At 44.9% G+C, this 70,964-nt stretch overlaps 2 protein-coding genes and 1 non-coding gene across 7 annotated transcripts; 1 reads left to right on the forward strand and 2 right to left on the reverse strand.

The window, feature by feature from the left end:
• Positions 1 to 7,759: 7,759 nt before the first annotated feature.
• Positions 7,760 to 41,401, reverse strand: RBM28 (RNA binding motif protein 28). 3 transcript variants are annotated; one of them, XM_054559753.2, is made up of 20 exons: positions 41,106 to 41,344; positions 39,995 to 40,117; positions 37,058 to 37,216; positions 36,653 to 36,747; positions 36,148 to 36,223; positions 35,676 to 35,768; positions 34,555 to 34,626; positions 33,258 to 33,447; positions 32,950 to 33,086; positions 30,700 to 30,772; positions 28,227 to 28,336; positions 23,196 to 23,269; positions 21,920 to 22,055; positions 20,889 to 20,953; positions 18,632 to 18,790; positions 15,325 to 15,474; positions 15,023 to 15,097; positions 12,137 to 12,393; positions 10,521 to 10,620; positions 7,760 to 8,308 (listed from the first exon to the last, which is right to left on the reverse strand). In XM_054559753.2, the coding sequence occupies exons 1-20, from the start codon at positions 41,221 to 41,223 to the stop codon at positions 8,174 to 8,176; spliced, it is 2,397 nt and encodes a 798-aa protein (XP_054415728.1). In that variant the 5' UTR covers positions 41,224 to 41,344; the 3' UTR covers positions 7,760 to 8,173. The 3 variants fall into 3 exon arrangements, with proteins under 3 accessions (XP_054415728.1, XP_054415729.1, XP_002818457.3); XM_054559754.2 differs by lacking the exon at positions 39,995 to 40,117 and adding an exon at positions 38,543 to 38,644 and having other exon boundaries at positions 41,106 to 41,324; XM_002818411.4 differs by lacking the exon at positions 39,995 to 40,117 and having other exon boundaries at positions 41,106 to 41,401.
• Positions 41,402 to 41,510: 109 nt separating this feature from the next.
• Positions 41,511 to 41,572, forward strand: LOC112134465 (U7 small nuclear RNA). Its single transcript, XR_002915891.1, has one exon. It is a non-coding gene; the product is annotated as a U7 small nuclear RNA (small nuclear RNA).
• A 6,988-nt stretch (positions 41,573 to 48,560) lies between these two features.
• PRRT4 (proline rich transmembrane protein 4) lies at positions 48,561 to 59,903 on the reverse strand. Of its 3 annotated transcripts, none has more exons than XM_054559758.1 (6): positions 59,833 to 59,903; positions 58,599 to 58,717; positions 57,606 to 58,329; positions 57,415 to 57,519; positions 56,946 to 57,065; positions 48,561 to 50,936 (listed from the first exon to the last, which is right to left on the reverse strand). In XM_054559758.1, the coding sequence occupies exons 3-6, from the start codon at positions 58,255 to 58,257 to the stop codon at positions 49,114 to 49,116; spliced, it is 2,700 nt and encodes an 899-aa protein (XP_054415733.1). In that variant the 5' UTR covers positions 58,258 to 58,329; positions 58,599 to 58,717; positions 59,833 to 59,903; the 3' UTR covers positions 48,561 to 49,113. The 3 variants fall into 3 exon arrangements, with proteins under 3 accessions (XP_054415733.1, XP_054415731.1, XP_054415730.1); XM_054559756.1 differs by lacking the exon at positions 59,833 to 59,903 and adding an exon at positions 59,577 to 59,760; XM_054559755.1 differs by lacking the exon at positions 59,833 to 59,903 and adding an exon at positions 59,577 to 59,760 and having other exon boundaries at positions 58,599 to 59,121.
• Between the last annotated feature and the right edge of the window lie 11,061 nt (positions 59,904 to 70,964).

The raw sequence follows: 70,964 nt of genomic DNA on the forward strand, positions 1-70,964 counted from the left end.
CTACAAAAATATGTAATGATTAGTTAGTCCTGGGGTAGTGGGAAAAGAAGCTGGTCAAGTAAAGGGTTTAATCCTTTTTTATTTTTATTATTTTTTTAGACAGGGTATCACTCTGTTGCCCAGGTTGGAGTACAGTGGTACAACCATAGCTCACTGCAGCCTCAAACTCCTGGGCTCAAGCAGTCCTCCTGCCCCAGCCTCCCGAGCAGCTGGGACTACAGTGCACACCACCATACAAGACTAATTTTTAAATTTTGGGCAGTTTCACTATGTTGCCCAGGCTGGTCCTGAACTCCTGGCCTCAAGGGATCCTCCCATCTCAGCCTCCCATAGTGCTGGGGTTACAGGTATGAGCCACCAAGCCCAGCTGGAAGTTTTTAAAACATTTCAACATTCAAAGAATGTGAGAATGAAAATGCCCTTCCTTTTCTTACCACCTAATTTGGAAAAGAGAAACTATTTTTTTAATCCCAAAAACATTTGGTATAGCTGGCAAAAAGTGTTCTGTTCTTATATATGAGACAGTTCCTGAAATAGGCCCTAGAGACAGCACTCAGGGCCAAGTGGGACTTTGCTCTTGTACTAGCTCAGGTGGCCAAGGGATTTCAGGAGAGGGTCTGGACTTCCCCACATCCTGCTTTCATCAGCTGTAAGACTAGGTGGTGACATCTGCTTCTCAATAACCTTCACCAGGCTTGCTGTGAAGGTCACCTGAGATAAGAGACGTGAAAGGATGCTGAAGATGCAAAAGCCTAAGCCAGGCAGCCCTGCTTGGCCTGGCCTCATGGAAAGGGACAATGCCCCAGCCCAGCACACAACCAGGGCCTCATGATGACAATTCTGCAAAACTGGTCCTTGGCTGGTCCTCCCTTGCCAGGATGAGACTGTGCAAAGCCCCACCCGCAGGCAGCTGCTCCAGGTGTCGTTTAAGGGCTCCAAATTCCTTCCAACTAAAAGTATCTTTCCATCCCTGTTGGTATAGTGGTTAGGGGAAAAAAAATTAAAATAAACAATGTATTTTCCACGTCAAGATGCCTGAACTTCCCATAACAGCTGTCACTTTGAGAAGCCATAAGAGAAAGGGCCAGGTCTCCATAGGTCATTATTCTTACCAGGCAGGGTCAACTTCTTCTATTAACACCCATGCGCGTATCAGAAGCTACCCATGAAAGGCCAAGGGCCTACAGCAAAGCTCCCATGACTGGAAAGTATCTAAGCACAAGGAACAGAATAGTTTCGAGGGAAGGGTAAGAAAGAGAGTCTGGAAGGCTGGGCAGAACACTATTTGGACAACTAAAAAAGGAAGTGGGGACATCCCAAAGAGGGCTGGCCACTCCCAAAACCTGTGTAAGCAGGAAACAAAAAGCATTTATTGCTGGTAAATGCTTAACTGGCTCTCTGGGATAAAAATGTATATATGTACAGAAATTTATTATAAATTTCATTGATAAGAAGGATGTGAAGCACATAATTTATAAATAATAAAATATACAATGCCATTTATTGTAATTCTAGAAAAGTTTCTTACAGAATGCTTTCGTTGATTTTTGCTGACTCTTGTATCCAATCTGTTTGCAATTCAACCACGATATGACACAACCAGACTACAAATAAATGTTTGTTACTATCTGATTCAGCAAAGCAGTCACTCATTTCATGGAATGGATATGGGCTGTTACTCAGTGGAAAGACACATGAGATGGTTCAATGCTAACTTACCCTTCTGACAGAAAATGCCAGAAAGTTTCCATCCCATTGACAGGCTTGGAGTCTTGAGTACCATCTGGGTGGGTGGAGCTGGCACTGGCACGATACCTCTCCACTGCTATCCTGACAGAGATGGGGCATGTGCTTCCCGGGGCCACTTGCCAACCCAGGGAGGTTTTCCATCTTGCTGCTTTGGTGAGGGAGGCTGCTTTCAGATTTCAAGTGGACACTGCTGGCCTGGATGGGGCTGAGGGGCTCTGCCTCCGAGAGGTGTTCTTCGCTTTGTGGCATTACCTCTCTGAAGTACAGCAGGCCTGCTTTACTCCTCAGAATCCTGCTGCAGAGCTGAGGACTGGACAATTTCATGTTCTCTGGCAATTGATGGCCACTGTGGTACCAGAGGAGGGATGTATGTCAGGGCACTTTCAAAAGTATGTTATTAGAAAGTTGCGCATCATGGCCAGGCACGGTGGCTCATGCCTGTAATCCCAGCACTTTAGGAGGCCAAGGTGGGTGGATCACCTGAGGTCAGGAGTTTGAGACCAGCCTGGCCAACACTGGTGAAACCCCGTCTCTACTAAAAATACAAAAATTAGCTGGGTGTGGTGGCGCATGCCTGTAATCCCAGCTACTCCGGAGGCTGAGGAAGGAGAATTGCTTGAACCTGGGGGGTGGAGGTTGCAGTGAGCTGAGATCGCGCCACTGCACTCCAGCCCTGGGCAACAAGAATGAAACTCTGTCTCAAAAAAAAAAAAAAAAAAAAAAAAAGAAAGTTCTGCATCAATCCTGTTGTCTCACTGTAAATAGCATAAGAACAATGTTCTGGCCCCTCCCTCCATTTGAGGTGCCAGGTTCTACGACAGGGTCTTCCCCACCATGGACCAGAATACAAGATAGCATTTTTTCTGCAGTAGTATCCAAAGCAAAAATTTCATCAGAAGGATGGCATTGGAGTCTCTTTCAGTTGAAAAGTGCATGCAGACAACTGAGTGTCAGATCCAGGGGAGAGGAAAAGGCGGCGGAGAACTAGGGAGACAGGTCGAGAGTAAGGAGATGAAGGGACATTTGAGACTCTGAATTTTTTCTTTTTTTGTAGAGGTGGGATCTTGCTATGTGGCCCATGCTAGTCCTGAACTCCTGGGCTCAAGTGATTCTCCTACTTTGACCTCTCAAAGTGCTGGGATTACAGGCATGAGCCACCATGCCAAGCCAAGGGAACCTGTTTCTTACAGCTGGGTTTCTTGCACATCCAGACTTCACCATCCTGCCTTGTGCATACAGACTGGGAGTCCCTTGGGTAGCAGGGGGACAGGAATGGGATTGGCTTTGGCCATGAGGCAGATTAAGCAACATCTAAGGGGAGTTGCTAGTGGACCAAGGCCCAGACCACAGCGCAGGGGAGAGGGAGAAAAGGGGTGGAAGAGTGACAGGAACTGACATTTTTTGAGCAGTTACTACGAGAGGAATAAAACTGGACAACAAAGAAAGAGAAAATACATAAAACAAGGACAGGTTGTTCAGCATCTCTTCAGGAGATGACTGTCTGGTACATCCTTTACCACCATTATCCTCAATCACCAATCACTAAGCACTGCCATGTACCAGGCCCGGGGGCTGGGACTATGGGAGCTAGTTCTTATAAGGGGCCCATGATCTACTTGGGAAGGCAAGACCTAAAGAAATGACAAGTAAGCCACAATGGGATATGCTTTGTCGAATGAGAGGATACCAATCAGTAAGTGTGCCAGGGACTTAGAGGAAGGGGTCACAATGCCCTGGGATGGCTGAGGTCTCCAGGGAGATGTTGGGCCTTGAGCCAGAAGTTGAGTGCTGGATAGCACTGGAGTGGAAAGGAGGGGCAGAGAGACTGTCCAGATTGGAATGGACAAGGCTTAGCAGAAAGTACATAGATGGTACACTCAAGGCACTGTGAACAGCAGTTTATTATTTTTTCCTTCATGCTGTCTTTTGGGGTCCTTAGGAAATGACTCTGTTGTCCTTCACAAGCCCAGCTAGGCCCTGGAACAAATGGCCTTTAGAGAGTTCAACAGTATGAAACTCCTACTACGAGTAAATCAATGTTAGGTGTTGTGGGGTATGTGGAAAAGTGAAAAAATAATAGTCCCTGCCTTGAAGGACAAAAAACGATTTTCCCTTTATCAAATGTCCTGGGAAGGAGACTGTGGGATGACACTGTGGCAGTGAAGTCTCATATCTGATAAAAGGCAATGGGCTCTGGGCAGCGTGGACAAGTTTAAGAAACACTGGATTTGCCATCTATCAAGATGTTCCATTTGGGGGTGGTCCAAAAGGTCTTTCAGTGACTCAGCAGTTCTCTTCTCAGAATTAGTTCCCAGTCTGTGCCTTCCAATCTTCCCAGTGTATTCCTTTACCAGCACAAAAACTCATGTACAGCCAATGACCACTTCAGAATCAGATGCCAAAGTAATCAGACTATACCAGTAGCTCACCCCATGTCTGGTCACCAAGTAAGCCATCACAGACTCTGCAAATAATCCTGGAAAGGAAGAGGCACCAGGACAAGAACGAAAGAACTAAAACAAGGATGTGAATAACTTCTAAACTGGTCAGCCTTGGACAAAAGGAAATCTGGAAATCTCGACTTGGCCTGAGAGAAACCTCATCCTGGCCTTTAAAGTGCCAATTAAGGCTGAGTTGAAAAGGAGTTGGGCATCACCAGAGACAAACTGCAAACAAACTTAGCTTAGGCACCCACAGTGTGATGATGTGTTTATTTCCATGAAGGAGCAGTCTACGGAGAAGTGCAGGAACTTTCAAAGTTGCATGGGCAGAGCTGCTTCTTATATGACAGAATTGGCAGCTGCCTGTCACTTCACAGTGGGTCACACAAATATGAAGCAGATAACTGGCTGTGTGGGTCAGTGGGAGAGCTTAAGACTGCAGATTCTGGGGAATCAGCACTCACTGTGACACATGTGATCCTCTGTCTCCTCAGACAACTGAAGGATGATGAGAAGGGGATCTCTGGAGCCTTGACCTTCTGGGCCCCGAATTTCTAGCTAGAAAACCTCTTTTCAAGACAAAAACATACCAAAGTACATTTCAAAGTATTTCGAAGAATGAATCACATGCCCTAACTTTAAAATAGAGGAAGGCACAGATCTCATTTTTGTGACAGGTGAAACATAATCCTTGCCACAGGTTAACTCCAGAAGAAGGAACTGTACAGCTGAACAGAACAGATTCTTAGAAACTACAAACTAACCAACAAACAAACAAATAAGGCAAAGAACAGCTGCACATCATCTTAAGATTCCTTATTTAAAGGTTGTATCTCTAAGCCAGGCTATTATGTAATCAAGCAGGAAAATACTACTAAAACTTGATAGTTTTGACTGGTGGCCCTGTCTTGGATGTTAACAAAAAATGTGCTGTTGTTTTTCAAAATAATAGAGATGGGGGTCTCACTATGTTGGCCAGGTCGGTCTCAAACTCCTGACCTCAAGCAATCCTCCCACCCCCTGAAGTGCTGCAATCATAGGTGTGAGACTCTGTGCCCCACCTGTTGTTTTTTAACCAAGCAATCTGTAACTCAACTTTCATGTTAATTCAGAAAACTCCATTTCCTGACACATCAGGCCCTGAAGTGAAGGAGAAGTGAGCACAACTCTCACTGCACTAAAATTCCCAAGGCAAGGAGTCAATGGAGCTGACCAAATAGCCCATGGTAAGGTGTTCCAAAGGAAGACACCATATATGGAATTTGACTATTAAGAAAGGGAAGATTCAACCTCATATAAAGAACTCTTTAAAGAACTGTACAACAGCTCTCCAAGCAAGTGAATGAGGTTTTAACATACTGTTGTTAAAAGAAATATTTGGATCTAAGAGAATCTGACAATGTTATCTGAATGAACACCAATTTTGATCTATCCTAAGTTAAGATATATTTTTGAATGTTAAAGATATTCGTGTACTAGGGAAAACAGAGTGGTGAGCAGACGGAGAGTTGGCCAAGGAAAAACGGCTCAACTGACTGGCAGGTTATAGCTATTCTGACACTCTTAATAAAGTCCCTTACTTCCTCCACACTGTACAGACCAGGCTGAGAAAGACATGTTGCCAGGCTACCGTAAGAATGTTTGACAGCCCAAGTCATGTCTCGAGGTGAACCTGGAGATAAATCACCTGTCCTTTCGATCTCTCCAAAAGGTTTAAATATTTCCATGGCCTCTCCTTCATCCATTTCTAAACCAATCAAAGGCATTGCAGAGCATTCATGGGTTCCCCAAGATATTGCAATGAAATAACCATGTCTCGACCAGGTGCGGTGGCTCATGCCTGTAATCCCAGCACTTTGGGAGGCTGAGGTGGGCAGATCACAAGGTCAGGAGTTTGAGACCAGCCTGGCCAACATGGTGAAAATCCATCTCTACTAAAAATATAAAAATTAGCCAGGCGTGGTGGCGGCACCAGTAATCCCAGCTACTCGGGAGGCTGAGGCAGGAGAATCGCTTGAACCCAGGAGGCAGAGGTTGCAGTGAGCCAAGATCACGCCATTGCACTCCAGCCTGGGCAACAGAGCAAGACTCTGTCTAAAAAAAAAAAAAAAGAAGAAGAAATAACCATGTCTCTAGCTCAGCAATGGTTCTGTCAAAGCATTATTTGTAACACTCAACTAGACTAAGCAATCAAGAATTTTGGGCTATGTTCCCAACTTTTTCTCTTCCCTACTGAATACTGTTTCTTCCTTTCCTACCTTATTTTTTTCATTCAACAAATATTTATTCAATACCTACTACGTGCCTGGGTCAGTACTAGGCACTGTGTCTACAGGAGTGAACAAGAGGGATAAAGTCCCTCTCAAAGCATACATTCTAACTGGAGAGACAAACAATTTCAGATAGAGATTAGTGCTAGAAAGAGACAAATGATTTCAGATAGAGATTAGTGCTAGAAAGAGACAAATGATTTCAAATAGAGATTAGTGCTAGAAAGAGACAAATGATTTCAGATAGAGATTAGTGCTAGAAAGAAACAGGGAAGCAGGCCAGGCGTGGTGGCTCACGCCTATAATACCAGGACTTTGGGAGGTAGAGGTGAGCGGATCACCTGAGGTCAGGAGTTCAAGACCAGCCTAGTCAACATGGTGAAACCCCATCTCTACTAAAAATACAAAATTCAGCCAAGAATGGTGGCGTGCGCCTGTAGTCCCAGCTACTTGGGAGGGTGAGGCGGGAAAGTCGCTTGAACCTGGGAGGTGGAGGCTGCAATGAGCTGAGACGGCGCCATTGCACTCCAGCCTGGGCGACACAGCGAGACTCCGTCTCAAAAAAAAGAGAGAAATAGGGAAGCAGATTTCAGTAAGGGGGCAAGATAGAGGGGAAGGGAAGAAAAGCCCTACTTTAGATAGTCTGGGAAGAGCTCCAGGAGGAGGCGACAACTAGTGGAGATCTGAGTGACAAGTAAAAGATGCAAGGGAAAAACTCTCCAGGCAAAGGGAACGGATACAAAGGCTCTGAGGTGGTCAAGAGTCAAGAGATGGAAGGAAGGCCTGTGTAGCCAAAAGTGAATGAAGAAGAGAGTGGATAAAGACAAGCAGAGGTGATAGGGCTGAAAAGCCCAGGGAATCAAATGTTATAGGAAGACAAGATTGCAATCAAAGTGAGATGTCAAACCCCTGGAGTTGTTCAGTAGGTGTGAAGCCATCTTAAGGGGCAGACTTAATGAGGATCAAGTGTCCTCATTAAGGAGGACTTAGAGAGCTAGTGGGTACGATGAAAAAGGAGGTGCTCTATGAGAGAAATGCAGGTCATCGCTAACCAGGCTAGTGTCTTTAGGCCACTGCAGGCCAATTCAACTGGAAATCCCCTCATCTGACAAACACGCAAGTGCTGCTCTCTGCCAGGCCCCACCTCCCCCCATTCTTTTCCAAGTGTCTCCGCCTGCAGTGATTAGGTTAGAAAGCATTTCTCTCTGCTCTCACTTAGTCAGTTCCTGCAGTGTGTAAGACTACAGAGCTGAATCAGGAATGTCAAAGAATGTTCATACATAATAAAGGAGTCACACATATTAGAAATGACATTGTTACTAAAAAGCCATACAATATCTCATTTAGAGAATATGCTTAACAAAATATACATCTTAAAAATTCAGCATGCCAGAATGCTTTTTCAGGTGTTTCCATTTGAGAAATAAAGAATAAAAATTGGTAATAATTATAGACACAACTTCATACAATAATCTGGATAATATGCAAGAAGCATCATGATGTCTTTCAGATATTTCTCTTTGTGGCTAACGAACCACACATCAAAGGATGGACCAAAGTTCAGATGTACACAGTCCAGGGCGCCTCCCAGCACAGTGGCAGTGTCCTCAGGGATTTTCTTTCCCTCAGTGAGAGACATGGGGGATGGGGAGGAGCCCAGGAGTGTCACCAGAAAGTACACAACCCAGCTTCTTACCCAGCCCGCTGGCATCATCAACTATCAAACCATTTGCTCCTCTTTGCAAGAGGTGCTCCTTTAGAAGGTCCCAATAATTTCTGCTTATATTGTTCGACCAGCTGGTTGAAGCGGGTTTCCGTCTTATTTCCCTTAGCTTTTTTCCTAGATACCTACAAATGAAAGGATTAGAAACATAATATAATCGATTTCAAAGACTACATATCACCTTACCCTCAGGCCACCCAAGAGAGAAAGTAAGTGGGACAGAGATCATATCTACCAGAAAGGGGTAGGTTTCGAGAGAGAGACCCTGAGAGAGAAAGGCTCAAACAGAATCATCCACTGGTAAGAAATTAGACCAAGAGTGAGTGCACACGGAGCAGGGCCTGACTAACTTCCCTGTCTGTTGGGGGCTCAGGGGCCTCTCTTACTCTAGCTCCCAAAGGCTCACTTTAGCCTCAAAGCGGATGAGCCAGCACAGAGTCCGGCCATTCTTGCTTGCCCGTTCCCTCCCCAAGAACACTGCTCATGGGATTTCAGAGATCTCTATAATATAGTATGGCATAGGTCAGAACCTTCCCAGACACAGATTTCTTGAGTAGAATGGGAAGCTAATGCTGCTTTTACCCTTAAAGGAAAGAGACTAGGGAAAGGGAGAAGCAAGCTTGACTTCAAGTGTTAAAGAATGTAGGACTACCATTTTCTACTAAAAGGAACTAGGGCTCCTTGGGAAAATGGCTAATGTCAGGACTGGGGAAGAGGTACCTGAGCTGAGCCTGGGACATCCTGCACTAGAAAGCAAGGGTACTACCAGACAAATAGGCCACATCAGAAAGATGCAGAAGCCAACGTGCAGGGGCTTCTGCCAGCCTTAGACAGGATAAGAATAATGACAGTATTTGAAACACATCAAGCATATGAAAACTCAGGATTTCATAATACTAAAAAATGAGCCAGTATGGCAACAGCTCATTACTCTGAAAACTAATACAGAGAGAAAAAAAAAAATCAAGCATTTATCCTGTCTTTCCTACATAAATGATATTTTGTGGTAACCAAATAATTGACAAAGGAAGATTTTTCTTTCTAGAGTTCTAATTAAAAACGCAAAAGGATACAAGTTTAAATAATCAGCATTCTGTAACCCATAATGAAATAATGGATCTGGTAACACTCATCAAGAATTGCTAAGGCCGTTACATGAAAGGCTAATTGGGAACTTCATCAATGGAGGGATAAGGCAGATAATCCTCAAATCTACTGATCAATCTCAGAATCACTAAAAATGGGCAACCAGGTAGTATGTGCCTCAGGTGATATAAGGAAACACACACACCACCTATGAAATACTCTCTTCAAGAAAACTGAACTTGAGGCCAAGCACGGTGGCTTACGCCTGTAATCCCAGCACTTTGGGAGGCCGAGGCAGGCGAATCACCTGAGGTCAAGAGTTCAAGGCCAGCCTGGCCAACATGATGAAACCCCATCTCTACTAAAAATACAAAATTAGCTGGGCATGGTGGCGCGTGCCTGTAATCCCAGCTACTCGGGAGGCTACTCCGGGAGGTGGAGGTTGCAGTGAGCCGAGATTGCGCCATTGCACTCCAGCCTAGGCAACAAGAGCAAAACTCCATCTCAAAAAAATTAAAAAAAAAAGAAAACTGAACTTGATCAAGCTACCAGACCAAACTAACTACCAGGTGACAGGCAATATGGGAGTGTCACAGAAACTGGTTAAATGACACCACAAGGAAGCAAATGGCTAAATTAAAAATGTAACACAAATGACCTGGTTTCTCCAATAAATGAATAGCATGGAAAAAAGGGTGGTAAGGGAGAATGGATATTAGAGAAGAAAAAAATGATTTAAGAAATTAAAAACCCAAGTATAATGTGTGGACTTTGGATCCCGACTCATACTAACCAAGTATAAAAAAATTTTGTTCAGGCAGTTGGGGAAATTCTAATATGGCTTTAATATATCATTTGTGTAGTAGATGATAAAGGGCTTATTAGTTTCATTAGATATTATAATGGCATAAGCTGTGTGTGTTTAAGGCCTGATCAGTTAGAGATGCACTCTTGAGGTTTTTCTGAGCAATATGTTTCATTTTCATATGAGACACATTTACATGTGAAATGGGCTTTGCTTTAATATACTCTAGGGGGGGAAAGCATGTTATAGGGAATATGTAAAACAAAGAGACTGCTGAAACACAGAACAGATACATGGAGGTTCATTTTACTTTTTTCTCTCCACTTTTATGATTGTATAGCTCAACATTCTCTAAAAAGCTCCCGTCCTACACAGAAGTCTTTCTTTTTTTCTTTTTTGCTCAACTAACCAAGGTACAAACATGGCTACGACCTAGCAGAACTCACCTGCTCGGAAGATAATTGCTGTTTCTCCTGCTTCCACTGGTTTATCTGGGGCTTTGGCTTTTTGGGATGGACGGGCTTCACTTTGCCTTTGTCCCGCAACCTGAAATAACATGGCTGAGTGTCACCTTGAGTCCTTCTTCTAATCTGACACCCCTGGGTTCTCTTAGCTGAAGAGCTAAAATTCCTCTTTGTACACTGGCTCTTCCCAAGCCCATGATAAGTGAAGTCATTCTAAAAAGGGATACTGCAACAGACCCTTTGAAAGCTCAACATTTGTATACTTAGGACTGCTTGATGCCCGGAGTTTGAGATCAGCCTAGGCAACATAGCAATCCCCTGTCTCTACTAAAATGAAATTAAAAAGTCCCAGCTACTCAGGAGGCTGAGGAAGGTGGATTGAGTCCAGGAGTTGAGGTTACAGTGCGCTATGATCATGCCACTGCACTCTAGCCTGGGTAACAGAGCAAGACCCTGTGACATGGTTTGGATCTGTGTCCTTGCCCAAATCTCATGTTGAATTGTAATCCCCAATGTTGAAGGCTGGGCCTAGTGGGAGGTGACTGGATCATGGGGATGACTCCTTCATGAATGGTTTAGCACCACCCCCTCTGTGCTGTTCTCGTGACGGTGAATGAGTTACCACAAGGTCTGGTTGTTTAAAACACTCCTTCCCCCTGCTCCTGGCCATGTGATGTGCCGGCTCCCACTTCACTTTCCACTATGATTAAGTTTCCTGAGGCCTCCCTAGAAGATGAGCAGCTGCTGTCATGCTTCCTGTACAGCCTGTGGAACCATGAGCCAATTAAGCCTCTTTTCTTTTCTTTTTTTTGAGACGGAGTCTCGCTCTTTCGCCCAGGCCAGAGTGCAGTGGCGCGATCTCGGCTCACTGCAAGCTCTGCCTCCCGGGTTCATGCCATTCTCCTGCCTCAGCCTCCGGAGTAGCTGGGACTACAGGCACCCGCCACTGCGCCCGGCTAATTTTTTGTATTTTTAGTAGAGACAGGGTTTCACTGTGTTAACCAGGATGGTCTCGATCTCCTGACCTCATGATCCACCCGCCTTGGCCTCCCAAAGTGCTGGGATTACAGGCGTGAGCCACCACGCCCGGCCAAGCCTCTTTTCTTTATAAATTACCCAGTCTCAGGTATTTCTTTATAGTAGTGGAAGAACTGAATAATACGCTGTCTCTAAAAATAAAATAAATAAATAAATAAATAAAACCCCATGGATGTCTCAAAAACCTTCATTTATTTAACAAATATTTTGTAAAGATTTATTTTTGTAGAGCACTAATCTGTTGTCCCAAACAGAAACTACAACTGAACCTCAAGTATGTGGTCTCAGCTGGCAGAGATGGCCATCTGGACAAGAGGAAGCTCTTCAAAAGAGGAGAAAAGGGGCACAAAAGCCTGCCCTAGGAGGCCCCTCTGCCATTGATCTAAGAGTGACATCTCTGATGGTGTTGAAGACTCGCGTGTTAACCCCGTGTGTGGGAATACATAGCACCAAGCATCCTTTTCAACCAAACAAATGCCACAAAGAGAAAATAACTCAGCAAAAACAAACCCGCTTAGAACCCACCCACTGTTCTATGGTGCCGCCCTCCTGCATCTCACCTGATTTTGGGGCCTTGGTGTGAGGGGAGCGCCAGGACCTTTCTTCTCTTCTTTCCATCAGGCAGCTCCACCTGCTCCACTTCAGCCTTGGTCTGGAACCCGGTCCATGAGGTAGAGCCCGCCTTTCCCTTCTGCTCTGGGGGCACCTTGCTTTGTTCCTCTGTGTGGTGTTGAGCTGCCTTCTGTTGCTGGTCTTTTGCAGGCTCTGGTTGCCCCTTCTGAGGCTCACCAGTTGCAGGCTTGGATCTCATTTTTTGCTGCATAAAACAAGAAAATGCCATCTGGTTTCTGGATGAGCTTTGTTTGCTGCAAATACTCAGAAGATGAGCTTTATGTGTGCTAGATGAAAGAAGAGGAATTCTTCCCCCACACAATTGGAGACTAGAGGAAAGTGAATACATGTAGTTCACAAGCCCTGCCATAGTAACAGATGGTTACTGGGTGGGGGACACAAAATAACCATTCCCCTTCCCATAACACAGAAATAAGGGAGAGTGCATGCCCAAAATTCAAAAGCCAGTAGGTGGGACAATTATCAAAGGTGTAACCTATGTAGAAGAATACAAGAAGAAAGCAAGCAACAGAAAAGATAATGAAGTAATAAGGGCTGAGAATTTTTCAAAACTAATGACAGTCACTAAACCACAGATCTAGGAACTCAGAGAAGACCAAATAAGATAAATACTAAACAATTTACAACTAGTCATATCATAGACAAACTGCAGAAAATCAAAGATAAAATCTTGAAAGAAGCCAGACAGGGGAAAAATTTTACCTATAGAGGAACAAGGATGAGATTACATCAAATCTCTCTCTCTTTTGTTTTTAATAGGCACCCTCCCAAACCAGAGTAGGTTGAGAGAGATTTCCAAGACTTCAAAAACCACGTAAGCAAGAAGGGAGTGAAGTGAGATATTTAATATTTAAATTTTTAAAAGAAAAAAAATCACCAACCAACAATCCTGTATCCGATAAGCTTATCCTTCAAAAGTGGAGGAAAAGACTTACTCAGACAAAAGAAAATGGAGGGAATTTGTTGCCAGTAGACCTGTCTGCAAGAAATACGAAATAAATCTCTTCAGAGAGAAGAAAAATGACATAGGTCAGAAACTGAGATCGTTTTCAAGAAAGGAAGAACATCAGGAATGGAATAAATGAAGTGAAGACAACAAGGAAAAGATGCTGTGGGAAGGAAGGCATCAAGGAAGTTACAGAAGTATTTGCAATGAAGTGGAAGAAACAGAAGATTCAAGTGAAATTAATGTAATGATAAGTGTGTGTTGTTCTTCTCTTTCACCTTAGAAATCTAGATAGGTACAATGATACAATGAACATTCATTATATGTCTGGTGTGTGCCAGTCTGTTTCCAGGATACAAAACAATAGTGTCTACCCTTCAGGACTCACAGCCAGGTGGAGATAAGAGATGCATACACAAATAAACCAAAGTAAAAAAAACTACACAGCTTAAGGAAGTCCATGAAAATCAAGTAAAGCGGGCCTTATATCTTTTGAGAGAGGTGGAGGAATGTAACTTGAAAGAGATCATTTGATCTGCATATGCAAAGTGAGTAGAGGCATCTTTACACAGAAAGAACAGTATGAATATACATCCAGGCAACAAATAAAGTAATTTGGATGTTAAAAAAACATAACAAGGCCGGGCTCAGTGACTCACGCCTATAATCCCAGCACTTTGGGAGGCTGAGGCAGGTGGATCACTTGAAGTCAGGAGTTCGAGACCAGACTGGCCAACATGGTGAAACCCTGTCTCTACTAAAAAAATACAAAAATTAGCTGGGCAGGGTCGTGTGCACCTGTAGTCCCAGCTACTCGGGAGGCTGAGGCAGGAGAATCGCTGGAACCCAGAAGGCAGAGGTTGCAGTGAACGAGATTGCGCCACTGTACTCCAACCTGAGCGATACAGCAGGACTCCATCTCAAACAGACAAACAAACAAAACTGGTAGCTTCAGAATCACCTCTCAAACAATGGCTAACAGTAATAAACAATTCTATTATCTGGGGAAAAAAGGTGCCTTGAACAACAACCAGATCCCAGATTTTCCAACCTAGGGCCATTGCATTAACCACCAGAATGGCTCATCTGTTGGTAATCCTCTTGGTATACACCACAAAGACTACAAATGTTTGCTGTATATGCAAGTGAACTTTGCTGTGCAATATCAATGAGAGCTCTAAGAATGACAGAGTCAAGAATAATCTGGCCCTGTATGTCCTGGGGGAAGATGGGTAAGAGAATGAGTACTGACTGTGTGCTGACCATGCAGTATGCTAGACGATGGACATGTATTATCTCATTTAGTCCTCAGCAATCATGTGAGGCAGATGTTGTCCATCCATTTTACAAACTGAAGTTCAGAGCGGTAATAACTGCCAAGGAACATGCAGCAAAAAGAGCAGAGCCAGAGTATGAGCATGAGTATGCCTATTCCTAAAGTCCCTGCCCCACCTTCTATACCACACCAGATTAAAAACAGTACTAAAACTATCAGGCTTCACACTTCTGGAGCCAACTAATAAAAGAAAATATGGAAGAGATAACTGAAATCTACAGGTAATGGGAAACCTTAACCTCAACCATTAATTTTGGCATGTACTATCACCAAACACTGTAAAGAACGGCTGACTGGAAATAACATTGGTCTGCTTCCTCTCTCCTTCCTTTCCCTTCTGCTGTAGAGCTATCAGACATGGGCCAGCAGATAAGAAGATGGCCTGGAGAGGCTTAGGGAACTGGGAGTAAAGGGAACTGGGAGCAAAGAAACCTAACTGAGGGGAGAACTACTCTAAGAGAGCAGAAGCACAAAGTGAACAAAATAGAAGAGTTTATGTCCTTAAAAATATGGACCATTTAATTTCTGTACCAAGCTGCGCTGGATCCTTAATTCCTTCATTTTAAGTTTTCTTCGATCTTCTAAAGAGAATTCCACTATTGGTCTCTGTCAGAGGGAGACAGAATGCCAGTCATTAGACTTCTTCATCTGTGCATGCAATGAGCTGAGTTTTTCCCCTTCACACATCCTCCCCCAACCCACCTTTTTTTTTTTTGTCCACTTGCCACTGTTTCCCACCCCTCAAATGTCAGAGGACACTAGGCATAAAGGAGAAGGCTGGTTTCCTGCAAGTGGTCCTAAGGGAACAAGTCTCCCCAGAGGACAAGGCCTACCTTCACAGGCCCAAAGATTTCTGGATTGTTGTTGATGAGGCGCAGGGCTTTCAGGGCATGCTCGTGCTCTTGGAACTCTGCAAAGGCGTAGCCGAGGGACTGACCCTTCATGTTCCCATGAACTCCTTTGAGGTCTCGCATCACTCTACACTATGAGTAGAGCAAGAAAAAAATCAGTAATTACAGAATGAGAAGACTTGCCTGACATGAACTGCTTTAATAGAGTCAATAAGAAATCAGGCTATTGGGTGAGCATGGTGGTTCATGCCTGTAATCCTAGCACCTTGGGAGGCCGAGACAGGAGGACTGCTTGAGGCCAAGAGTTTGAGACCAGCCTAGGCAACATGGCAAAACCTTGTCTCTACAAAAAATACAAAAAATTAGCCAGTGTGGTGGCACCTCAGCTACTCAAGAGGCTGAAGCAAGAGGATCACCTGAGCCTGCGGAGGTTGAAGTTGCAGTGAGCCATGATGACACCACTGCACTCCAGCCTGGACAACAGAGTGAGACCCTGTCTCAAAAAAAAAAAAAAAAAAAATCAGGTTATGGAAACATAATATTCATTTATACCACTATCACAAAAATCACACTGGAATAACACTTATGTGTGTCCATCTTATTAGAATTTACCTACTAAGACCATAAAACAGATTAAAATTATATTTTCTTGCTTTCTACTAGTTTATAGACATCAACAGAGACCTAAAAAAAAAAGCACATAAACAAAACTTCCTAAAGAAAATTTATAAAGCGGTTTGGATGTTAAAAAACAAACACAATACAAACACAACTGTTCGCGATACATACAAATTGAGAGGCACATGGTATTTTAAGCGTGTAACAAGTTGCTGCCGAGGATGGAGTACTGTCCACAGATCTTACAACTGAAAAAAGCCCTCAGGAAGGAAATTATTGAAGAAGGGAAGGAGGAAGGCCTGATGGCTTTAGATAAGAAAGACATTTCAAGCATAGGAAAAAGTCTGTCCAACATACAGGCTCAGAAATATAGGAAGAAGTTTCAGCTCTCTTTGCTTGCAGCTCAGATCCTCTCTAGTGTGGTTTTCCCTTAAATCCTTAAGCCAGATGTAGTAAACATCTGGGTCACCAAAGTATGGCAGGACTTTTTGAGAAAATTGATCATTTACATGCCATTACTACCAAAGCTGTCGTTCTCATGTAATGGAGACGGCTAAGTATGGGGGACACATGGATGCCACATTTAGTTTATGTCCAGTGTCCACTCTATGCCTAGAACTGTCATATACTGTAAGGGAATCAAGAAAAGTATATAATGAAGATCCTGTTCTCAAGATGCTTACCATCTTACTGAGACACTATACATACACATAGGAAAGAATGAAGAGGAGAATTCAACATAATGCAAAATATTCTAGAATAAACATAAATTTCTCTAAATTATGACAGGTGTTAAATATGCAGACACTAAGTATTCAGATGATATGAGAAATTACACAACTGTCCCTCCCCTGTAACCAGTAACACTAAGCAGTTTTACTAACTGTGGTGTCAGATATGTGCTGATATATTCACATTCTCTCAAGTAATCTCCCAAATACCAATCCATACATTTTGAAGAGGTTTTCAGGGATTAGGAAAACAGTTTATGGTGGTGAAACAGAGTAAAGCAGACCCAAAATATTGGCAATGGTACTTTTAAAATAAATATTGACCAAGAGATGACTATGTACCAGGTACTACACCAAGGATTGGGGATAATGAGATAACGCTTGCCTCAAAAACTCACTCTAGTGGGGAGAAGTGACTGACAGACAGTTTGAGGCCAGGGTAATAGTAAGCAGTATGACAGAGATATGCAAGGCCAGGCCCAGTGGTTCACACTTATAATTCCAGCACTGTGGGAGGCCGAAGCAGGGGGATCGTCTGAGCTCAGGAATTTGCGACCAGCCTGGGCAACATGGCAAAACCCTGTCTCTACAAAAAACATAAGAAATTAGTCAAGCATGGGCTGGGCGTAGTGGCTCACGCCTGTAATCCCAGCACTTTGGGAGGCCGAGGCAGGCGGATCACTTGAGGTCAAGAGATTGAGACCATCTTGGCAAACATGGTGAAACCCCGTCTCTACTAAAAATACAAAAATCAGCTGGGCGTGGTGGTGCTTGCCTGTAGTCCCAGCTACTCGGGAGGCTGAGGCAGGAGAATCGCTTGAACCTGGGAGGCGGAGGTTGCATTGAGCCGAGATTGTGCCACTGCATTCCAGCTTAATGACAGAGTGAGACCCCATCTCAAAAAAAAAAAAAAAAAAAAAAACCAGAAAGAAAGAAATTAGCCAGGCATGGTGGTGTGTAACTATAGTACCAACTACTTGGGAGGCTGAGGTGGGAGGATTGCTTGAGCTTGGGAGGGGGGGTTGCAGTGACCTGAGATGGCACCACTGCACCGCAGCCTATGACAGAGCAAGACCACATCTTAAAAAAAAAAAAAAAAAAAAAGAAAGAAAGAAAAAAAAGAAAAGAGAAATATGCAAAGGGGAATGTGGAGGCAGAGAAGTTCTGTACTCACACAGAGTCTAACCAAGTTGGTGTGAACCAGTGTTTTTCTAATTCAACTGCTGAACATCTACATGGCTTCCTGTGTTGACCACAAGGCATAGGGGACTCTGACCACAGGGTAAAAATCTAACTAGGAGTAAAATACTCTTCCAAAAAGCAAAGCAGATTATTTTCTCTGCAAGAAAATTCACATGATAGCACAAAGTATAATGCTAAGCACACAACAGGCATTTAATAAATGCTTGCTAAATTAATTCGTGCAGACAGAGACTTCCTTGCATTCTGCTGTAATTCAGTCAGATGTAAAAGACAATTCTTAGAAGAAAAAGAACCAAACCAAGAAACTGCTAAATTCAGCCATGCATGCTGACAACATGTCCAGAAGAAAGTCTGTTGATGGCCCAGCACAGTGGCTCACGCCTGTAATCCTAGCACTTTGGGAGGCCGAGGTGGGCAGATCACTTGAGGTCAGGAGTTTGAGACCAGACTGGCCAACATGGTGAAATCCCTTCTCTACTAAAAATACAAAAATTAGCCAGGCGTGGTGGCACACGCCTATAGTCCCAGCTATTCAGGGGGCTGAGGCAGGAGAACTGCTTGAGCCCAGGAGGAGGAGGCTGCAGTGAGTCAAGATTGCACCACTGCACTCCAGCCTGGGCAACAGAGTGAGACTTCGTCTCAAAACAAACAAAAATCTGGCACCACAGCCTGAGGGAAATGCTTGATCTGACCCAAGATCAGAATGAAAGTTCCAAATGGACAGGGCCACATCTCACCTCCTTGATGCGCACCCCTTTCTCTCCACTAGTAGCACTCAGCAGCAGCTTTCTGAGCTGTTTGTCATCTACAGCCTTTGGGAGATTGTGCAGGCAGAGCCTGGTTCGGGAGACAAAGATATTCTGGTCCTTGAGTTTCTGATGCTTCAGCAGCTCAAACTGAAAGAACAACCAATGGTTAACAGTACAACCCACTCTTTTTAAGAGGCAGGCTCATAATTCTCCAAAAGGAAAGAATTATGATCCCCATCCCATAACCACACATATAGAAAACGGATGGAAACTGCCCACACCGCAGCTTTACAATGCCTAGTATAGGGAAATAAAAGTCCAACGGAACAAGATGGTGGGTGGGTAATAGTAAAATCATAGGCTCTGGAGACCCATCCCTAACTGGAGAAATTACATAAAATTTTAAAGCCTCAATTTTTCATCTATAAAATGAAACAGTAGATCAAAGTCTCTGAGCACTGAGGTGAGGACAAAATGAGATAATATAAGGCTGGGCAGGGTGGCTCACGCCTGTAATCCGAGCACTTTGGGAGGCCAAGGCAGGCACATCACCCGAGGTCAGGAGTTCAAGATCAGCCTGGCCAACATGGTGAAACCCTGTCTCTACTAAAAATACAAAAATTAGCCAGGCATAGTAGTGCTTGCCCGTAATCCCAGCTACTTGGGAGGCTGAAGCAGGAGAATCGCTTGAACCTGGGAGCCGGAGGTTGCAGTGAGCCAAGATTGCACCATTGCACTCCAGCCTGGGCAACAAGAGTGAAACTCGGTCAAAAAAAAAAAAAAAAACCTAGCTCAAAACATAGCCCAGAACAAACAACAAATAATACTGTGATTAACATCTATGCCCAGTCCTCATCTACCCACCAACTCAACTGATTATCTAATCCTTCCAAAAGGAAATGGAACTTATTCAAAGAATACTTTACAGAATGCTGTCTTGTCTCAACTCTGCCACCCTGAGGCAAAGGAGCACCAATGACCACAGAACCATATTTTGCTCTTAGAGCAATACCCTCAACTATGCTGCCACGAAACCCCAGTTTCTGCGTGATGTGTCTAAAATGAAATGAAAGATGACATTCTTCTCCCAATTAGTTTTTTTAAACCAAGTTGGTAGAAAAAAGTTTTCAATTAAAAGTTTTTCTTTTGTCAAGTCTTCTCAGTCCTGCTGCTTCTTGTTTGGTAAAAGTACCAACAGATCACAAAATAAACAAATCCCCTGGAAAATGACTATTAAAGGAACATCTGAAAAGGCTATCATGTTTAAGTTTAACAGACTATTTTTCTGTCAGGAAAAGCTGTGCCTGCTGTGAATTTATAATGCATACCTATCACTGAATGAGCTTTTTGCTAACAAAATTAGTTTTAAATTAAATATGTCATTATTGTACTGTGATCAGACAAGGGTATATAGTGCCTTTATAAAATTGAGGCTTTAAAATTTTATGTAATTTCCCCAGTTAGGGATGGGTCTCCAGATCCTATGATTTCTAGGTGTTCACTACCAGAAAAGTTGAAAACACTAGTGCAGAATCTGTGCACACTGAAAAAAAGACACACTGCCTCCTGCTGTCATTACACTCTCACCCCTGTTCCTCATCTGCATGTTAAGGTTCCATAGCTAATTCTGTTCCCAGTTATGCATCTTTACCATTCTAGGCTGGCTTGGCTTTTTGGAAGTAAGTTATATGGGAAAAAGTAAAAATTACTGGGAACATTACCAAGCAGCAAAGGAATATGAGTTATCAGTTAACATCAGAAACATCCATAAGATGGAGTTTTTCTAAAATGATTTTATAATCTGGAGATACCAACTCCTCCCAACTGACAGCTACCCCTTTCAAGAGCCATATTTTCTTCCTTCTCTAATAACTCCAGCCCATTCTGATCTTCCCCTTTTACATTATTCTGTGTTTATACTGACACTTAATTACACGTAGCAATAGCCTCTGACTGTCTACTGCATGATGTAGCAGCATGTGTTCAGCAAACATTTACTGCCAAGCACTAGGGAAACAAATAATAAGACACAGTTCTTTTATACTGGCATAGAAAGCAGATAGAATACTATGCATAATCTTGGGTTACTTGCTGTTTCACCTATGTGCTTTTCTCTCTAACAGGGCAATAAGTGCGGTCTGTGACTGTACTTGGCTCTTTGATGAGCATACCTAGCATTCGATAACTATTTTTGATTGATTTATAGGCCACGCAGAACCTGAAGGTCAATGCCTCATCTACTCACCCGTTCTCTTTTGGCCATATCAGCAGCACTCACACCCTCTGCAGCCTTCGTCCCAGCACGAATCACTGCAGAAAGAGGGAAAAAGGCCAAGACATCAACAAGGGAATTTTCACTGAGCAACAAGAGGAATGTGATTTGAATGATGCAAACTCTTTGGGCCCAGAGGACTATGTTGGCCAGGACGCGGTGGCATTTGGTTAGGTCCAGAAATAGGCTACAGGGCTAAGTTCTGGGCTCAGAGCTGCTCTCAAGGACTAAAACTCTGAACATTTTGTGATTTTATTCCTCTTCTCCTTCTCTCCCCTCAAAGAATCTTCACGTACATGCCCAAAGTCAGAAAGAAGGGCCTGGAAGAAGTATGGAACATAAGTACATTTTGGGCATTTAGAATGCACAATGTTCCACCTATAATCTGCCCTTGGAACTTAACTTTGCTGTTCCTTATATACTTGAGGTCCATTACTAAACAGTGAGATAAGCCAGCCGAAAACAGTTATGTTGCCATAGAGGGCTGGTGTTGAAGGCTAAAGGACATTACTAGTACAGGCTGTGAAGCTATGGAGGAGGTGAGCTGATAAATGCTGTGTGACCTAGAAGAAAGAATTTTTAAAAAAATTTAAAGCTAATTTTTTTTGTCTTTCTGACACTAAAGGAAAGTACTGGGTGCACATTTTAAATCCATGAATAATCCAAAAGAGTAATTTTAGTCATAATGAAAACCTCTTATTAGAAATGATGACAAGAAGCAAAGGTATTTTGAATTCTTCCTCCCTCTTTGCCTTGCCAATCCTCTACTCAAAAAGACTTAAGGCAACCAGGCAGAAAAGATAATGGGACAGTTAATCCACAAAAATGAGTGAAGGTTTACTAATAGAGAGCCACATTTATTAAAGTGGAATGATCATATAACACTGTTAAAGAGAACATTTGGGTTTTTAATTTGAAACATGCTCCCAGACATACTATTGCTGGATCAATGATATGGCACAGGGCCAGCTACTTAGAAGCCTGGGTTACATCTCCCTACTCACAGCCTTCTCGGGCCAGATAGAGATTCCGGGTGCCAGTCGGCTTCTTCACCTTCGTCGTCTGAAGCTTTGCAGCCTCATCACGGGTCACCGCCAAGTCAACCTTGAGCTGCCGGCCATCCAGTTTAAGCCCACCAGCCTGTAACAGATCACAACCCTTTCTTAAAACACATAATGGCCGGGCACAGTGGCTCACACCTGTAAACCTAGCACTTTGGAAGGCTGCGGCAGGTGGATCACCTGAGGTCAGGAGTTCAAGGCCAGCCTGGCCAACATGGTGAAACCTCATCTCTACTAAAAATACAAAAATTAGCCGGGCATGGTGGTATGTGCCTGTAATCCTACTCGGGAAGCTGAGGCAGGAGAATGGCATGAACCTGGGAGACGGAGCTTGCAGTGAGTGGAGATCACGCAACTACACTCCAGCCTGGGTGACAGAGCGAGACTCCATCTCAAAAAAAAATAAAATAAAATAAAAAAATAAAAAAACAAAAACAAAATAAAACAACACATAATGGGTAGAAACTAGAAACTAAGCACCTGACAAGAACACCATAGAAAGGGATACGGCAAACATCAATTACGCTATGGAAGCCAAGCCCTACGACGTTTCAGCCCAGCTAGCTACAAATGGATCACTGGGCCTCACAATATTTAGTATAGCTGTGCAAAAGGCCACATGTATTTCAGGCAGTCAGCAGTAAAGAATTTATTTTCTGGGAGCTGATTAGTCCCAAAGTAGACCCAAACTGAGGAAAGTTATCTGTAACCAGGCAAACGTCTAGTATTGTAAAGAAAGCTAATGAAATTGTAGAGTACTTACTCAAGAGGACTTAAGAAATAACAGCAATATTAGATAACATTATACTCGATTATAGAACAAATGGAGTAATTCTCCATCACCCACACACATTCTCTCTCAAACATCTACTCTATTTCACAGACGACCTTAATACCTTCTTATCCTAGTCTTTCATGTTATCAGTTTAGGATAGAGGCTGACACAGACAGCAAGCAACAAATATCAGATACGTGATTATCCCCTTTTCCTCACCTATGAAGTAGAGATCATAATTCTGCCTACCTCAAAGGGCTGATGTAATGATTAAATAAGATAATGCATGTAAAGTTCAGTGCCTAACACAAAGTGCTAAATAAGTGTTAGTTTTATTATTACTGACAAGAATAATAATAATAAAGCTTTGTATAAATATCAGATGTTGCCCCTAAGAGCCAAACTGCCTCCTGTGTTATAAGGTAAAGGAAATATCTTCCTTACCTCATTCTCTGGAGAAGCAGCTAGAAGGCATTTCTGAGCTGCTTCTTGAGTCATGAACTGGGCAAATGCACAACCTGCACAAGGAGACACAATTTAGTGAGATCCCAAACTCCCACAGATAAACCAAAGACAACATTACAAATGGCAGCAGCCTGACACAGAGTGGAAGGGATAGGTGGCATCCATTTATTAAGTACAGCCATGTAGACGGGCACAGTGGCTCACGCCTGTAATCCCAGCACTTTGGGAGGCCGAGGCGGGCAGATCACGAGGTCAGGAGATCGAGACCATCCTGGCTAACACGGTGAAACCCCGTCGCTACTAAAAGTACAAAAACTTAGCCAGGCGTGGTGGCGGGCACCTGTAGTCCCAGTTACTTGGGAGGCTGAGGCAGGAGAATGGCGTGAACCTGGGAGGCGGAGCTTGCAGTGAGTCGAGATAGTGCCATTGCACTCCAGCCTGGGCGACAGAGCAAGACTCCATCTCAAAAAAAAAAGTACAGCCATGTACTTGCATAAGGACATTTTGGTCAGTGACAGACTGCATATACAACAGTGGTCCCAGAAGATTATAATGGATCTGCCCTATACAGGTGTACCATTTTTTATCTTTTATACTGCATTTTACTATACCTTTTCTATGTTTAGAAATATTTAGATACACAAATACTTACCATTACGTTACAACCGCCTACAACATTCAGTATAACAACATGCTGTGCTGTACAGGTTTGTAGCCTAGAAGCAATAGGCTATACCATATGACCTATGTGTGTAGTAGGCCATACCATCTAGGTTTGTGTAAGTACACTATGACATTCACACAATGACAAAATCACCAAATAATGAACTTTGCAGAATGTATCCCCATCATTAAGTGACGCATACTGCACTATGAGACAGGCACTATGTTAGGTACCAAATAATCAAGACAAAGATACCACTGCTCTTAATGAAATTTTATTATTACTTCCTCCATCTGTTCTAATTCTTCTTAGAACTTTAGTCTCATGATCTCTCTTAATAAGAAATATCCACGTGAAGGCTGGGTGTGGTGGCTCACACTTGTAATCCCAGCTCTTTAGGAGACCAAGGCAGGAAGATCGCTTAAGCCCAAGAGTTAGAGACCAGCCTGAGCAACATGACAAAACCCTGTCTCTACGAAAGAAAAAAAAAAAAAAAATTGGCTGGGTGTGGTGGTGCATGCCTATAGTCCCAGCTACTGAGAAAGCTGAGGTGGGAGGATGACCTGACCCTGGGAGGTCAAGGCTGCAGTAAGCCATGATCACTGCACTACAGCCAGGGTGATAGAGCGAGACCTTGTCTCAAAAAAAAAAAAAGAAAAGCAAGAAATATCCACATGAAATGGTAGAGAAATTCTAGCCTAACACTTAATTCAGCATTACTTATGAAGTACCTATTAGAGGACTAAAAAATAAAGCAGGAACCACTTAACCCTGAACTTAATTACAGATCTCACTGTCTCACAGTCACTTGGGAGGCATCAGATATGGGCAGATCTGCTTCTCAGAGTAAAAGTCTCTGTCCTCTACTATATGAATATAGCAGGGAACCAGAAAGCCAGGAGCTCAATTCTTGGCTCATCCTCTAGAATCTCCATAAGGCATGCCTTTCCTTGATTAGATGCAGGACCAATTAACCCATCTCTATTTCTGCTATTGACAAAAAAACAATTTTTTTTTTTTTTTGAGACGGAGTTTCGCTCTTGTTGCCCAGGCTGGAGTCTAACGGCACAATTTTGGCTCACTGCAACCTCCGCCTCCTGGGTTCAAGTGATTCCTCTGCCTCAGCCTCCCAAGTAGCTGGGATTACAGGCAGATGCCTCCATGCCCAGCTAATTTTGTATTTTTAGTAGTGACGGGGTTTCTCCATGTTGGTCAGGCTGGTCTCAAACTCCCAACCTCAGGTGATCCGCCCACCTTGGCCTCCCAAAGTGCTGGGATTACAGGTGTGAGCCACCGCACCCGGTCAAAAAAAAACAACTTTTATAAGCAAAGAAAGTAAGTTTACCTTTCAGTAGATTCCAAAAAAGAAATACAAGTTTCATAATTCTGTTTAGTATTCCTTTAAATTTTAAATATTCTCTCAGATACTGCCATATTTCCTAGAGCTACTGGGAGCACTGATCTTCTGCCTCCTATAAAAATGAATGGCACAGACTAACTGAAAGGACACATGCACCAGGCCAACACAAAGGTCACCATCTAGGAGCTTCTGTGTCCCCTCCTGCCTCCTATCCTCCACTCACATCTTTATTATAGCACTAGTCAGGTGACATCTTCCCAAACAGAATGAATACCTCAGGAAAAATGACCACAATTCTTGTCTGTTTCTATATCCCTAGCACCTACCATACTGTACAGCATTAATAGATACTCAATAGAAAGAAACAAATAAGGAAATATGGGGAAAATGTTTCTAATAGGCAGATTCAAATGAATCTAATTAGATTGAATATGAAGAAAATTGGTGCTTCTCTCTGAATGGGTAAGAATGTTAACATTGGAGTTTCCAGACTCAGTACCGGGTTCAGTCTTAACATTTCCCTAAAAGACTGCAGTTAATACTTAGCTCTTCCAGGTAGTGAAATGGCATGCTGAGAGGGATAAATTACAGGAGCAGCACGAGGCTGCATGAGTAGGCAGAAAAGGTATCAGAAAAATTTAATGGGCTAGGGAAGGACAATACATTTTTTAAAAAAATGATTAAAACTATGCTTATTAACATCATGAACTCTGTTAACATTAATAGACCACAAGGGATATCTAGTCAGTCAATTGTAGGCTTCATTCTAAAAGTATTAACCCAATATACTACTGCACTAAAAAAGAGACAAAAGATACTACCACCAAAGTAAAGCAATATCATACCATTAACTTGGAACACTCTATGCAATTCAAATTGTCTAAAAACATTTTAGAAATGGAAAAGATCTAAGTAGTATAACTAAACACGAGAGCTGCAGGTACCTTAAGTGATTACTCGAACCCACTCATTTTACAGATGAAAACCTGAAGCCAACAGTAGTTAAATGATTTGCCAAACAGTTTATCTGTAGCATAGCTGGGATTAGATCCCTAACTCTGTTCCATGGTGCTGCCTTATTCACATCTTTTTTTTTTTTTTTTTAAAGAGATGGAGGAGGTCTTGTTCTGTCTCACAGTCTCGAGTGCAGTGGCAATCATAGCTCACTGAAGCCTCAAACTCCTGGGCTCCCCGCAGCCTCCTGAGTAGCTGGGATTTCAGGCACGCACCAGGTCTTACTTTTTTTTTTCTTTTTGAGACGGAGTCTTGCTCTTGTTGCCCAGGCTAGAGTGCAGTGGCACGATCTCGGCTCACCACAACCTCCCTCTCCCAGGTTCAAGCGATTCTCCTGCCTCAGCCTCCCGAGTAGCTGGGATTACAGGCATGCACCACCACACCTGGCTAATTTTGTATTTTTAGTAGACACGGGGTTTCTCCATGTTGGTCAGGCTGGTCTTGAACTCCCAACCTCAGGTGATCTGCCTGCCTCAGCCTCCCAAAGTTCTGGGATTACAGGCATGAGCCACCACTCTCGGCCAGGTCTTACTTTTTTTTAGCTGGGTAAAAATCAAAAGTGATTAGGTTCTATCAATGTGAAAGATAAAAAGGTTTAGAATGGAGGTTCTTAAGCCGTGGATAGGCTCAAGAGAGCCCACACGCCCTCCGAAGCAGCATTTTTCTAAGGAGAGGATTCACAGCTTTTGCTAGATCTCAAACAAATCATGAATCACTATAAATTAAGAACTTAGGCCGGGCGCGCCTATAATCCCAGCACTTTGGGAGGCCAAGGTGGGCGGATCACGAGGTCAGGAGATCGAGACCATCCTGGCTAACATGGTGAAGCCCCATCTCTACTAAAAATACAAAAACAAAATTAGCCGGGTGCGGTGGCGGGTGCCTGTAGTCCCAGCTACTCAGGAGGCTGAGGCAGGAGAATGGCGTGAACCCAGGAGGCGGAGCTTGCAGTGAGCCGAGATGGTGCCACTGCACTCCAGCCTGGGCAACAGAGTGAGACTCCGTCTCAAAAAAAAAAAAAAAAAAAAAAAGAACTTAGTGCTTTAGAAGAATGACTGCAATAGGTGAAATCAAAGATTATGAATGGGTTGGAAAGCTGCTTACCTAACAACAGTATACTAGAATAAAGAATGGTCAATCCTCAAAACTCAAAAGAAATAGCTTTCGGAAAAAAAAAAATCCAAGGCAGCACTCCTGCAACATAGAGTTTTCCTTCTAACAGCTGCCACTGCAACAGAATTTCTCTGTCTGCTTCTACCTCTAACAAAAGCAACAGGAAAAAAAAAGATCCTGGTAATTTCAAGCAATGTGGAGTGATTAGTACCCATGAGATACTATCACATTTGAAATGCAAAGAGCAAAAATGGAATTCATTACCCTAAAGTAAATAAGCAAGGGCTTAAAAAGCTTAGACAAAATTATGGCTATCAGCACCATTAAAGATGCTGAGTGTGACACCATTAAAGACGCTGAGTGTGACACCATTAAAGACAACCTCAGGATGTCCCTGGTACTTTTTTTTTTTTCTTTTTTTTTTTTTATGGAAACAGAGTCTTGTTCTGTGGCCCAGGCTGGAGTGCAGTGACATGATCTCGGCTCATTGCAACCTCCACCTCCCAGGTTCAAGCAATTTTCCTGTCTCAGCCTCCCAAGTAGCTGGGAGTACAGGTGCACGCTGCCACACCCGGCTAAGTTTTTGTATTTTAGTAGAGACGGGGTTTCACCGTGTTGCCCAGGCTGGTCTTGAACTCCTGAGCTCAGGCAATCTGCCTGCCTCAGCCTCCCAAAGTGCTGGGGTTACAGGCGTGAGCCAGCGTGCCCGGCGTCCCTGGTACTTTTATGGAACCCAGAAACCTGGGCTGGATGTACTGTGAACCCCTCAAAATGGCACACACTATGCTCTTGTAACCTAGTCAGTGCCCACGGCAGTGGTCTCAACCCTTTTAGGGCCTGGCCAGCTGACAACACATACCTTTAGAATGCTCTGTATCTGGATGCAAGACAATGCGGACATATTTGAGTTCTCCAAACTGTTGGAGAAGCTCCCCAAGTTCTTCTTCTTCTGAGTCAAAGGACAGATTTCTATGGAAGATAACCAGATGATCACAAGAAAAGTCAATTACATAAGTGAGATCCTATGTTCCAGGACAATGTAAGTGAGTTAGATATCAACTCTCCCTTGTTCAGAAATAGCACTAATACATAGGATGGCCCCCAGTGACCCTTGGCCCCAACTGACTTTCCTTTGTCAATGAGGTTCTCTTTCTCAGGAATCTGAAAACGTAAACAGACAAATACAAAGACCAGAAACTGTAGGTAAAGATTCATTTCTAAACAGCGGTGCCCCCCGCTAGGGAAACTTCTGGGGTGCTGGAAATTTCTACATCTTGATCTGGGTGGTGGCTACATGGATGTATACATATAAAATTTTAACTGAGCTGTATGCTTAGATTCATGTACTTTACAGAATATATGTTATACCTTAAAAAAAAACAAAAACAAAAAGTGGTGTCCCCAGAGAAAAGACCCACAGCCTCCATCACCTAGGGCCCCAGAACTGCCCAAATTTTCACCCTCTTCCTGAGGCTTGCTCTTTGACAACTTTGATTCTGAAACCCTCTTTTTTCACCTAAATTGACCGAAATTCATTTCTCTTACTACAAACTAGAAGACTCACAGCAGACTAGTGAGAAAAGTCAAATTATCTCTCTCAATTAGCCATTTTTTCCTCTGTGCTGTTATTAAATCCAGGTTTCAATTAAAATCTTACTAAGTCAGAAAAATCCCTCAAAATAGTAACACAAAAGCAAATACAGTAAAATTTCGTAAGTCCAAAAAAAGAAAACTACTTACTTCTCTCGATGGGATCAAAAAAATGTTGGAAGGAAATTTTGTTGTCCTAAAATTTCAACACAGTATAAAGATTCCTCATTTCCCCAACTATGTAAATCCTTCCAGGGGTAAGAAAAACAGTCCCTAATAAGTATCTGTAATTTTACTTCTCTTATATGCACTGAATAGCCCCATGAATGATTCTATTTCATGGATAACCCAGATAAAAAAGGTTTTCTGCAATAAAACATATCCTAGCTACATTATTTCTTTTAATTTGCCCCATCTGAGATAGACATGGTTTTCTCTCTTCCACCCCTTTATTTCCCTAAGTTCTTTATTAATCAAAAGGTGTATGAGGAATGGTATCCTTAGTACTGAGGTCACAGGCTTCTTCTTCACTGTGACATTTCTTCCTTCCTGTTAGACAGATCCTCCGCAAATACAAAATTATTTATATGGCAGTTCCAAATAATACAATTTTTAAAATACATGGAAAGACATGCAGTTAGGAGAGAAAATGGGCTTCAGTATAGCATGTATAAATTCATCTCTGTGAATCTTTATGATGTTGGCATGTAGTGTAGGTGTTCTCTGAGTAGTGATTAAGGTTAATTTTTTTGACTTTTTGCTCATGTAATTCATCAATTTCCTAGAATGAACATAAACTGTATAAGAAAACAAATTTTTTAAGACAGAGTCTCACTCTGTTGCCCAGGCTGGAGTGCAGTGGCACAATCCCAGCTCATTGCAACCTCCACCTCTGCGTTTTAAGTGATTCTCGTGCCTCAGGCCTCCCGAGTAGCTGGGATTACAGGCGCGCACCACCATGCATGGCTAATTTTTGTATTTTTAGTAGAAATGGGGTTTCACCATGTTGGCTAGGCTGGTCTCGAATTGCCCTTGAGTGATCCATCTGCCTCAGCCTCCCACGGTGCTGAGATTACAGACCTGAGCCACCACACCCAAGAAAATAATTTTAAAAGATTGTACAAGAAGATAAAATATATACTTCTAAAATCGGATGCAAATGACCCTAGTACACTGGTACTTAAGAAGGACTAGAAGGCAGGCCTGAGGTATACTGAAGACATCCTGACCTCATAAAAGCAGCAATCTATCGCAGTCAGTAGAGCTAAAAGGCAACAGCAACACGAAATAAAGCCTATCGCCACCCCCACTCCCACCTAGTTTTCCTGGAAACAGATGAGATGCCTTACTTTATTCTGGACACTGCATCAGAAGATAAGTTAGGCATAAAGACAGAAATCATTTGAGACAAGCAATGTCAATCCTCCCCAGCACTCCCCCTAAAACAAAGGCCGGAAGCAAGATGTTTCTAACAGTTGAACTGATTTCTTCCAAATGATGCCAACCCAATTACAAAGCATGAAATCTAAATGAAGACATGATGTAAGGACCCATGCTATCTGTCTTCTGTGTTATAGTTCTGATTGTCCTACATTTTTCATTGTTTAGTATGTTCCTGGGACCAGATGTGCTTGATCTAATTTTCTGGGCTAGGTAACAGAACTAGTGCCAAAAAGAGAAGAAGAAGGAAGAGAGATCTATGAAGACCACGCAAAAGCAATTCTGGAGGCAGAAGGACATACCTGATAAAAACAGTTTTCCCTTCATTCACATCAGAGGGTAATTTCCTCTTCTTTTTGTTTGAGACTTGCACAGCTAAGGTAAAAAGAAAAACAACAAACTGAAAGAGATTAGTGTAAGCCACATGACAAAGAGCTAACTTCTTAAGTATATAAAGATCGGCCTGGCGCAGTGGCTCATGCCACTTTGAAAAGCCGAGGTGGGCTGATCACCTGAGGTCAGGAGTTTAAGACCAGCCTGGCCAACATGGCAAAACCCCGTCTCTACTAAAAATACAAAAATTAGCCGGGTGTGGTGGCAGGAGCCTATACTCCCAGCTACTCAGGAGGCTGAGGCAGGAGAATCCCTTGAAGCTGGGAGGTGGAGGTTGCAGTGAGCCAAGATTGAGCCACTGCACTCCAGCCACAGTGACAAGAGTGAAACAAAGTCTCAAAAAAAATAAATAAATAAAAATAAAAATAGACAAAGGACACGCTAAGCACATGAAAAGATGTTCAAAATCACTCTTAATTAAAGAAAACATAGCACAAGAAATGAGATACTATTTTTCACCAACAGATTGCGAAATCAAAAAGACTGATGGAATCCAATGTGGTAAGGGTATGGGAAAAAGACATTTCCATATACTACTATGACAGTGTAAACTTTCTGGAAATACTGTATAGGACACAGGAAACTTTGAGGAAAAAACATACACATACAGTCCCACACAAATGATAAAATACACTATATTTTGAATGTGTATGTGTGTGTATATGTGTGCATTTTGCTTACAAATGTATTAAAATATCTATAGATACGCAAGAAACAAATAACCTTGGTTGTCTCTGGGGAAGTTCCCTAAGAAGCTGAGTATCTGGGTATAAGGGAGACTCACTGTTTGTTTTCAAGAACAGACATATATGCTTATACATACAAAGAAAATATCTGGAAGGATACACAAGAAACAACAGTGATTACTTTGGGGAATTGTTGCGATTGGTAAGAAACTTTTACTTTGTGTATTACACTCTTCTGTGTTGTGTTTTAACTTTTTATTATTATCATTTATCTGTCCTATAAGTTTTTTAGGTGAAAGAATGGCATGAGACAGCTGACTGTGGGTTGTAGAATACAGGATCTGAGAGTCCCTTCAGTGTAAAAGTTTCTTTGATTCTAAGGTGTATACCATTCTCTCCTCACAGAAAAAGCTTATTTCCTCAGATATCTTACATGGTCAAACCAACATGTCAGACTTACTGAAATGGAATCAGAATAAAAACAGCTGAAATAAAAATCTCCACCCAGACAAATCAAAGAACCAGTTATTAGCCATTTCTCATTCTGTAATGACCTGCCTTCCTCAATAAACAAGTTGAATTTATTCTCAATAAAGGTAGCAATAAGGATTGGCTAAAGTTTTACAACATGTTCAAAGAGGTCCTTGTTAGGGAATGCACTGTGTTCCCCCAAAATTCATACACTGAAGCCCTAACCCCAAATATAATTGTATTTGGAGACAGAGACTTTAGGGAGGTAACTGAGGCTAGCTAAATGAGGTCTTAAGGTTGGGCCCTAATCTGATAGGATTGCTGTGCTTATAAGAAAACAGACCAGAGTTCAGTGTTACTTGTTCTCTCTCTCCCCTCATTAAGCACACAAAGAAAAGGCCATGCAAGCACATAGCGAGAAGGCAGCAGTCTGCAAGCTAGGAAGAGAGCTGCACCCAAAATGAATCAGCTGGCACCTGGGACTTCTAGCCTCCAGAGCTGTGAGAAAATAAGTTTCTGCTGTTTAAGCCACCTAGTCTATAGTATTTTGTTATGGCAGTCCAAACTGACTAAACAGTTCTTTATCCCCATCTCAACTCAAAGGAGTTGTTCAAAATCTACCTTGATGTTGAGATGGTTATATCATCTGTTTCATCTATATTATCTGTATAAGATGCTGTTTACCTGGTTATTCAATCAAGTTGGACAATCCAGAGAGAGGCAGAACCTCAGCATTAAGCTAGGTTTTCAATTCCCTAAGAACCTTAACCCTCAAACACTACTCCAAAACTCACTTAAAAAACAAAACAAACAAAAAGGAAACAACAAAAAAACCTTTGGAAGAAAGGAGTATAAAGGTTTCCTTTTCAGCATTTAAACATAAATTTGACAGAACACCTTTGAGTCCTATTTAAAAAGAGATCTAAGCAGAACTGATGCTCATTTCCGTAACTTCAGTAACTTTTTTAAAGTCTAAAGACATTTATGAAAACCCAGACAAACCTTTATCCTCTTGCTCCTCAGTGCTGGTATCACTCTGAGCCAGTTCCTCTCCATCATCAATACTATCGCTTTCTTCTAGGTCACTGTCCTCCTCAGAATGATCACTGCTTTTTGCAGGGGCTGCTCTCTTGACTGCTCTGCAATGGCACAGATCAGAACTAAGGATGTGGGCTGACAGAGGGCCTATTCAATTTCATTACACATGTCAATTCTGCAATGATGCAGGCAGAAAAAGATAGGAGAATTTTTCCTCTCGGAGACAATCTTGAATCTTCCTCTGCTGTCTCAGAACAGGATGAGCTGCTTACCTCTTCTGAATTTTCACAGGCTTGGTCACCTTTGATTCTATATTCTCTTCCTCTTCATCTTCATCATCAAAAACCCCATCTTCTTCATCATCATCATCATCATCGTTTTCTTCCTCTTCCATATCCTCTTCCTCCCTGCCCTTCTTTTTAACTGATTCCTGATGTTTAGATTCATGACTCTTTTCCTCACCTATGGAGGGAGGTAAAGAAAGTAGGAATTCATTTAATATCTAAAACAATGTTATTTTAACAAAAGTAACCAATACTCCAAGTTCTTGGTTTTGTTGGTTTTACAGAATTTCGTATATTTTTCTTACTGCATATAACAGGAGAGAGTATAAAGAAAACAAAAAGCAAAAACAGAAATAAACAAAACTCTCATCACCCAGATTCCTTTAGAGTTTGTCCAGTTTGTCCCATTCATCAGCCTGAAGGTTCATCTGGCCCAGACTGAAAGAAGTGGCAACTGAGCCTCTCCAAACAGTCTACCATTCGTACATCATAGCCAGCAAAATGCTCACTAGGGGGCAAAGCCAAGCCATGAACTTTAATCTCAGTGCGTTCTATTCTCTGAGACCCTGGTGGCTAACCAGCCAATTGTTTTCCACATAAACCTCAAGTTTTAAGTTTCTCTATTCTTAATGTTCCATCACTCCTATTATGCACAGCCTGGAAAGAACAGCAAGTAAAGGGGACAATGAACTCAGGCTCACTCACAGCCACTCCCAGGAGGGGGCTTAGACTCAAAAGAGCCTAGGTTTTGGGACCAGAGCACCAAATGGTACAATATGAATTGACAAACAGACCTGGACTCACTTCTGAGCCAGCAGGAATTCAGAGTCTTCCCTGAAAGTCCAGTCTCATTCTTTTGGTTAATCTTCCACAATAGTCTTACTCTGATAAGCAGGTTCTCTTACACTTTTTTTTTTTTTTTTTTTGAGACAAAGTCTCGCTTTGTTGCCCAGGCTGGAGTGCAGTGGGGTGATCTCGGCTCACTGCAACCTCTGCCTCCCAGGTTCAAGAACTTGCCTCAGCCTCCCAAGCAGCTGGGATGACAGGCACTGGCCACCATGCCCAGCTAATTTTTGTATTTTTAGTAGAGATGGGGTTTTGCATGTTGGCCAGGCTGGTCTCAAACTCCTGACCGCAAGCAATCCACCCAAAGTGCTGGAATTACAGGCAAAAGCCACTGCACCCAGCCTTTTTCTTGCATTTTTATCATGAACACAGGAGTTGTTTCAATACTCTTACCCAAGTTATACAACACCCCTACTCACCCAACACTACCACGTCTTACCTATAGCAGAAACAGACTGTGTATCTTTATATTTATCCTTTGCCACGGCCCAATCCACAGCCACTGTCCGGCCTGTCAAGCAGAAAAGTGGCATCAGAAAGGCTCTCCTTTTAACATCCCTACCTCTGTAAATGACCCCTAGTCATCACAGACAATAATGGAACCAGTAGAGACAAAGAAACTGCCAATTCAGGGAATGCTGGTCTTTAAATAAAGCTCCTAGTCACTGCCTACTCCTTTTAACCCTTAACCTTTTTATCAATCAACAGAAATTTTGCCTTTCTACATAGCCACCACACCTGGGATAAGATGGAGTAAAAAAATAAAGAATTAGAACTATGTTTCCAGTTAGACTATCCAGAATAAAAACAGGCATTCTGGAATCATCTGCACCCTACTTGGAAGCTAGGACATCTCTACGGCAATAACTTCCCTTTTTTTTTTTTTTTGAGACACAGTCTTGCTCTGTCGCTCAGGCTGGAGTGCAGTGGTTCCATCTCAGTCAACTGCAACCTCCGCCTCCAGGTTCAAGCGATTCTCCTGCCTCAGCCTCTTGAGTAGCTGGGATTACAAGCGTGCACCACCAGACCTGGCTAATTTTTGTATTTTCAGTAGAGACGGGGTTTTGCCATGTTGACCAGGCTGGTCTTGAACTCCTGACCTCAGGTGATCCACCTGCCTCCTCAGCCTCCCAAAGTGCTAGGATTACAGGTGTGAGCCACCGCGCCTGGCTGGCAATAACTTCTTTAGGCACAGTACTTGATAAGTCAATATATAAGTCACAGTCAGTTTAATAAATAGCCCACAGATGCTGACAGTGATATAACCAAGGAGAAACCTAGATACCAACCTGCATCTATCAGCAATTATCTCAGGGACATTTTTCACTAGGGATTTAAAAGGACACTCTCACCAGATAAAAGAAAGAATACTGGCAAGGGTTCTTTCAAGTTTAACCCTAAGATCAAGTTCTAGAGCATTTCACCTAAATAGCTACCATATTAGCAATGAGACTCTTAATAACGCAAACATCTTTTGAAAATGCAGAAAGTGGGTTACTATACTAATTCACCAAAACACTAGAAATATCTGGGTCAATGATATGGGTATAGAAAGCTTACCTTTTATCTCTTTCATGTTCATGCCTTTGAGAGCTTTACCTGCTTCTAGGAGGTTTTTGAACTGAACAAAACCAAAACCACGCATCTTCCCATCTGTGTGCAAATGTACAAAGAAGTGAGAGGCAGCAGGAGGTAGCCAGAATACTAAGAAGTAAATTACTGCAATTCAGGCCCACAAGATGGCCCAAATTCTGCCAGCAGGTCAGCCCCTTCCCCAAAGCAATTGCTTACATCTTCTTACTGAGTATACTCTGACTTGGACTTGGGGAGAGCAAAACACTTTCTCAAACTAACTCGCCTTCTAAAACTAATTCTGATCCAACAGAAAATATCATCAGGGGAATAAAACCATTATTTGGGTTTTCATTAGTTGTCAAGCATTGTGCCAAATACTTCATATATATCATACACATTTGTTCAAGGGTAATATGTTAACTAACGTAATCCACACCAAGTGAAGGTTCATTAGTACCTGGTTTCCTAGGGATATTTACTTCCAGGACGGCTCCAAATTGAGCAAATACTGTCTTCAAGTCATCTTCTGAACACTGAAGCCAAAAGTGAAGAAAGAAAAAGAGAAATACAATCACAGCAAATTAACGTAAAACATCAACTACTAAATTCATTAATTATGAAAAACATGAATATGTTTACTTCTTTTTTTATTTTTGATACTAGGACATCAAATGTTTCTAAATAGAAGACATTTTACTTTGTACCTAAGAGGCAAAAAGACAGAGGTCTGAGAACTTTTTCTACCTTTTCTTTCTCAGTAGTAGTTTCCCCAAAAAGGAAAGCAGCTTCACATTTAGTGCCCTTATTACATAGGCCCACTTTCTGAATTCAACAGGGGTAAGGTTCATTCCCAGAAGGAATTAAGCCCAATTATACCATCTTGGTGAGGAGTTCTACTAATGATCACATCTTGGCTCTAAAAGCCTTCAAAACATGCAACGTTCATTTTCTCTCTCACTTACCTTAAAGCTCAGGTTCCGAATAATTAATCTGGCTTTCTTATCTGCCACTTTGGCTTTTTTAGCCTTTGGCTCCTTCTTTGGGCACTCTGAGTTTTCTAAAAAATAAGAGGTAATGGAATAAGTACTCAAAAATCACCCACTTCTACGCCAGAACATCACAGAAAAAAAAGCTACTGGCGACAGATGGTATTTACCACAGGGTTAAGTGTGGCAATAATACCAAGGAATACCAGATTTTTCCAAAGAACTAAAATGAGTATCACAATACACTGGATGATTTTGGAGATCAAAAAGAAATGCAAAAAGCTTTAAGTTCTAGAAGCTACCTCCATGCCTCCCTCTTTAATTTCATAGTGCTCCTCCTCACCCTGGGAGAAAAACTTCCTTCAATTACTAGAAACTCACCATTTTTCCCCTTTCCCTTTGTCTTGTTCCTCAGTTTTTTCTTGGCAACAGTCACATTGATCTTGCAACCTTCAAAGGTGGTAATCTCCTTGAGGGCCCTCTGAACATCTTCCAGCATTGAAAAAGTGACATAGCCAAACCCTCGACATGCCTTACTCCCTGGAATAATGGAGGGGGAAGGGAGTGGAGGGGCAGTGTGAAAAGGAGAGAGAATCATAAGTCAAGAGCACTAAATGAGTAAATCATCAAAGCCTAAGCTAGAGGATATACTGCCAACCCATCTTGCTATCAGTTTGCCAAAAGTCTCAGGAGGGCGAGAAACAAGGGTGGTATCAGTGGTTCCCTCCCCACTTTGCTTAGAAATTGTTAGCCTTCCTCCTCCTTTAATTTGGGGTCTTTGCTGTTAGCTCCTCTTCTTCCCCCTTTCTTGATAATCCCAAGAATACAGAGAATCCATGATATATGAGGCCCTCAAAGAACTCAACATCAAAAAGAACAAAACATCACCAAAGAAGGCAGGAAAGGTAAGTATATGCTATGGTTTGAACGTGTCCCCAAATTTCATGTGTTAGAAACTTAATCCCCAATGTAGCAGTATTGAAAGGTGGAGTCTTTTAAGAGGTGACTGGATCAGAGGACTCTGTCTTCAGGAATGGATTAATCAATTTATAGATTAATGGGTTAATGGATTAATGGGCTATCATGAGAGTGGAGCTGCGGGCTTTATAAGAAGAGGAAGAGAGACCTGAGCAAGCACATTAGCATGTTCAGCCCCCTTGCCATGACACCCTGCACTGTCTGGGGATTTTGCAGAGTCCCCACCAACAAGAAGGCTCTCACCAGATACAGCCACTAAACTTTGGACTTCTCACCCTCCAGAACTTAAGAAATAAATTTTTCTTTACAAAGTATCTAGTTTCAGGTATTCTCTTATAAGCAACAGAAAATGGATTAAGATAGTATGGTAGCTTCAAAAATCAGAACACAATAATGTAGTCACTCCTCAAAATAGATCAGCAATAAATGCCTGAGGCCCTGACAAAAGAACCTCAAACAATAAATACTGCTCAGAGAGACTGCAGATGTTATGACCACTATTACCAACGCCTTAGCTGTCGATATCAAATTAAACCTTTCCAAAGCAGCTGTGAATTCTTGTCTCATTTTATCTTTAGAACACCTCAAAACAGGTAAAGCAAATATTATCACCCCTTCTTTCCAAGTAAGTAATTTCAGATGGAAGAAAGTAAGTGAATTGGTTAATGTCACACAGGGTATTAGTAGCTGAATTAACTCCTCCTTACCAGCCTCCATGTTCTTCCATAGGACTCCACAAAGAATAATATTAGGACCAAGCAGATGAAAACTACAAATATCAACTGTAACCCACCTTTGCCCTTTTTGGTTTAACATTTTGTATAGTAAAATTTTAAATAATTTATTGCATCAAAAAGGAAAAGGACAGATCAAGAAGTCTGCCTTTACCTGAAAAGTACACATAGTTCATATGCTCTGCTTCTCTTTCCACTGCATTTGAATCTCCTTCAGGGTATAAGCCCTTTGACACAGGACACTGATCTACATAAACTGGTTAAAGCAACATAACATCAGTTTTTCTCTTCTCTTGAACTCCTTATCATAAAAGCTGCCCACTCACCTTTCAGAAAACGAAAACAAGAAAATTCATAGCCCTTCCTGATTGGTACAACCAAAAGTAAAGCAGCTGAAATGTAAAGGAGTTTGACACCCAAATGAAAGGACATACAGTAAATACCACGCATTTTACATATCTGCATAAAGCATGCTCACGTACATTTAGAGTCCCTGACAACCCTGTGAAATGATTCCCATCTTAAAGAGGTGAAGTGACATGCACGGCTATTGAGGAAGACTTCATTCCACATACCCTCCCTCCCGTTTCACTGAGTGCAGCACTCTTTCCAGTACATCTCAGCTGTCTGGAAAGGAAAGTGCATAGTTTTTTAAAAGGAAGTAAGAGATTTTTAAGGATTTAGACCAAGTACACAAGGTTTAAGGTAAGGTTGCATGTAGCCTATATTCTGAGGACTCAAAGGAGAACTCCCATTCAATGGCCTGTTCTTCCCTGGAATACAACCACCTGGCACTGCGTAGTACTCACGGTACAGAATGCAACTTACACTGGAACCCAGTACATACATATATTCTTTATTTAGAACTTAAACAAAAGTTTTACAAATACTTATCCTTTACCATATACGGATGTACTCCTATACTATTTAATCTTTTAAGAACTCTAGGCCAGGTGTGGTGGTACACGCCTGTAATCCCAGTGCTTTGGGAGGCCAAGGCGGGAGGATTATTTGAAACCAGCCTGGGCAACGTAGTGAGACCCTGTCTCTACAAAAAATATTCAAAAATTGGCCAGGCATGGTGAAGCACGTCTAGTCCTAGCTATTTGGGAGGCTGAAGTAGGAGGATTGCTTGAGCCCAGGAGTTTAAGGTTACATTGAGCTGTGATCGCACCACTGCACTCCAACCTTGGTTGACAGAGCAAGACTCTGTCTTTAAACAAAACAAAACAAACTCTAGTCATGATGCACTCAAGACCCACTAATAGGTAATAATCTGCAGTTTAATAAACATTACTGTACAGCACTTTCGGTCTCTATTTTAAGTATATAAGCTTTTGTCCTATTCTCCAACAGTCTATTTGCAACACACCAGCCAGAGAGAGAATCTTTCAAAACGAATGCCAGATCACACTTACTGCTCTCTGCTTAAAATCAGTGGCTTCCTATCTCTGATTAAAAGCCAAAGTCCTTGCAATGGTCTATAACATCCTACATGAGGCGGGCAGATCACCTGAGGTCTGGAGTTCGAGACCACCCTGGCCAACATAGCGAAACCCCATTTCTACTAAAAATACAAAAATTAGCCAGGCGTAGTGCCACTCGCCTGTAATCCCAGCTACTTGGGAGGCTGAGGCAGGAGAATGGCTTGAACCGGGAGGCAGAGGCTGCAGTGAGCGGAGATCGTGGCACTGCACTCCAGCCTGAGCGACAGAGCAAGACGCAGTCTCTAAAAAAAAAAAAAAAAAAAAACTTACATGATCTGCTACTCTAGATCTCGTCTCCTAATTCTCTTCCCTTCACTCACTTCAATCCAGTCACCCTGTCCTCCTTACTACTCCTCCAATATACCAAAAACACCTCTGTTTCAGTACCTTTGAGCTTGCTGTTTTTCTCTTCCTGAATTGTTCTTCCTCCGGAAAGGCATGTGTTCACTCTCTCACCTCAGTCCGTCCTTCTCTGGCCACCCTATCTATATTGCCACTCTTCACCCCCTCTCCCCACTACACACATGCACATAGACTTCCTAACCCCTTTCCCTGGCTTATTTTTCTCCTTAGCATTTGACATCATTTTCACAGTTGGCTTGTTTATTGGCTGTCTTCCCCACCTTGAAGACATAAAATCAAAGATTTTTTTGTTTTGGTGTTGTGCACTGCTGCATTCCCAGGACCTACAACACTTCCTGGCACACAGTAGTTATTAAGTATTTGCTGAATAAATGAATGAACAAGTGGATAGCATCCTGGCTAAGATGTCCAGCTCTGAGGATCAAATTGGGGGTCCACTACTTAACAGCTTTACAAACTTAAACTGAAGTTACTAAATTCCCCTAAATCCCGGATTCCTGTCTGTAAAATGAGATTAAGACTCTCCATCCGGTAAGATTGCTGAGAAAATTAAATGAGATAACCTGTATCAAAGTGATCACTGTACCTGCCAATCAGGTGACTCATCTTCCTGATGCTCTAGTTAACTATTTTCATTTTTAGCGCGCATAATAAACAGAAAGCGCTATAGAAACGTAAGGGAATGCTTTGCCCTTAATAAACTGACCCCTATGAACGCATCTAAAGCAGAATCAGTTCGGAAAAGAAATTCAGTTCCCTGTCCCTTCTCTTCGGGGCGGGTAAAGAATGATACAGCTCCCTGAAGTTTGGAAGGTGCCCTCGATCGCAGGAAACCCCAGCCCTATCCTCGACCGCCCCGCTCCCTACCTTTTTCAGTGACCACGAAGCACTGCTTCACCGGCCCCACCTGACTGAACAGTTCCTCCAGCTGTTCACTGCGGGCCGAGGGCGGGAGGCGGCCCACAAATAAGGTCAGGCCGGCCATGAGACCGGGAAACCCAAAGAGCGTGAGGACGCGAGCAAACTAGGCCGGCGCACGCGAGCCGAGAGGCTGGCTTTGGTAGGACAACCAAGCTCACACGCCGAGATATTCCGGAAGTGCTCGTTGCTCAAAAGAGACCGGAGGAAAACATGGTCGGGAAGGGGATAAAAGGTTCCGGAATGAAAAAATAATGGCGCCCCGGGGCATAGCTTCTGGAGCGGGGCTCCGCCCCCTGCCCTAGCGTCGCCTTCGCCACTTTTGTGTAAACTTGGCATCAATAATTTCTACCCTAGTGTTACAGCTTTTTTAGAATTTGCCTAGCAGGCTTTCTGGTTTTTGCCGGAAGGCCTCCAAAAAGTAATTTTTTTCTTAATATAAAAAATAAAAATAAATAATTTCTACCCTGTTTAAAAATCTCACCTCCAGATCCTCCCCAAGTTAGCAGGACAGGCAGAAGAAGTCGTTTTTGCCCCGGGCGTAACTCAGGATCTGATATACAGTGGGTGTTTGATATTTTCTGAAGTGCCTCCACAAATTCCCAGATTACGTGCATAAAACGCAACCGGAACACTAAGACGTAGACATAGATATATCATATACATCATTCGGACAATTCTCATTTTCGGAGAACATCAGCTGTCTGTCACCTCAGCCTCACAAACAAATTGTAGCTACTAAAATACACATAGACACAGATTGTACACAATTATTCTTTCAATAAATATGTACTGAGCTCCAACTATGAGCCAAGCATTAGGGATAAAACTGGTGAGCAAAGAAAAGACAGGGTCCCTGCCCTTATAGAGATTACAGTCTAGTGGTGGAAACAGATTTTTTTTTTTTTTGACAGGGCCTCACTTTGTCAACCAGGCCAGAGTGCACTGGCACAATCTCGGCTTACTGCAGCCTCGACCTCCCAGGTTCAAGCAGTCCTCCTGCCTCAGCCTCCTGAGTAGCTGGAACTACAGGTGCACCACCACACCCAGCTAATTTTTGTATTTTTTGTAGAGACAGGGTTTCACCATGTTGCCCAGGCTGATCTCAAACTCCTGAGCTCAGTTAGCCCCCCTTAGCCTCCTAAAGTGCTAGGATTATAGGTGTGAACCACCACACCTGGCTGGGAAGACTATTAGTCCAAAAATTCTTACAAATAAATCACAGCACACACACTGCAGGACCACATCAAACACACTCAAAAGAAACATAACATCCAACTTATACACAGAGACCTAGAACCCAGGTCCTCCTAGAAACAGAAGATTTTTGCCTCAAGTCAGCTCATCAGACAGACCCAAAGCTGAGAGATCTTAATTGGCTAGGAGATCTGGGTGCTCCTTGTTCTGGAACACAGAGAGTGTTTGCCATGCCACTGGGCTCAGGACCTGAATAGGTGCAAGAGAGCTACACCTTGCAGAACAACTAGCTCAAAAAAAAAGTACCCAAGGCCATTTTTTAAATAATTTTTTTTTTTAGCAGACTCTTGCTGTGTCACCCAACTTGGGGTGCAGTGGTGTCATCATGATTCACTGCAGCCTTGATCTCCTGGGCTCAAGCAATACTGCCACCTCAGCCTCCTGAGAAGCTAGGACCACAAGTGTGTACCACCATGCCTGGCTAATTTATTTATTTTTTTGTACAGACAGTTCTCCCTGTGTTGCCCAGGCTAGTCTTGAACTCCTGGGATAAACCAATCCTCCCACCTCGGCCTCCCAAAGTGTTGGGATTATAGGTGTAAGCCACCAAGCCCAGCCAAATCATTACTTTTAAATGATAGTAACATGGCAGAAAACTCAAAAACTTTATAGTTTTAGTACCTTTTATAAGGCACTACAGTGAAAATTAAGTTTCATGATCTCCTCAAGCCCCATTCACTTTCAGTACATTTTGGATGGCTAGATGACTGGTTGATAGTGACGGGAGTGGAGATTAGGGGGACACTAAACATCAGATTTATGGAGCTCTAGTTTGAAGTAAGTAATCTATGCTTAAAATAAAACTTCACAGTTATTTTTTAAAAATACAACTCACAGCCAGGCGCAGTGGCTCACGCCTGTAATCCCAGCACTTTGAGAGGCCGAGGTGAGTGGATCACCAGATCAAGGATTCGAGACCAGCCTGGCCAACATGGTGAAACCCCGTCTCTACTAAAAATACAAAAAGTAGCCGGGCATGGCACATGCCTGTAATCCCAGCTACTCAGGAGGCTGAGGCAGGAGAATCGCTTGAACCCGAGAGGCAGAGGTTGCAGTGAGCCGAGATTGCACCACTGCACTCCAGCCTGGGCAACAAAGGAAGACTCCATCTCAAAAAAATATATAACTCACTTTGGGAGATCAAGATGGGTAGATCACTGGAGCTCAGGAGTTCGAGACTTCTGAAAATAAAATATAAGTTTATTTTTCTTTTTTTTTTGAGACAGAGTCTCGCTCTGTCACCCAGGCTGGAATGCAGTGGTGCGATCTCGGTTCACTGCAACCTCCACCTCCTAGGTTCAAGCGATTCTTCTGCCTCAGCCTCCTGAGTAGCTGAGATTACAGGCACCCACCACCATCCCTGGCTAATTTTTGTATTTTCAGTAGAGACAGGGTTTCACCAAGTTGGCCAGGCTGGTCTTGAACTCCTGACCTCAGGTGATCAGCCTTCATCGGCCTCCCAAAGTGCTGGGATTACAGGCATGAGCCACCATACCCAGCCTAAACTTTATTTTTCAACATTAGCTCCATCAAGTTCAAAACACATTTGTAAGCAATGATACCAGCCATTTAGTCCATCTCTAAAGAACTTAAGGTCTTTGGAATTTAAGCATGTCAATGCAGTCTCTCTCTCTCTCTCTCTCTCTCTCTCTCTCTCTCTCTATATATAATTAATTATATATAAATAATATATAATATATAAATAATATATAATATATAATAATATATTATATATTATATATAATATATAATAATATATAATATATTATATATAATATATAATATATTATATAATAATATATAATATATAATATATTATATAATAATATATAATATATAATATATTATATAATAATATATAATATATAATATATTATATAATAATATATAATATATAATATATTATATAATAATATATAATATATAATAATATAATATATAATAATATATAATATATAAATAATATATAATATATATAATAATATATATAATATATTATATATAATAATATATATAATATATAATAATATATAATATATAATAATATATATAATATATAATAATATATAATATATAATAATATATATAATATATAATAATATATAATATATAATAATATATAATATATAATAATATATATAATATATAATAATATATAATATATAATAATATATATAATATATAATAATATATAATATATAATAATATATAATATATAATAATATATATAATATATAATAATATATATAATATATAATAATATATATAATATATAATAATATATATAATATATAATAATATATAATATATATAATAATATTTATAATATATAATAATATATATAATATATAATATATATTATATATTATATATAATATATTATATATAATATATATAATATATATAATATATTATATATAATATATAATAATATATAGTATATATATTATATATAATATATAATAATATATATTATATATATTATATATTATATATAATAATATGTATAATATATATAATAATATATATATAATTAATTGAAGAAAAATGTGAGCCCTTTAAAGATTTTTTAAGATTAGGAAACAAAACCAAGTCAGAAGGAGCCAAAATAGGACCTAAGGTGGATGCCTAATGGTTTCCCATTAACACTCTTGAAAAATTGCCCTTGTTTGATGAGAGGAGTGAGCAAGAGCACTGTGATGGAGAAGGGCCCTCTCTGTTGAAGCTTTCCCCTAGGCATTTTTCTGCTAAAGGTTTGGCTAACTTTCTCAGAACACTCTCACAATAAGCAGATGTTATCATTCTTTGGCCCTCCAGAAAGTCAGACAAAAAAAAAAAAAGCCTTGTAGGCCTCGTGTGGTGGCTCATGCCTGTAATCCCAGCACTTTGGGAGGCCAAGGCGGGCGGATCACCTGAGGTCAGGAGTTCGAGACCAGCCTGGGAAACATGAGGAAACTCTGTCTCTACCGAAAATACAAAATATTAGCTGGGTGTGGTGGCATGTGCCTGTGGTCCCAGCTACTCTGAGGCTGAGGTGGGAGGATCACTTGACCGGGGGAGGCGGAGGTTGCAGTGAGCTATCGCGCCACTGCACTGCAGCCTGGGTGACAGAGCGAGACCCCATCTCAAAACAACAACAATAAAAATTTAAAAATAAATTTAAAAATATTACTCAGGAAACGAAGCTTTGAAATACAAAACAGATTTTTAAGGCTACTATGTTAATCCTATCCAGGATAAAGAGAAACAAACAGACAAAGGCAATGGGATGGGTCATGTAACAAAGTTGGTTTGGGACTCCACATCCTCCCTCTTCCTTCTCCTTTCCTCCTGCCCACTCCTATCACCTCAGGAATTAAAATTCCACCCCCAAAGATTAAATTGTGAGCTTCAGAACCCCAGCTAAGGGGAAGCCTTCCTAGTCCTGGCTGCAGTCTGTACAAGGAAAACAATCTTGAGAAGATTGTTCCAATATTCCTTTGTGAGACCCTCCACAAGTGCTAAGTTTTAAATAGCTCTGATCCAAATCTTCCTTAATTTAGGACAAATCTAACTGTGTCTCTATGCCCATCAGGGGGCAGCAGCCACCCACAGTGCAGGGTTCTGTGCCCTTCTGGGAGGACAACAGTGCAGCTGACCCTTTCCACCCTCCCCATGGTTCAGACCTGGTTCCCCGATCTGTCTCTCAGCCCCATCCCCTCCAATCCATTTCTATCAGGGCGGGCAATGGTTCTTTCCTCAGGGATATTTGCTCATCCATCTACCCAAGACACATGCAGCAATCTTTATTAAATAGCAGGCGCTGTGCTACCCTGCATCACACCAGCAATGTGGCTTCCAGGGGAAATAAACTGCTGGCCTCCTCCTCATCCATCACTGTGCAGGAGCCAGGGAAGGAAGTAAGGGAGGCCTGGGCTGTTCTCAGCCAGCCTCTTCCAGATCCCATCCCTCTAGCTCCACTCCCCCTGGCAAGCTAAACCTTCTTATAATACAGAATAGTTCTTGGCCTTAGCACTTGTCACAACTATAATTAATTACTTGTGCTATTGTGATTATTTATGTCATTAGTTGTTTAACATCTGCCTTCCCCCAACAGGCTTTCAATTTCGTAAATTCATGGCTGGTGTCTACCTCGTTCACCTGTCTATTCCCAGCACCTAGTACATCATAGGCATTCAGTAAATATTCTTTAAGAGATTGAATGAATGAATAAATGAATGAATGTGAGTTTGTCTTTCAGTCCCCACAATACCAAGACTTGGAACTGAAGGGTGTAGGCATTAGGATCTACCTGGATTCTTCCTGGGAAACCCACTCTGGGTAAGGGATGAGGCATGAGACAAAAGGAAAGGGTCCTCTAAACAAAATTTTGGCCTCTTTATGAAGTAAAAGGGCTGAGGTTATCCTTGCTGAGGAAAATCAAAGAAGTGTTGGAGCTGGCGAACACCGAGCTGTATTCCCTCAACTCCCTCCTGCCTCCCCCCAACTCCATTTAGAGCTGCCACACAGAAAAGGAGTGTATGTGCACAAGTGTGTGTGTGTGTGTGTGTGTGTGTGTGTGAAAGACAGAGAGAGAGAGAGACCAATAGGCCAACAGAGAGACTGGCTGGGGTATTCAGGGCTTGGACTGCTCTTTTGGGAAGTGTGTGCATGAACTCAAGGACCCTTGATGGGGAGAGTGAGTGAGAGAGAGAGGAGCTGGCAAGGACCAGTGTGAGGAAGAGATGGCATGGAGGAGCTGAGTGTGAGCAGAGGCAGATGAGAGGCAGATGGAAGAGTGAGTGGGAAAGAAAGGGAGCAGTTTCTCAGAGCAGCAACACTCCTTGCATGATACAAAGCAACTCTGATGCTGGGCCCACTGCAGCCACTACGACACCAGTGAGAAATGCCCGTAATTAGGAGGTTGGCAGTTTTCTGGGCCTCAGCCCAGAGTGAGGATGCAGCAAGAATTTCTGAGCCAAGCTGAGCCAGGTGATGGAGAAGACGCAATCAAAACCATTCTAGTCCCATTCCTCCACCACACCGGCACCACCTCCCTTCCATTTCTCTTCCCCACTATGATTCTCCCTCTCCTCCAAACACAACTGATTCCCCTCCTGCATCTGAGGTCCCAGGCCCTGGACGCTCCTCTCAGCCAAGACAGATGTTCATCTGCAAGGAGAGTAGTGCTTGAATTCTTACACTCCTGCATTGGACCTGGTCTGGGCGAGGGCTCTACCCTCTCCTGGCTTCCCTGCCTGCTTCCCTCTTGGCTCCCAAGCCTCCCTTCCAGTCCCCAGGAGCTGATGGTCAAAGTTGAAAGAAAAAATCACGAGGTTCCTGTGTTTCCACTTTGAGCCTAGTGTGTATGTTCCTGCAGGTCTCCCTGTGATATGCAGGACAGCTGCCAAAACACTGTCAGATTTTTGTTTTCAAACCTAATCCACAACCCTGTTTTTGTGCTACACGGAACCACTGCATTTTAGCCAAATGACAAACACACACCACGGAGCGCAGAGCCAAATGCTCCAGGTAAGGGAGGGATTACAGACTGCCTGGTGGTTGGATGTGTTTGTGGGTCTCTCACTGTGAATTTTGCTACAGGAGCTGGCTGGGCTGGACAGGCTTTCTCCAGGGAGGATCTACACCTATTAGATATGAGAGTTCTTCAGAAGGGGGAGGGGGTTGAAGAGCCCCTGTTGGTGGGTGAAAAGGTAGAAAGGTAGTTTCCTCTTTGTGGATCCCAAACTGTGGGAACATGGCAGGGAGGTTGCTGGGGATCCCAGCTCAAGGTGACCAGGAACTTTTACATGCGTCTCAATATTTCCATGAAGGACTTGACTCCTAACTAGTCCCCAGCCAATTGTCTACCAGGACCTGAAGCCGACTCCTAAGAATGCAGGCATTTCCACCAATGACAGTAGAGTTTCTGCCTCACCTCCCAGGGCGATGTCCCATCTGTGTGAAAAGCCACTTCCCAACGATTCAGAAGAGTCTTCGAGGGGCTGCTCCCAGTAACCCCACTCATCTCATCCCAGAAACAGGACAAGACTCATTGGTCTTGTATGAAGGTCCCTGGGGTCTGGAATGGACCCACCCCACCCAAGAGCTGCTTCTCTTCCACTAGTGATGGAATCACTGGTGCTGTTGCTCAATCGAGTTTTCCCAAAAAAGTCAGACCTTGCTCCTCTGAAAATATTTTATTGATAAATTAACTTTAAGAGCATTCCCCTCCCACCCAACTGCTATAAAGTCTCCTAGATGGGTCATGGACCCCTGTGGGTGTCACATGGAGGACAGGGAGTCCCACTCACACAGGGGTAGGATTCCTAGGCATGACAAAGGTGGGTAGGGGGCCTGAGGCAGGTCCCAGGGTCCTCTGAGGACAGCCCCTCTCACTCAGCACCAGAGTGGGGAGTGGTGGTCAGGAGTGGAGCACCTTGGAGCTTTATTGCTGGTGAATGCCAAGGAAAATGGGACCCCTGCCAGCCTAGATTTGCAGCTGAGGGCATCAGCACCCAGGGCTCCAGAGAAGGTGGCACTGATTCCAAATCAATAGAGCCTGGCTGCTGACCCACCCACCCAGGGACCCCTGGATGGGGAAGGAAGCTGGAGAGGTATCTGAGCTAGGCAGGATTGGGAAAGGGTTACAGTGTGCAGGTCTCGGGCAGGGCAGGCGCCAGAAAGGGGCATATCGCAGGGTAGCAAGGTGGCCACCTCTTCACAGGTCTATGGTGTCGCTGCCCACGCTCAGCTCGTCGATCTGTCGGCAGGCGTCCAGAAACTGCTCCTGCAGCAAGGCCTCCTCGGCCTGCAGCTCAGAAGCAGGCTCTGGGGAGTCGCGAGAGGGTGGGGACAGGGCCTGGTAGGATCCTGAGGCCGGGAGGCTGGGGCTGCTTCCTGAGGGCCGCGGGGGACTGAGGACGCAGACCAGAGGGCAGCGCGGGGGCCTGTCGGGGCTGGAACACAGCAGCATGGACGAGCTGTCCCGCGAGAGTCCGCGGAACGAGCCAGATGAGACGCTGCTGCCTGTGGGCCAAGCCCCGGGGGAGGGGAGCTCCGGGGGCGCAGGGGGGCCAGGGGCCTCCCCTGATCTCTCACTGGGCCTGCCCCCGGTCTCCAGCGAGGCGGTGCGGTAGAGGCCGAGCCCAGGCAGAGCGTCCTCAAAGGCAGGGCCCTGGAAGAGGCCAGGCGCGAGCAAGGCCTCGCTGCAGAGGGCCTCCTCGATGCTGCGTCGCAGGTTGATTGGGGAGGGCGGGCGGAAGTCCACGGTGTAATCGCTGCAGGGAGAGGAAGCCGGGGACCGGGCCGGGTTGGCAGCCGCGCCTTCGAAGCCCCGGCAACCTCCGCCCTGGAGTAGGAGGTCTGGGCCTGGCCCTGCTAGCGCGCACAGCTGCAGCAGCTCCGCGTCGCTGCGAGCGATGGCGCTCCCCAGGGGCTCCTTGTCCGGGGGCCCAGTGACCCAGCCTCCCGGCAGCAGCGGAGCCGCGTGGCCCGGGGACAAGCGGAAGAGCTTGGCCCAGCAGCGCGGCGGCACGCGAGGACTGCAGAGAGCGGGGTAGAGGCCCAGCAGCGCCAACGGGAGCGCGACGCCCACCTCGCCCAGGCGCAGGCCTAGCTGGAAGGCCCACCAGGGCCAGGGCCCTTCCAGGCCGGGTTGGCCGCCGTAGCCCAGGGCGTGCAGCACCTCATAGCCCTGTAGGGCTCCGCTCAGCAGCCCGAAGGTGCCCGCCACCGGGGCCGTGCGCGCCGCGCGCCGCCAGGACTCCCGCGGGGCGAAGGGGCTGCGCACCTGCGGCAGGGGTGTGGCGCCCTTGAAGCCCGACCCCCCCAGGGGCGCCCCGGCCCGCCGCCGCCGCCCGCCCCAGCAGGAGAGCGCCAGCAGCAGCCCCGAAAGGAAAGCGGCGAGGAAAGCGTGCATCCCGCGCGAGGCGAGCCGCAGGGGCCGCAGCGGGCGATGCGCGGCGCTCCCGAGGGCCGCGGCGGCCGCCAGCCCCAGCCCCAGGAGCAGCAGCGCAGCCAGGCCGGCGGGGCACCGTGGCGGGCGCGGCCGGGCCAGCAGCAGGCAGGCCAGCCCCAGGCCGGCAGCTAGGCAGGGCAGCGGAAGGTCCTGCAGCAGCAGCCAGGCGAGCGCGGGCAGTCGATCCCTGTGCCCATAGGCGTCGTAGAAGAGCGGGAAGGCCCGCGTGGTCCCGGCCGACAGCAGCAGCAGGTCCAGCAGCGCCAGGCAGGGGGCGCCGGGCGGGCAGCGCCAGGGCAAGAGGGCCAGAGCCAGCAGCGCCAGCAGGGCAACCAGGCCGAAGAGCGCGCCTACCCCGTACACGTGGGCCTCCCAGGCCAGCCCCCAGCGAGCCCTGGCCTCTGCCCAGTCAGCCTCCAGGGTCAGGAAAAAGAGGGGCCTCGGCGCCTCGGGAGGCTGCCCCTCGCGTTCAGGCAATTCTCCCACGCTGCAGGACCCTGGCCCACACTCTGGCTGCCCCGAAGGGTTCCCGAGGCTGGCGGGAGGAGAGAGGTCATCTGGGCCAGAAGTGGGGACTGTGGGGTCTGTGGGCAAAGAACGTTTGGCTGAGGCAATGAATGATGCAGGCCTCCCCCTACCCACCCCACAAGCAGTAGCCTGAATGCCAGTCAGAGTCCCCTGATGTATGCAAGACACACTTGTCTTACATATGAGACTCACCCCCACCTCTTGGCCTCTCACCTTTCCCTCCCCAGCTCCCCTATTCAGTGTCCTCGCTGGAGTTTCAGCTGTCATCCTTCCCCTCTTCCTTCTCCTACTTTTCCCCCTCTGCCTGGGCCCCCCAGCTCCCTGCTGGGCTCCTTTGTGATTCTACTAAAGAGTTTTTCTTTGAAGTCACAGAACTTTACAACTGGAAGGAGCCTTAGACACCCCCTCCCGTTCAATCCCCCCGCCCGAAGGGAAGCTTTATGAGAACAGGGATTTTTGTTTCTTTGCTCACATCTGGATCTCCATACTTAAATTAGTTTCTGTCACAGTTAGAATTTAGCAGATATTCATTGACTAAATGAATCCCTGTACTTGCCAGATGCAGATACTGAAGCTCTTCTGAGAGGCAAAGTGACCTGCCCAAGGTCACAAATGGGCAGATCTGCACCTAGAACCCAGGTCTGAACATCAGTCTGAGCCCCTTTCTGTGATTCCAAAGCCTCTTTCTAACATTAGTGTGCTTATCTGTTGTTCTGCACCCCTGACTCCCAACCCCCAACTTAGTGCTAGGAGGAGCTTTCCCTGCCCTTTTTCAACTACTCCTCCACCTTGTCTCCATCTCAAGGAAAAGCCCACACGTGTGCATACACACACACGCACACACACACACACACATACATCAGGGGAGAGGTAAGACAATGCTGTCTCAGCACTCTGAGGAAAACATCATTTCTCCTTATTCATTGGCCTTCCTGCCTGCTACACCCCAACCCTTAGCCTATCCATGGCAGTGACCCCATCCTGCCTCATCCACAAAGCCATTGGTCTGTCTTAATATAGATGCCTCCATGCTTCTCCCCACACTGTACAGAAGGTGACATTGAGATGGACTCCCCCAGGTCTCAAAACGTGCCCTTAGGAACTCCCAGGGAGAAATTCTTGGGGACATCATAGTGGGATAAAATGCCATCTAAGTAAGTGAGCCCCTCAGTTGCTCTGGGGTTTGCTATCTTGGGTCCCTAGCCCCATCCTGTGCTCCAACACCTTCCCATATCCCTTGGAAAAAGGGAAGTCAACTAAGAGAGGGTGAGGAGTAAGATCCTTAATTCTACTCTTCTGGAGCAAGAGAAGAGTCGGGTAGAGTTAGACTCAAGGATTCTCCCCAGGGCCAGGCAGCAAGGGAAGATCCTGGAAGCTGAACCTCTATCTGCCCTCACCTACAGATTCAGCAGGACCGCAGCCACAGGCAACGATGGAAGAAGAAAGGGTGGTGGTGAAGGATGTGGACAGCCTGGCAGGGATGGGTAGGTGGACAAAAGACAGATGTGGAATGTGAGGGGAGGGTGCCTGACAATCACCCAACTGCCTGGCCCTGCCCTGGCCATGCCCTAGCTGGACAACACAGGAAGACCCCAGGAGCACCGCCAGCCACAGGCAGGGCCAGCTCATGCAGGGGACACTCAAAACATAACAGTTCTAGGCCGGGCGTGGTGGCTCATGCCTATAATCCCAGCACTTTGGGAGGCCGTGGCGAGCAGATCACCTGAGGTCAGGAGTTTGAAACCAGCCTGGCCAACACGGCAAAACCCCATCTCTACTAAAAATACAAAAATTAGCCAGGCGTGGTGGCACACGCCTGTAATCCTAGCTACTCTGGAGGCTGAGGCAGGAGAATCGCTTGAACCGGGGAGGCGGAGGTTGCAGTGAACAGAGATCGCGCCTCCGCACTCCAGCCTGGGTGACAGAGCGAGACTCTGGCTCAAAAAAAAAAACAAAAAACAAAAACAAAACAAAAAACAAAACACACACACACAACAGTTCTTAAAATTAATAAATACATAAAAGATAAAAAACATAAGAGTTCTGAGAACAAGGAAAAGGAAGGAGTGAGGGGGCTGGGAGGTGGCTCTGAGAGAAGGAAAGGGAAGATGGAATTGGACAACTGGGGAGGGCAGAAAGGAAGCAGCCAAAACATTAAATATACACAGCTCACTGCCAACTGCAAGTGGCTGCATGCACCCTGGTTCCCATTCCATCACATCCTCAAATCTGAAATGAGTAAGAGTACCTATGGCATAGGACTGTTGTGAGAAAAATGAGACAACGTGTGTAAAACTCTGGAGAACCTGGTGCATAATGATCCTTCAATCAAGATTGTGTCGTTATCATGATCATCAGCTAATGTTCATCACTGATCCATCATCTGTTTGTGTGTGTGTCAGTGTGACTACCTCTGGTCTCAAACAGGTTCTTGATTCAATTAACTAAAGGCTGCTGTCTGTTTTCAAAGCCTTTCACAGTCCTAAATTTGCTTAGAAAGATAACAATTAGTTAAATAGCGAACATCAACACACAGTCTTACTTTATGAACTCTGTTTAACTAATACCTTTGGGGTTTTTTGTTTGTTTGTTTGTTTGTTTGCTTTTGAGACGGAGTCTCACTTCATCGCCCAGACTGGAGTACAGTGGCATGATCTCAGCTCACTGCAACCTCCACCTCCCAGGTTCAAGCGATTCTCCTGCTTCAGCCTCCCAAGTAGCTGGGATTACAGGTGCGTGCCACCATGCCTGGCTAATTTTTATATTTTTAGTAGAGACAGAATTTCACCATATTGGCCAGGCTGGTCTCGAACTCCTGACCTTGTGATCCACCTGCCTCAGCCTCCCAAAGTGCTGGGATTACAGGCGTGAGCCACCGTGCCCGGCCAAATAATACTTTTCTGATGGCCTATCCACCCCTTAACACTAATAAAGACACCAGCCATCAATTAAACGAGAAACTACTTAGCTGGGAATGGAGAGCTTGCTGATCAGGTGGCATAGGTCTGGCAATGGCAGGATCAAATGCACACACCACCTCACCCCTCATTCTTTGGTCCCTTCAGATGCCCTTGCCCAACGCACTTCCTCTGCAAAGTGATTGGGTTTGCTGCATCTCTGTTTGGCCTCTGTGGCCTCTGCAGAGGGGCAGGAAGACATGACCTAGGAGCCCACAGTCTGCCCCAGCCTGTCACCCCCTTACCACACCCTCTTTGTTCACTGTACGGATAAGTGCAGCTGTCAGAGGTTGGCTCCAATTCACCCTCTTCCATCTTTACTTCTCACCCATGGGCCACAGGAAACCTTATCTCTCATCTCTATACCTAAGCTCTATGGCAACTACAGCAAATTTCAACATTCATAAGAATCCAGGCTGGGCTGGTGGCTCACGCCTGTAATCCCAGCACTTTGGGAGGCTGAGGCGGGCAGATCACAAGGTCAGGAGTTCCAGACCAGACTGGCCAACATGGTGAAACCTCGTGTCTACTAAAAATACAAAAATTAGCCGGGCATGGTGGTGGGCACCTGTAGTCCCAGATACTCAGGAGGCTGAGGCAGGAGAATCGCTTGAACCCGGAGGATGCAGTGAGCTGAGATCACACCACTGCACTCCAGCCTGGGCAACAGAGCAAGACTCTATCTCAAAATAAATAAATAAATAAATAATAAAATAAAATAAATCCAGAAAAGGAATAAAAACCAGATAACAGGCAAAGTACAGGGATGGCTCAAGTGTCATAAAAGGAGTTCTGAATTAGAAACACTGATCCCATGCTCTGCATGCCCCACACTGGTCCAGGTGTGAATGGGGACAGGTGGAAAAAAAACCTGGCTTCTGCCTTTGTAGGGTCCATTTGACCTCATCTCCCATCTCCCCATTGGAGGCTTCTCCAGAAAGAGCCTTCAGTTTTCCCCAAAAGAGTCCAGAAGATAGTCATCTCTGTTCCTCCCTTCCCAGGATCCCTCTCCTGAGCAAGCCTCCTTTACTGGGAGGTCCCTTTCTGGCCCTGTGGGCCCTCTTGACCTCAGTGGCGAGGAGGAGAGGAGATAGCAATGTGAATAACTGGTGAGGCAGGCGCTGGCTAGGGAGGGGTTGTGGGAGGGAACAGTTTGATTCATGGAAAAGTCAGGCCTGATTATCCACCAGCTGCCCAGATCAAAGGGCTGGGAATCATGTCTCCACTCTGGATGCTGGAAGCTACAGCCCATTCAGTGGCCTGGCCCCATCCCTCTCCCCACCCCCACCTCCAGGTTCATGGAGGGTGGTTACACTTTGTAGGGGTGACACTCAAAATATTTAGCAACTGAGTTGGCACAGGTGCCAGCCAATCAGAACTGACACCAGCCAGAGTGGTAAGGAAGTGGAGGGGAACCCTCTGTGGACTAAGCGAGGTGGGCACTGATTAACTGGTATGAAAGCCGCACACTGATTAACTTGATAACTGTTCTGGTATGTATGGACTGAATACAGGCTCTGTCTGAGGTGAAGGGGACCTAATGCAAGGAGGGCCTAGGAGTCAAAGGTTAGTTGCACTTAGGTTAGAAAGATTCTAGAGGCAACACAGACAGACTCCCTTTGTATGGTAACTGCTTGATACAACTACACACACACACACACACACACACACACACACACACACACACACACACTGCTGGCAAGAGCAAGGCCCACTGGCGTTCTCTCCAGGAGGCCTATAGCTCTCCTGGGTTTATTCAGAGGCGCAGTATCAGAGGCTGGGTTCCTGCAGTTACCAGGGAGGAGAGGGAATGAGGTGGGGCCGCCAGCCTGCCCGGCTGCACTGCCTCTGATACTGTCCAGACTCATTAAACCTGCCTGGCCAGCGCTGTCACCAAGGCCAACAGACTGCCAGCCAGCATCCTTCCCCTGAGGCACAGAACCTGCCCCCCACCCCCAATCACATCCTGCCCCTGCTGCACGCTGGGCTGGACAGGGGCATAGCAGGCCCCTCACCCACCATCCAAGGGAGTGTAGTGACTGTGGCTGGAGTGAGCCAGAGAACCAGGTCATGAGTTAAGTCTGGAGCTGGAAGAAGCTGGGGAGACCAGTGGTTTCCTCTGCTGAGCCTAGTGTGGGGTGACTGAGAAGTTTCACAGCCACAGTAAACCTTTTGCAGAGCAAAGCTGGGCCTGAAAGCCCCTCAGTCCCTCTGCATGACTCCCTGCCTCATCCACCAGAACCTCTCCTCCAGCACCTGTGCCCTCTGCTGTGTGGTTTGTGTTGTCCCACCACTGCCTGGGGCCAAGGCTGAGGTTTCTGAGAGGTAGGGTCTGGAAGTGGATTTGGGATGCAGTGGGGGACAGAAGCAAGGTTAATAGCTACTATTTAATGAGCCTCTACTTTGTGCCCAGCATCATGCTAAGAGCTTTGCAATAACTAGCAAGTACTATTATTAAACCCTGGGCCTATGAGAAAAATTTAGGTTCAGAGAGGTTAAATAATGTGCCTAAAGTCACTAGCTAGTGAGTAAATAAATTGTGATTCAAAGCCAGGTCTCAAGATTCCCGAGCCTGTGGTCTTTCCTCTGTACCACCAACTTGTCCGTGTGCATGTTCTGAAAGGCTTCCTTGAATGAAGGTGGCATCTGTCTGCTCAAGGTCTCCTCTTCAGTGTCTTCCCAATGAGAAACCCAGCTCTGCCCATATCTGACAGCATGTCATGTCAGATCAGATGGCAAATGAAAGAGCCCCAAGGTTGGTGGGGAGTCAGGTCAGGCAGACTGGAGTGGAGAGTGCGGTTAGTGCCAGGGCTGTGGAAATCATAAAGAAGTTCCTGTGTCTGTTTGTCCCTGATACATCTGTCTACATCCTGCTCTGCCTCTCATTGCAAAACTCTCAGGGGACCATTACTTAACTCTGTGTGGGACTTTCTCCAGCAATACTTGCTCTCAGACCATTCGTATATATCTCCATGGTGATGATGAAGAGAATGATGATTATGATTATGATGACAATGAAATCAAAGGGTCCCAGAACACTGATGAGTGACTAGCATGTAGTAAGTGCTCAATAAATAATTGTCAAGTTCAAATGAATTGGATACTTACCTAATGATGTTGTTGCAATTGAGGCAAAACTTAGGGAAGCAGCTGGGTCCAGAGGACTTGGGCTGGAGAGCTTCCTCTCCAGGGAGTATGGGGGCGGGGACAGAGTGGTACCAAGGAACCCTGCAAAGGGAGCATATGGGGCTCAAGTGCCACCCCACCAACCAGCCTTGCCTCTGGGAGTTTGGAGAAAATTACGTCCTTCCCCAGAGTTTGTCCTAAGGAAGTCACTGTCCCAGGAATTGTAGCCACATGCTAAGCTCATGTACACCATGAGCTAAGCTACAAAGAGCAAACCAGATTCAGTATGGCAAAGAGAATACTCCTTCCGTGGAAGTAATAGCCCATATCCTAGGGCCTGGAAGAAGCAATGCAAGAAAGTAAAAAAAGAAAGGTAGTTGTTAGGCTCCTAGCACAGTGCTTGGCACGTAGAGGTGTTCCACAATAGTCTATTGCAATGAAATAAACTCACCCAGAGAACCTGAAACTCCAGAGGCAGAGCTTGTGGATGTAGTTTCACCTGGGGGGCTCAGGCCAGAGAAGTTCCGGAGTGGTGACAGAGTAGTGCCAAAGAATCCTGCAAAAGAAGCCCAGGCTGAAGCTGCCTCCTACCTGCCAGGGGTGCCCAGCAGGGGCTTTCCTTGGGATGGGGTGGCTACTCACCAAAGGGTCCCAGGCGCCCAGCAATCTCTGCCAGGCTGGCCCGCAGGCTGGGCAGCAGGGGCAGCGTTCGATGCCCAAGCGTGGGGGCTGCACCTGCTCTCAGTGCCATGTCAAATTTCAGCTCCAGCTCGCCCTGGTGGGGCCTGGGAGCACTGGATGGAAGTGCTGTCACCATCAGAGCAGTGTCCCAGGTCACAGTGCTCCTCCTGGGCTGATAGGGGGCAGTGGGCCCATCGCTGGGCCCAGAGCGCCGGGATGTGGACTCCGGAAGCAGGGAGGAGGCCCGGGTCTTTGAGCCGCCTTCGGTGGAGCCCCACTCAGTGAGAGAGTTCCCTGAGGAGCCCACCAGCAATTCCCAAAGGGGGTCAGTCCTCAGCCCACTGGCCACCTCTTCCCCTGGCTCCTGGCCTGGCCCAAGAGAGAGTGGCTGGGTCTCTGTGACTGGGCTCCCCCAGACAGCAGCAGGTCCCCGAAGATGGAATTTGAAGTTAAGTCCCAGGTTGAGAGACAGCATAGAGGCCTCACTTTGAGGTGCGGGGGTCAAAGTGGTGACAGGGGCACCTGGGATGGAGGAGGTGGGCTGGGGGCCCACAGTAGCAGCAAACAGGATGCAGCAGAACAGTCCCAGCCCTAGACAGCCATGCCTGGCCATGGCCCCACCTGGCTTCGGGTGGCCTTGGTGGGCAGGGACTCAGTTATTCAGCACCTTTTGAGGAGGAAGGTCCTGGAGAGAGGAGAGGCCCTGTGAGCCCTGGCTGTGGCCACCCTCTTCCCTTTCCCAGGATCGGATGCCCCAGAGAGAGGCTTCTGATCTCAGAGAAGCAGGTAGTGTGGGCAGGATGCAAAGTGTCCTGCCCATGGCTCTGGCTCCTCTTGCCGGGCCCTTCCTGTACCTTCAGGCCCCAGCACAAATTCCTGCCTGGGGGTTCCTCCTTCCCCCTCTGCTCATGCAGAAACTGGGGTCTGACTGCAACCAGGGGCCCTCATCCTTACCTAGTAGCAAAAGGGATGGACTTGGGCTTCCAGAAGTGGATTCCTCTCTTCCTTCCCTCTGCTGAGCCTCATGTATTTACGGAGGCTGTAGTTTGCCAAGCACCCTTCTGGGCGTGTAACTGTGAACAAGCAAGCCCTTCCGATGTCTTGACCTATTCCAACCCCCACCTCCCGCCCCAGCCAGAAGTGCTGGCGCCCTCACTCTCAGACCCCAGGGGGCACAGGGCCTCGGGAGGGGTGAAGCCAGCGCTGAGTGATCTGGCCCAGTAAGAAGGCCACCCAGGCTCTGGCCAGAGAAGCAAGGTTCCCAATCTGGCAGAAGCACCTTCCCTCCCGCCCCTCCCCTTTCCTGGGGCTGGGCCTGTTCCCTTCCCTAGGACCCTTGAAGTATTCAGGGGAGGGGCAGCTTGGCGATCTCCGGCTTCCTGGAGGAGAACGCCAGGCAGGCAAGCTGGGCGAACTGCAGGCAGCTGCGGCGGACTCCTACCCCCTCCCCAGAACTCTCTCCTCTGTGCGCACAAATCTGGTGGGGGAAGGGAGGGTGAGCCAGGGACACACGTGCACCCGGCACCCTTACATCACACACATAGCCACACCTAGCGCCCGCGACACACTCACCCTTCATACACCCCTGCCCCTGCACGCGCGCGCGCGCGCACACACACACACACACACTCCGTCCTGCCGAGCCACTCTCCTCCCTGCATGGGTTCAAACCCAAGCTCTGTGAGCCCCCGGCCTCCCCTGTCTCTCTCTCTCTCTCTCTCACACACACACACACACACACACACACACACACACACACACGGCATGTACTGTACAGAGAGATGCACACCCCCTACACACATTCACACACACAGACACATGCCACACACGGCCATCCCCCCACACTCGTACACGCCCACCAGCCCCCTCGCAGGCACACATGCACACACGCGCGCGCACACGCACACACACCCCCAGCCCGGACCGGCAGACCTGCTCCCCGGGGTCTCTCCCGCAGGCAGGTCTCCTCGCCGAATCTCCGAAAAGGGGCGGTCGTGGCGGCCCTGGCGCCCAGCTGGGCAACGCTCCGTGGTGTCTCACCGCTTCTCTCTGTTGTGCCCAGCGCCCCGACTGAAGATCTGGACCTCCAGCCCCCGGCACCCCCTCGCCTAGTCCAGAGACCGCAGCCTCGCCGCCCCGCTGCCCCTGATCCGCCCCCGGCCCGGCCCGCGGCCCGCAGCGCTCTCACCAGGCGGGCGGCCCGGCCCCGCGCTCCGCACTCGGCGCTCCCTCCCCGCGGCGCCGCCTCCTGGCTCCGAGCCTCGCTCCCCGGCGAAGCCGCCCGCGCCGGGGCTCCGCGGCAGCCGGCTCTGACGGCCCTCCCGCCCGCCCGCCCTCTCTCCCGCGCCCTCTCCTCCTCCTCCTCCTCCTCCTCGTCCTCCCACCCAGCCCGCCGCCCGCGGTCCCCCCACACCCGGGTGGGCAGGCAGGCGCTCACAGCAGCGCGGAGCCGCAGCCACCTCGGTGCCGGGCGCCTCCACGCGCGCTCATTCACACAGCGCTGTCAATCAGCCGCGGCGGGCGCCTCGCTGTGAGCCTGGCGAGGGCAATCACACACTCCCAGGGCTGCCCAGGACACACATCCACACGCGCGCCAGGAAACACACTCGCAGGTCGGAGGGCGCGCGCACACACGCGCACACATGGCAGCCTGCCCCAGGATGGCACCCCGGGCAATAAGAGCCCCACCGTTTGCTAAGTAGAAGTACAATGGGCAATTCTACTTCCTTTATCTCATGAGTCCTCACCGCAACCCTGTGTGTGTCGCCACTTTGCAGACAGTTAAATGAAGACACAGAAAATTACCGAATTTGCCCAAGATTGCACAGCTTGGTAGAAACTCGAACCGTCTCCCTGCCGGCCCTCTCCACCACCTGGTGGTTTTCAACAGTTGCACTGCTACACAGCAGTGCCTCCAACACTTCACAGGTGAACTGCCAAGTGCCAATCCCTGTGTGACATGTCTTTTCGCTAAAATTGATCTCTCAAAAATACTGTTTCAGAAATGTCTGCCAGAAAGAATGGTGAGCTAAGCTGCTTGTGAGAAGTGGATTACAACTGGTTTCTAGTAAGAGGTGTGAGGAGAACAGTAAAATCAAAGGCTGGGCTCAGTGGTGCACACCTGTAATTCTAGCACTTTGGGAGGCTGAGGCAGGATGATCGCTTGAGCCCTGGGGTTCAAGAACAGCCTGGGCAACATAGCAAAAGATAAAACAAAAACAAACAGCAAGCGAGCAAGCAAGCAAGCAAGAAAGAAAGAAATTATCTGGGCGTGATGGGGTATGGTGGCAGCCACCTGTAGTCCCAGCTATTTGGGAGGCTGAGACTGAAGGATTGCTTGAGCCTGCGAGGTGGAGATTGCCGTGAGCTGTGATCATACCACTACACTCCAGCCTGGGCAACAGAGCAAGACCCTGTCTCAAAAGGAAAAACAAAGAAAAAAGAGCGTGCCCCTTCACAGAAAGGAAGAGAACTCAGGCAAAAGCTGACACATGTTGAAGATGACCAAGAAAACTGAGCAGTCACTATGTATACTTCATGGAACCTGTTAAGTTGTAGTAGTGACTAATTTAAGTAGTACTGACTCATTCATGTGGTTTTGAGTCTCTAAATCCCTTCATGTTTTCTTCAAACAATGATAGTAATTTAAAAGTATCAGAACATGAAACACTTCTTCTCCCTGCACCATTTAAAACTTTCCCTCAAAATCTAAACATCCAACTGTGTGCCAAGAATGATGGCGGATGCTTTATAAGAGTCTCCTTACTTATTCATCATCACGAGCCATAGAGAGAGAAAAATTATTGTCACCATGTATAAGACCCTGAATTCCCTTTCCATCTATGTCCCCTCTCTTCTTCTCTTGAAGGTTGTGGGAGTTGCAGGGTGAGGGGCAGCAGATGGGGGGTGCTGGTGTTGCTTAAAGAGTTACCTAGGGCAGATTCTGTCTCAGTAATTGAGAGCTAGCTTAGCACTTTGTGGACATGGTCCATGACTATTTGATAAGTGAATAATGATGAATGGTTCTGGGGTCCATATGAGCAATGGGTTGCTTTTCAGAAAGGCATCTGCGTTATCACAGAGCCCTGCCAATTCATGTAAAATCAAATCAGGCCACCAACTGAACTACTCTCAGGGTCATCAATGATAAAGTCTGGGATTTATTCCAGGTCCCTTAACAAAGCATTGCAAAGGACATCTCCAGATGCACCCCCAGGGGTTATCATACCCTGCCCCCACCCCCAAGTCCATTAGGGGCTGCCTGGAGGCTGCAAACTGGGATTCAGCCTCTAATTTTCTCTCATATGCTTAATAAAAGTTATCCTACTGGAGACATTTTCTTTGAATCCTCCTCATAGAAGAGCCCATTTCCTGCTAATCATGTTCACTTAAAGACTTCTACGTGGAAAGACAGAAATAAACATATCCCAGTACTTTAAGATAGCAGTCCTCCATGACCCAGTGGGGTTATTCCCAGGAATAATTTTTAAAATATATTGAAAAAGGAAGTAAGGGTTCTGGGTTAAGATGGTAATTGAATGCATATTCAATTACCTCCCAAAACCCCACTAAAACTGCAGTAAAGAGGTTTTCAAATCAAGAGATAAACCTACAAGGATGCAAAGACCAGGAAAGGAGACAATAGCAATAGTATTTTTGAGACAGGATGGCAGGCAGTCACGCGGTTACTGACTTACCAGCCCCGAGGAAAAAGACATCCCAAACTGGCAGTGGGGAAAACCGAGAGCCAACTTGATTTACATTGCAAGGCTCTCAGAAGGCACAGAAACTGGCATTCCAAGGTATCTCCAGAACTATGGGAAAGGTTGCTAAAGTAGGGACTGAGCTGAAATACAGTTAGGTCCCTATACCTCTTCCCTAACTCCAAACCACTGGGCAACAGTCTTTCTCATATTGCAAGAGTCTGGAGGATTTTCCTCTGAGGAAGGTAAGATTGAAGGTATCTGGACCGGGGAAACTTCTGGCACAGTTGTGAACAGATATGCCAGACTGAAAATGCTGAAAACGAGGGGATTAAGTGACCAAGTCATATTGAATGCTGAATACAGAAACCCTGAGCCTTCTCCCAGAACTGGTTCCCAAAGTCGTAGGAGCAGGACCTTTGCTTCCAGGCTGGAGACTAGAAGATTCAATACTGGGGCATTTTACCAGCCTAAGAGGAAAGATCTAAAGATTCTGACATGGGGGTTCTCCAAAAACAACCTGGTTAGATCACCCTACTGTAGCAAACCCAACATGTGAGCTTGGAGTTTTCCACCAACCTCCTACCTCCATCCCTCAACCTTAATCATGACCAAAGATTACCAGACATGCAGGACATTTTCTAACACAGAAGTGAGACACAAAACAATCAGAAAAAGTAACTTAGAGAAACAAGTTATACAAAGAGAAGAGGGCACCAAAAAGATCATTGTTAATATCCTCAGAGACGTGAGAAGATACTGTATCCATGAAACAAGAATAAGATGCTATAGAAAGGAACATTCAGAGAACAGTAACAGTAACAATAATGCCTTGGAAAATAAAATGACAGCATAAACCAGGCACAGTGGCCCCATGCCTGTAATCCCAGATACTCAGGAGGCTGAGACAGCAAGATGTCTTGAGCCCAGGAGTTTAAGACCAGCCTGGACAACATAGCAAGACCATCTCAAAAAAAAAAAAAAAAAAAAAAAAGATCATGACAGCAGAAATAAAAACCCTCAATAGAAAGATTAGAAGATAAAGTTGATTAAATCTCCCTAGGAAGTAAAGCAAACATACTAAAAGATAGAAAATATAGGAGAGAAAAGGAGCATTAAAAGATAATTCCAGGAATTCAGCATCAACATAAATGTTCTAAAAAGAAAAAAAGTGCTGGGTGCAGTGGCTCTCATCTGTAATCCCAGAACTTTGGGAGACAGAGGCGGGAGGATCGCTTGAGCCCAGGAGTTCAAAACCAGCCTGGGCAACATAGTGAGACCTGGTCTTTCTAAGAAATTTTTAAAAATTTGCTGGGCCTCGTGGCACATGCCTGTAATCCTAGCTACTTGGAAGACTGAGGTGAGGATTAATTGAGTCTGGGAGGTGAAGGTTGTAGTGATCCATGATTGCACCACTCCACTCCAGCCTAGGGGACAAAGGGAGACCCTGCCAAAAAAAGAAAGAAAGAGGGAAGGAAGGAAGGAAGAGAGGGAAGGAGGGAGGGAGGGAGGGAGGGAGGGAGGGAGGAAGGAAGGAACGAACGAACGAACGAACGAACGAACGAACGAACGAAAGAAAGAAAGAAAGAAAGAAAGAAAGAAAGAAAGAAAGAAAGAGAAAGAAAGACAGTCCTGCATCAATTTGATCATTGACACTTCGAATGCATTTATGGCTCTGGGTTCCTCCCAGGGCTATTAAAAAAATGAAAAATGATGAAAGAAAACAAACAAACAAAGAACCAGAGGAAAATGGAAGAGAGAAAATCATCAATTATCGAATATGAAGAAATTTTCTAGAACAGAAGGACACAAGTTGCCAGACCATAAAATGGTCCACCAAATCCCCAACACTATAGATTAAAATAAACCCACACCAAGGCGAATTGAAGAGTCTAGAAATTTCCAGATAGAAAGAAAAAACATAACATACAAAGACTCAATTATCATAAATGTTTTGAATTTCTCAACAGCAACACTGGAAGTCAAAAGCAATACCTTCAACATTTTGAAGAAAATGCTTTCAACCGAGAATTTATACCCATTCAAACTATTAATCAAGTAAGAAGTTAGAATACAGGTATTTACATTCTTGGACGCATGAGATTTCAAAAGGTTTGCCTCCCATGCACAGTATCTGAAAAAGCTGCCAGAGAAAGTGCTCCACCAAAACCAGAGAGTCAACCAGGAAAGTAGAAAGCACAGAGTGCAAGAAATAGAGATCCGCCACAGGGTAGAAGCAAAGGGAGGCCCTGGGAAGACAGTGGAGGGGGATCCCAAGATAGCAGCTGTGCACCACATGCAAAGGGATCCCAGTTCAGATTGGAGCAGTGTTACTAACTCAGGAGACAGACACACTGGCAGCTATCACCACCAAGACCCCTGCTGTCAGTGTACCATTTTTGGAACCTGACTCAGATCAGAACGTCTGGTGAGTCTGGCTCTGATACTGAATTGTACTAGCCTTAACTTGACCAAGTGCTATAGAGCTCATGTTCTCCTTGCCACACCCTGCTGCCTGATCAGGAAGTTTGCACTTGACCTGTCCATGAGAGGAGATACAAGTGAGCTCCCAGGCAGAAAGCACAGAGCAGCCAGCTGCCCCTGACCATATTCCATCCAGATGTCCAAGGTCTGGCTGATGCTACAGCCCTGCCACATGCCCTCATTGCAGGGAGTCCTGTGCTTCCCAGGACTGTAGATTAAAATAATCCTGGGAGTCTTCATCTAGTATAAAATTGTCCTTTCCTTTCATATTAGGATTATGTTTGCTTCCCAATATTGTTTAGGAATATACACATATATGGTAAAGACCATAGACAAAAGCAAGGGAAGGATTAACCTAAAAGTCAAGAGAGTCATTCCCTCAGGTAAAGAAGACAAGGAGGGAGTGGTTATGACTCAGGAGGGGAACCCAAGGGGCTTCTTAGATACCAGTGATGTTTTATTTCTTAATCTATGAGACAGATACATGGATGTTCATTTCCCTCCCTCCCTCCCTCCCTTCCTTCCTTCTTTCCTTCCTTTCTTCTTTCTTTCTCTCTTTCTTTCTTCTTTTCCCTTCTCTCTTCCCTCCTTCCTCTCTTTCTTTCTTTTATTGAGACAGAGTCTTGCTCTGTCACCTAGACTGGCGTGCAGTGGCACAATCACAGCTCAGTGAAGCACCAACCTCCTGGGCTCAGCCTGACCCTCCCACTTCAGCCTTGCAAAGTTCTGGAATGACAGTCATGAGCCACCAAGTCCAGCCCATTTTCTTATCTTTTTTAAGCATACCCATGACACCCAGATATATAAAGCAAATATTGTTAGCACTAAAGAGACAGATAGACCCCAATACAATAATAGCTGGAGACTTCAACACCCCAGTTTCAGCATTGGACAGATCATCCACACAGAAAATCAACAAAGAAATAGCAGACTTGTTCTGTACTACAGACCAAATGGACCTAATAGATATTTACAGAACATTTCATCCAATGGCTGCAGAAAACACATTCTTCTCAGCACATGGATCATTCTCAAGGACAGACTATATGTTAGTCCACAAAACAAGACTTTAAAATTTAAAAAAAACAAACTGAAATTATATCAAGTACCTTCTCTGACCACAATGGAATAAAACTAGAAATCAATAAGAGGTACTTTAGAAACTATACAAACACATGGAAATTAAACCAAATGCTCCTGAATAACCAGTGGGTCAATCAAGGAATCAAGAAGGAAATTGAAAGATTTTGAAACAAATGATAATGGAAACATAGCATATCAAAACCTATGGGATACGGCAGAAGCAGTACTAAGAGGAAAGTTTATAGCTATAAGCACCTACATCAAAAAAGTAGTAAAACTTCAAATAAATAACTTAATGCATCTTAAGGAACTAGGACAGCCAGAGCAAACCAAATTCAAACTTTTTTTTCTTCTTTCATTTTTTTCTTCTTCTTATTTTTTTTTTACAAGCCAAGGCGACAAACCCAAACTTGGTAGAAGAAACATAATAATACAAATCAGAGCAGAGGCCAGGCGCAGTGGCTTGTGCCTGTAATCCCAGCTCTTTGGGAGGCCGAGGTGGGTGGATCACTTGAGGTTAGGAGTTCAAGACCAGCCTGGCCAACATGGTGAAACCCCATCTCTACTAAAAATATAAAAATTAGCTGGGGGTGGTGGCATGAGCCTGTAGTCCCAGCTACTTGGGAGGCTAAGGCAGGAGAATAGCTTGAACCCGGGAGGACCAGGTTTCAGTGAGCCAAGATCGTGCCACTGCACTCCAGCCTGGGCGACAGAGTGAGACTCTGACTAAAAAATTAATTAATTAATTAATTAATTAATGAAATTGAAACAAGGAAAACAATATAAAAGATCCATGAAATGAAAAGTTTTTAAATTATTTTTATTTTTTTTTTTTTGAGATGGAGTCTTGCTCTGTTGCCCAGGCTGGAGTACAGTGGCTTGATCTCAACTCACTGCAACCTCTGCCTCCCGGGTTCAAGTGATTCTCCTGCCTCAGCCTCTCAAATAGCTGGGATTACAGGCATGCACCACCATGCCCAGCTAATTTTTTGTATTTTCAGTAGAGACGGGGTTTCGCCATGTTGGCCAGGCTGGTCTTGAATTCCTGACCTCAGGTGATCCACTGCCTCGGCCTCCCAAAGTGCTGGGATCACAGGCATGAGCCACCGCTTCCAGCAGAAAAGTTGTTTTTTAAAGATAAACAAAATTGGCAAAACTTTAGCCAGACTACCTAAGAAGAGAGAAGACCCAAATAAATAAAATCAGAGATGAAAAAGGAGACATCACAAATGATATCACAGAAATTCAAAGGATCAGCCGGGTGTGGTGACTCTCACCTGTAATGCCAGCACTTTGGGAGGCCAAGGCAGGCCAGATCACTTGAGGTCAGGAGTTCCAGACCAGCCTGGCCAATGTGGTGAAACCCTGTCTCTATTAAAAATACAAAAATTAGCCAGGCATGGTGGCGTGTGCCTGTAGTCCCAGCTACTAGGGAAGCTGAGGCGGGAGAATCTCTTGAATTTGGGAGGCGGAGATTGCAGTGAGCGGAGATGGCGCCACTGCATTCCAGCCTGGGTAACAGAGTGAGACTTTGTCTCAAAAAAAAAAAACAAAAAAACAAAAAAAAAACCTTAAATCTAAGACCTCAAACTAGGAAACTACTAAAAGATAACACTGTGGACATTCCAGGACCTTGAAGTGGACAAAGATTTATTGAGTAATACCTGACAAACACAGACAACAACAGAAAAAATGGACAAATGGGTTCACATCAAGTTAAAAAGCTTCTGCACAGCAACAAAACAAAGTGAAGAGGCAACCCAAAGAATGAGAGAAAATATTTGCGAGCTATTCATCTGCAAAGAGATTAATAATCAGAATGTATAAAGAGCTCAAACAACTCTATAGGGAAATATCAAATAATCCAATTTAAAAATTAGGCCAGGTGTGGTGGCTCATGCCTGTAATCCCAGCACTTTGGGAGGCCTGGCTGGTGAGGGGGCGGGGGAGCGGGGATCACCTGAGGTCAGGAGTTCGAGACGGGCCTGACCAATATAGTGAAACCCTGTCTCTACTAAAAATACAAAAATTAGTCCGGTGTGGTGGTGTGCACCTGTAGTCCCAGCTACTCGGGAGGCTAAGACAGGAGAATTGCTTGAACCCAGGAGGTGGAGGCTGCAGTGAGCCAAGATCATGTCACTGCACTCCAGCCTGAGTGACAGAGCCAGACTCTGTCTCAAAAAAAAAAAATTCATTAATTAATTTAAAAAATTAAAATGAGCAAAATATCTGAATAGACATTTCTCAAAAGAAGACATACAAATGGCAAACAAGTATATGAAAAGCTGTTTGACATCATTGATCACCAGAGACATGCAAAGCAAAACTACAGTGAGATCTCATCTCACCCCAGTTAAAACAACTTTTATCAAAAAAAAACAGGCAATAACAAATGCTGGAAAGGATATGGAGAAAAGGGAACTCTTGTACACTGTTGGTAGAAATGGAATGTAAATTAGTACAACCACTATGGAGAACAGTTTTGAGGTTCCTCCAAAAACTAAAACTAGAACTGCCATATGATCCAGCAATCCCACTGCTGGGTACATATCCAAAAGAAAACTAATCAGTATATAGTTGGGTGCGGTGGCTCACGCCTGTAATCCCAGCGCTTTAGAAGGCTTAGGGCGGTGGATCACAAGGTCAGGAGTTCGAGACCAGCCTGGCCAACATGGTGAAACCCCATCTCTACTAAAAATACAAAACTTAGCCGGGCGTGGTGGTGCAGGCCTGTAATCCCAGCTACTCAGGAGGCTGAGGCAGGAGGATAGCTGGAACCCAGGAGGCAGAGGTTGCAATGAGCCAAGCTTAAGCCACTGTACTCCAGCCTGGGCAACAGAGTGAGACTCTGTCTCAAAACAAGAAAGAAAAAGAGAAAACTAATCAGTGTATCAAAGAGATATTGCACTCCCATGTTTATTATGCCACTATTCCCAATAGAGAAGATTAGGAAGCAGCCTAAGTGTCCATCAACAGATGAATGGATAAAGAAACTGTGCGGCCTGTCAGGGAAGTGGGGGGAGGGAGAGCACCAGGTGGAACAGCCAGTGGGTGCTGGGCTTAATACCTGGGTGATGGGTTGATTTGTGCAGCAAACCACCATGGCACACATTTACCTATGTAACAAACCTGCACATTCTGCACATATACCCCGGAACTTAAAAGTTGATAAAAAAAATTTTAAGAAAAAATTTAAAAAGAAAAGAGACTGTGGTACATATACACAATGGAGTACTATTCAGCCACATGAAAGAATGAGATCCTGTCATTTGCAGCAACATAGATGGAACTGGAGGTCATTATGTTAAGTGAAATAAACCAGGCACAGAAAGACAAACTTCCCACGGTCTCACTTATTTGTGGGAGCTAAAAATGAAAATAATTGAACTCATGGAAATATAGAGTAGAAGGATACCAGAGGCTGGAAATGGTAGTGGCAGTGGGAAGAAGGGGGGATGGTTAAGGGTAAAAAATATAATTAGATAGAATGAATAAGATCTAGTATTGATAACACAACAGGGTGACTACAGTCAACAATAAGTTATTGTACATTTTTAAAAAACTAAAAAGGGCCGGGCGCAGAGGCTCACGCCTGTAATCCCAGCATTTTAGGAGGCTGAGGTGGGTGGATCACTTGAGGTCAGGAGTTCAAGACCAGCTTGGCCAACAGGGTGAAACCTCTTCTCTACTAAAAATACAAAAGTTAGACAGGCATGGTGACGTGTGCCTGTATTCCCAGCTACTTGGGAGGCTGAGGCAGGAGAATCACTTGAATTCGGGAGGCAGAGGTTGCAGTGAGCTGAGATTGCGCCACTGTACTCCAGCCTGGGTGACAGAGCAAGACTCTGTCTCAAAAAAAAAAAAAAAAAAGAGAGAGAGAGAGAAAGAAATGGAGATTCTATCAATATTGACATTTAACTTCGTTTTACAATTTGTAGCCAATGCAATAAGACCAGAAGAACAAGGAGGAGGATGAAGAGAATAGACGAGGAGGGGGAGAAGATTAAGGAGGAGAAAAAGAAGGAGGAGGAGAAAAAATAAGCACAAAATATTGGAAAATAAAGGAAAAGTTAAAATATTATTATTGGCTAAACAAGCCTCTTAAGTAGCTGGGACTACAGGCGCATGCCACCACACCTGGCTAATTGCATTATGGCAAAACCATGTCTCTACAAAAAATATAAAAATTAGCTGGGCATTCGCCAGGTGAGGTGGCTCATGCCTGTAATCCTAGTACTTTGGGAGGCCGAGGCAGGCGGATTACCTGAGGTCAGGAGTTTGAGACCAGCCTGGCCAATATGGTGAAACCCCTTCTCTACTAAAAATACAAAAATTAGCCGGGTATGGTGGCATGTGTCTGTAATCCCAGCTACCCAGGAGGCTGAGGCAGGAGAATCGCTGGAACCGGGAAGCGGAAGCTGCAGTGAGCTGAGATCATGCCACTAAGCTCCAGCTTGGGAGACAGAGTGAGACTTCCTCTCAATAAATAAATAAATAAATAAATTAGCTGGGCATGCCTGTAGTCCTAGCTACCAGATAGACTGAGGCAGGAGGATCACCTCAGCCTAGGGAGTAGAGGTTGCAGTAAGCTGAGATCGAACCACTGCACTACAGCCTGGGTGACAGAATGAGACTCTGTCTCAAAAAAAAAAAAAATTATTTTGTGAAACAGTCAGAAAACTATTAGAAAAAAATGTGATTAGATTAAAGCTAAATATCCCATTCCATATAAACAAAGTGCATTAAAGACAGAAATAAGTTTATGTTTATCAAAAAATGAAAAGAACTTTTGTGAAGAAAACCATACAACTTCATTGAGAGAGATAAAAGAGGCTTCGATAAATGGAGAAACAACTCTTATTTATGGATAGAGGCCCTCAAAATTTTATAAGGTTATTCTCTCCAACTTGATTTCTATTTTTAGTACTATTTCAATTAAAATATCAATATATGCCAGGAGCTGTGGCTCACACCTGTAATCCCAGCACTTTGGGAGGCCGAGGCAGGCGGATCACTTGAGGTCAGGAGTTCGAAACCAGCTTGGCCAACA

Source organism: Pongo abelii, chromosome 6 (genome assembly GCF_028885655.2).
Source record: "Pongo abelii isolate AG06213 chromosome 6, NHGRI_mPonAbe1-v2.0_pri, whole genome shotgun sequence".
In the NCBI taxonomy this organism is placed as follows: Eukaryota; Metazoa; Chordata; class Mammalia; order Primates; family Hominidae; genus Pongo; species Pongo abelii.

What these genes read in the sequence shown, in the direction of transcription:
- RBM28 (XM_054559753.2), bottom strand. Translation starts at nt 41,223, where the DNA reads ATGGCCGGCCTGACCTTATTTGTGGGCCGCCTCCCGCCCTCGGCCCGC. An exon ending in GAACATGAAAGAGATAAAAG is followed by an intron (nt 34,627 to 35,675) that starts GTAAGCTTTCTA and finishes TCTGCTTGACAG; the next exon opens with GCCGGACAGTGGCTGTGGAT. An exon ending in AAATCTTTGGGCCTGTGAAG is followed by an intron (nt 15,098 to 15,324) that starts GTAGGCCTTGTC and finishes TCCCTCTGACAG; the next exon opens with AGACCAATAGTGGAATTCTC.
- PRRT4 (XM_054559758.1), bottom strand. Translation starts at nt 58,257, where the DNA reads ATGGCCAGGCATGGCTGTCTAGGGCTGGGACTGTTCTGCTGCATCCTG. An exon ending in TGGGCGCCTGGGACCCTTTG is followed by an intron (nt 57,520 to 57,605) that starts GTGAGTAGCCAC and finishes CTTCTTTTGCAG; the next exon opens with GATTCTTTGGCACTACTCTG. An exon ending in TGGAGTTTCAGGTTCTCTGG is followed by an intron (nt 57,066 to 57,414) that starts GTGAGTTTATTT and finishes CTCCCTTTGCAG; the next exon opens with GGTTCCTTGGTACCACTCTG.